Raw genomic sequence first — 72089 nt, forward strand, 5'->3', positions numbered from 1 at the left:
ATCATAATATAGTAAAAATATTAATATATAAGCTTATATAGTTTTCATATAACAAAAACCCCACATATCAAAAGTGGAAATGATGCAAACACCATTTCTTACATTATTTGAAGCTTTCACTCTATATTCAACTTTTCTCACTAAACCCATGAAACCCTAAACTTGGATGAAGAAAATGGTGGTAGAAATGAGTTTAGTATGTGTTCTGTTAAGTGATTTTAGTGAGAAATCAATGTTTGGGTATTTGAAAATAACTTAATTTGAAAAAAATGTTAAGGAAAAGAAACAGAAAGTTCTCTCATGGAGAAAAATGAAGGGCCAACTGGTAAGTGCTGATGGGGTTGATAATCTTCCATTTTCTCTTTTTAAGACATTTAAAAATTAAAACCAAGTCAGATGGTCTAAGTCCAAGTCAAAGTATATAAATTGTGTGGTCCACATTCAATCTCCAAGCTAGAAAAACATCCAACAGATCAAATATAACCTAAATTATATAATATCTCAACAAAATATGTTTTCAACACATTTCATATGAAATGACCAAAACGCCTTTATTCGAAAAAATGCACTTTAGTCTCTTTTTTTACCTTTAATTATATTTTCTTCACAACACATTGACACTTATCAAACTCAAATTTCAAAAATCACATTTTCTCTATAATATGAGTCTGTAGGCGGTGAAAATTACAATTCTACCCTTTTCACAGTAAAAATGAAAAACTACAATTTGATCCATGTACTTTCCAATCTTTTCACATTTAGTCCAAATAAGATTTTCATCATACTAATTCATACACCAAATTATTCCTTTTCTAAATTCTTCATATTCCATTTTAGTCTTCTAACTTTTAGTATTTGTGATTTAGTCATTTTTCCACATTTTCCCATTCATAATTTTTTACATTAAGTTTCATCTCCAATATCATATTAGTTCTTTATGATCTCTATTTATCTAACTCTTTTTCATAGTTTCCTCAAATTTCACTAAATACAATCTTGGAACAACAACAGATGTTGTACTAAAAATTTTGGGGCATTACATCTTCAACAATGCCCCAACCTAAACACTCTTAAATATCACGCAAACCCCTAACATACTTGCAGGATTGTCATTTCTATTTCACCAAAGGTACTACCAATCTTCTTTCATCAAGTACTTTCTATCCTATGACTTATGTTCTTTCTTATAGTAATTTGTCTTCTTCTCATTTACACTATTCTCTTACTATATTTGTTTCCTTTGAACCCTAAGCTATTAAACGTAATCAATACAAAAAAGCTATGTAGGCTAAGATTATTGCTCTAGAATAAAATAACACTTGAATCGTTTACTGTTTACCATCTGGTAAGTCACCAATTGGTTGTAGTTGGGTCTTCAACGTTAAGCATAGGGTAAATGGTTCAAAATTGACAAGGACCAAAAGGGTATTTACACCAATCTGCTATTTGAACTATTCGAATTATTCGAGTTATTTGAATTGTAAAATTCAACTCGATTTGAACTCAAAACTCGAACTACTTATTCAAGTTTACTCGAATAACTCGATTCAATTAACACGACATTTGAATTTTTTTCAATTTTTTCCAATTGAATCGAGTTTTTCTTACCCCTAATCTTATCTCCAAGGTCAATTCCACTACTCCAAATCAAGTTTGCAAATTACAAAAAATTTTAATATAGCCTCAAACAAGCTAGTAGAAAGTGGTTCTTTGAGCTTACATATGCTTTTATTTCACTTGGTTATTGTCAATCTTCAACTAATTTCATTGCTTATGAAAAATCAGAGTGCTTATTTCATTGCCTTGCTAATTTATGTTGATGATGCAATCATGATAAGTAATGGTCTCAATGAGATTACCAAAGTCATTAAATCACATTTAAAATCAAAGATTTGGGGAATCTCAAATTTTGCCTTAGCCTTGAAACTGCTCAAAATACATTTGGTATCCACATTCCCAACACAAGTATACCATTGATATACTTATTAATTCTAGGTAGGGGTGTGCAAATTTTAGGTAAAACTGATTTAATCAACTGAACCGATTTAATTTGGTTAATTGATCAGTTAACTAAATTAATTCGGTCAGAGGTCGATTAATAATTTTTTTAGAAATTTGGTTACCAGTTAATTCAGTTTGAAATTGATTTATTAATTGAATTAACCAAAATTAATAAATAATATTATAATATATAAGTATTAGCCCACTGCCCACCCAAACCTAGGCCTCAACCACCAACCCATCCCCAACACTTCTAAGTCCTACCTAATATAAACCCAATCCAATATATATATAGACCCAACCCAACCCAATCTAGAGGTGATCATGGGCTGGGCCAGGTTTAGGCCAAGTCCTAATAAAAATTTAGGCCCATTTGCTAGACTCGGGCTTGGCCCAACCCAAAAAAGGGCCTAAAAATTTGCCCAAGCCCGGTCTGGATAAATATGCTAAAACCTGAGCCCGACCCGTCCTTACCATATTAATTTTTTTATATATTATATTATTTTTTACATATTTTTTAAATATATATAATACATAAAAATACTAAAAACATTAAAATAAATATTGCCAAACAAACTGAAAATAAATTTTAAAAAATATGTATACTTAAATAATACTAAGATAGATGCAACTTAACAAGAAAATGTCTCTAAAATAATAACAAAATTAACAATAAAACAAGTGTTATACAATATCCAAACAATAACAACAAAATAGTAGCAACATAATAGTGAAATGGTAGCAAAATAAGGAGAAAATAATAAGAAAATATCATTAAAATAACAAAAAAAGCATTTTTTGTCATTTAGTGAATTTCGGCCGGGCTCGGGCCGAACTCAGGCAAAAAAATGTCTTACCCGAGGCCCGACCCATTTTTTAAAACGGGTCTTATTTTTTGTCCAAGTCCATTTTTCAGGCCTATATTTTTGCCCAAATCCTCTCACTTTTCAGGCGGGCCTTCAGGTCGGGCCAAGTGGTCAGGCCCATGAGCAGGTCTAACCCAATCCTAATTTAGTATTTTAATAAATAAAAATAAAAATCCTAAAAATAAAACTAAAAATCAAGCATATAAATGATAAATTCCTAACACTCAAAATTCAAAATCCCTAATTTGAAATCTCTCAAAATCTCTACTGCCAGTGCCTGTCACCTCCATGAACCGTTCGGCGTCCACTAGGTCACCATCATCGTTCGATGTTCATCCGCCATCGGCCAGCACAATAACGCACCTTCGATTTGGACTTCACTCGCCATCGTCGACGCTCATTTTGGATTTTTCAGGTGTGCTTTGTTAAAGATCTTTTCTTTAGGGCTTTGTTAGTAGGACTTAGGTGGTGAGAAGTCCACAATTGTTTAGTACCAACCACCCACATCTTTAACTAAGAAGTGGGCAATATATGTTTCAATACTAATGGTAAAGGGTGCATGCTAATGTAAGAAAAAAATCCAATAATATTATGAGAGATGAAATTGTAGAGTTGAGATTCAATTTTTCCACCCTCTCATACTCGTAGTATTTCTTTGTGAAGGGGACCAAATCCTAAATAAGTAGTGAAGGGAATCAATCCCATATGGTACCTTTTCTTTGGAATGTATATTACATTATTTGACTTGGGCGTTAAAGATGAACAAATTTCTTTTCTTTGGGATATGCTTACTTCTAGCTATTGGGGGGTTACAATGCTAGCTTCTTTCTGTAAAGAGAAGAGGAATATAATGAGAAAATATAATTTTAGATCCTTTATGTATTGTATACATAAAGTAATGTTTGACAAGAAATTATAACCCAACCACATTATCCCATATCAATTTGGGAATTAATAATCAAGCATCTAAGTTAATATAATGATATAAGAATTTTGAACACTTTGTTCAGTTGTGTCATTTGGCTTACTACTAGTTTAAATTATTAAAATATCAAAAGTTAATTTTAAATGGAAAATAATAAAAATGATAAAAAGTAAACATTGATTTTATTGAAGATGCAAAAGTTTGGGAAAGGTAAAAGCAAATAAATTATGTACATTTAATGTAGGTATTGTGGTAGTATTGTTTGTAGTTAGATAAGTTAGCCCCATATGTTTGTTTGGACCTTTTTTGTCTTTGTCATTAAATCAGCTAAAAACAAGAACAATAATATTACTACTTAGCTTCTACTGCTGCTTCTTCCATATTCTTCCCTAAAAATCTATTCCCTATCTTCGTCTTCTTTTTTGTTTATTATTATGATATCGAAATGCCTTTAATTTGAGTGCAAGGGCTTCAAGTTTAAGTCTAAATAATGGTTGATATTGTTTTTCTCTCTAGATATCTAAACATGAGGTGATTGATTATTAAGTTTCATGATTCTAAAATTTGTAAAGTTGATAAAACTAATTGATGATCAATGGCCAAAATTCTAAATAGCAAAATGTTAAATATTTTTAGGTTAAATTATTCAAATGTTGACCTAATTATGCCTGTGATTTTGTTTTGGTCATTTATATTTTGTATTTATTTTAATATTATAAATGTATTTTAATTTATTATATATTTTTTTTGCAAAATGTCCACCGGACCAATATCTATTGAGGGTAATGTTACACCTCTTACTTCGATAGATTCTAGAAATTCGATAGGTGAAGCTTCAAGCCAAACAAATGGGACTATTGGGAAAAGAAAAGCCACTCCTCAAAGGTCAGAAGTTTAGTCTCACTTCACTAAGATTATTAATAGTTAGGGTGCAAGTAACGCTAAATGTAATTATTTTGAAAAAGAATTTTGTTGTGATATGGAAAAAAATGGTATGAGGTCATTGAAATATCATATCAATTCATCTAAGAAAGATAACTAGTTTTACCTAGAAAGAGAGTTGAATGGGGGGAAGGGCATCTTTCAACTTGGAGATTTGATCAAGAAACATATAGGAAAGGATTAGTACAAATGATTGTGATTGATGAATTACCTTTCAAGTTTGTTGAAAATAAAGGCTTTAGGAAATTTATGTTCATGGCATGTCCTAGGTTCATATTCCTTCACGAACTACTATGACTAGGGATGTTTATCAATTGTATTTAGATGAAAGGCTTAAGATAAAAAAAACTTTTGAAAAGTTCCTGTTCTAGAGTTTGCTCAACTACTGCTTGTTGAGTGCTTGTTCTAGTACTTGTTGAATTGGGGGATTGATAAGTTGTTTACTATTACTGTTGATAATGCAAGTTTAAATGATGCTGCTATTGGTTATTTGAGAAAGAAATTTAACCCTTGAGGGGGTTTAGCTCAAAATGGTAAATATCTTCACATGAGATGTATGAAACACATAGTGAATTTGATTGTTGTTGAAGGCTTAAAGGAAATGAATAAATTTGTTGAACGTGTTAAGGGGATGTTAGATATGTGAGACAATCTCTAGCTAGATTACAAAAATTAAAGGAGTGTGTTTTGGTGGAAAAGAGAGAGTGCAAAAAGATGTTGTGTGATGTTTGTGCTAGGTGGAACTCGACCTACTTAATGTTAAACACTACTCAAAACTTTGAGAGAGCTTTTGAGAGATTTTAGGAGCAAGATACAAACTTTAGAGCTGAACTTGAAAGGGGAGAGGGTTGACCCAGTGTGGATGATTGCGCTAGTATTAGAAACTTGAGGGATTTCTTAGAACACTTTTATGAAGTCACTTTGCGTATATCTGGTACTTCATATGTCACGTCCAATAACTTTTTTGACGAGCTTTCTGAAATTGATATTCTTTTACGAGATGCTCAATCAAATATTGATGTTGATTTCAGTGTTATGGCCATGAAGATGAAATACAAGTATGATAAGTATTGGGGTGATATTGATAAGATGAATTTGCTTATATTTGTTGCTTGTGTTTTAGATCCTAGACAAAAATTAAAGTATATTGAATTTGCACTTAGTGAAATGTCTAGTTCTGAAAAAACTTGTGAAATGATGCAAAAATTGAAAGAAGTTTTGTATGAATTGTTTGATGAGCATAAGCCCCCACTTCATAGTATTTGTAGCCAATCAAGTGTGTCAACACATGTTTCTCTCGGTGAACCACAACAAAAAATAAAAATGCGTATTCAAGATTTGTATAAAAAGTGTGAGTTGGAAAATAGTGGTGAGAATAAAACATCTGAATTGGATAAATATATAGTTGAGGCTAATGAGGATTTTGTTGAAGATTTTAATATTTTATTATGATGGAAAGTGAATAGCTCTAGATTTCCCACTCTTTCAAAGATGGGCAAAGATGTGTTAGCTATATCGGTTTCTACAATTGCTTTAGAGTCTGCATTTAGCATCGAGAGCGTGTTTTTGATCAATTTAGGAGTTCTTAACTCCTAAAATTGTACAAGCTCTTGTGTGAACTCAAGATTGGATTCAAAAATCATCATCACAAGAAGACATCAAAAAAATTGAAAAACAAATCCAAGAGCTTGACAAGATTGGAAATGGTATATTTATTAATCTATTTAATCAATTCAATCAATTCAATGTTTAGACTTTTCTTGGAATGCATCAGAACCTACCCTTTCATAAGCTTTTGTGAGTTGAAGGGTATGTTTACTATCTTATCCTTGTTAACTTACAATTTATTCATTTGTTTATATTATTTGATTTTTTTAAATGCATATATTTCTATTATATGCTCATTTTTTGCACATATTTTTTGTAGGTATAATGCAAATGGAGATCTTTTGGAGAGAAGAAATGGATACAAATGGAGAATATTAAATACTTACATTTTAATTATGCGTTAATTTCAAGACTTATGTAGTGTTTTTAATTATGTAGTGATTCAATACTTTAATTCGGTTAATTATGTTTTATACTTGTTTTAACCAAAAACCAAAAACATATAAATTTCGGTTAATTCAGTTAACCGACCGAATTAACCGAAAAAATTCGATTCGATTAAATTTTTTTGAACAAATGTCGGTTTGGTTAACGGTTAAGAGTTTAAAAGGGTTGATTAATTCGATAAATGCTAATTCAGGTCGATTAACGGATTGAACACCCCTAAGTCTAAGTTGTTGAAATTTAAACCTGCAAAGACCCTTAGGACTACTTCTATTGGTGATCCTCTTGATAATAACACAATTTTGCAAGCCGATTGACTGTTTCTTGAAATACATTTTCTTATCTTTCTGTTTTTTATTTTCATTTTCGATATATATATTTTTAATATTTAAAAAATAAAAGAATATAATAATAAGTGGTAATAAACACCGCTTTAATGCATTCTGACTTTCCGTATTTCTCACGTGCGACTACCACTTTAGGGCTCCAAAACGCTAACTTGAAATTTCATAAAAGATGGGCCTGAGGGCCTCAAATATTGGATTTTGATTCAAACTTTGGACTTTAACCTCAAACGAAAATGACTACTTAAAACCCAAACTAATTTTTTGGGGGCTTGAAAATTAGACTCAAATATGAACTTCATCAGACTTGATTTTAAATCTTATTTTAAAACAAAATCAAATTTTATTTACAAAATTTAAATATTTTATTTTATTTTTAAATAAATTTATAATTATTATTTTTCTTTTCCTTTTCATGCCAAAGACCCATACCTGGATGTTTAAATATTCGCCAACTCCCATACCAAAATGTTGAAAAACAAAGTAAAATTAATTTAAATTTAATAATTGAATATTCAATTCAATTGGAACAGAAAAATGAAAACAAATAAATTCTAATTTAAAAAGAATATTTGAAAAACAAAATTCAATCCCTTAAAAATGAACTAACTTTTTAAAAAAACTAAAACAAAATCAAATTTTAATTTAATTTTAAAACAACATTAAACTGTGGATTTTATTCAAAAGTTCCAAATAAATCCATTTCTAATAAATTTAAATTCCAATTAACTCGAAATAAAATAAAAAAATTAGAATGCCCAAGATTCTTTCTCTAGCTTGTGGCCTGTTGTATTTCAATTTATTACAAATTTAATGATGTGCCATGTTTTAATTCATTAATAATATATAAATTCATACATTATCAATACACTAAATATAAATATTAATGTGTTAAATATAAAAAAAATATTTGATACACTGTTAGAGGAGTAAATTCTATAAATAAAGTTAAGGAGCTGATAAAAGCCTCGTAAATTTGTAATAAAACATTTTAAAATTGCTTGTGGATTGTATTATTTGAGGGTAATTTAGTCTTTTTTATTTTAAAAATCAATAAAAATTTACATATGATGGGATTTGAACTCAAACCAATTGCATTAGTAAAACCTTTAATTTATCACTCAACTAAAGTAATATTTTAAAATTTTTATACATTTCAATTTTTATTATGCACACTTTATTACATCCATCAATTATATATATTAATGTATTTGATTGAGTTGTTGTCACAAGTTAACTCAACACCGACTTAAGATTAATTGCAACATAATGATAAACAAATTTATTCTTTTTTTTATTTTAACATCGTACATATGAAGTATGTTATTATTATTACTTATTTTCAAACAATACATTTCATTATTTATTATATGTTATTTTAAAACACACATTTATACCCTAAATTTTTTATTTTTACACGCATACTCTTGTGATAGGATTTCTAGTATATTTTATTTTTTTGTCATGGTGATTCCAATTAAAAAAAATTATATCATATCTCAATTTATTACATATTATAAATAATTCATAATAGTCATTTAATGTTAATAATTCATAATTAAAAAACAGTTGTGTTGGTTTTATGTGTTTAAATTGTTAATAATTGATAATCGTGTGATAGCTTGTTTTTGTTATGAATATCTTATTAAGTGGATGTCCATCATGATCAAGATAAAGTTTTATTGTACTTTAAACTCTAATAGTTATTAGAATTAGATCTCTATTTCTTTTATACATCTTATGCCTATAAATAGAGACTCTGATGAAGCATTGTAATCATCCCTTTATTTTATAACACGTTATCAGCACGATCTTGCTCAAAGTGATAGTTCCTTTTATCGATGATCAAATTTATCCTTCATGATTTTTAATATCTTTGGCCGCAAGATGCAAAGTTTTAACAGGAAGTTTCTATTATTTAATGTTTTATATCTGATTATTATTTTTCATTCTTCTTTCATTATACGTTATCATTTTTTTAATTAATTTATTTTACTTTTTGTTCTTAAGGATGAAGAAAGATTTGATACCGTTATCTATATGAAATCGAGAAGTAAGATTCACTCTCAAAGTTTACTTTTTGGATATTTGCTTGGGATGATCTCTTTTTCTTCGTTACAAAGGATGTTTAGAATCACTACTTCTCATCCATGGTAACGTAAGTCAATCTAATCAACTTCTTTTGAAATTTGATTTAATTTTTATTAAAAAGTTCAATTTATATAATTCACTATCCGTATCTCTATGAATTTATAAAACCCTTCACACATTTAGTTATTGAGATTTTTATGTGGAGATAAATATTTTTTTTTATTTTTAATAGAATTGATTGGTTTAATTTTGATTTTGATTAAGATATATTATTATTGCGGGATATGTGTAAAAATACTTACTTGTCATGAACCTTGGGATATTCACTCTTTTTGTGATAATTTCATATCATTGTAAAATTTGAGATGAAATCATGTCATAAGAGGTGGAGGTTAGAAAATGTTTATGTTTAAACTTTTATAGCTGTAAAGTTGTTTTAATTTGACATTATAATATTTTGTATTTTGTTATGGTATGATATATAAAATATATATTATCTAACCACAATGATTTATTAGTGACATGAATTTATTATTTATTACGTTTAATATATGTTTTATTATTCATTAAGGTTATACAATAAAATGATTATATGCTCCTGAAGAGTTAATATTGCATCAAAATGTAAAAAGTTCTTTAAGAGCTTATATTTTAACTCCTTGTGATGCAAAATTTTATAAAATATAATGTTAATTTTCAGATTAAGAAGATATATGTTGAATAAAACATTCATGTGTTCTACATTAAAACCACATATATAAATAACATGAGATACTCATGTTTCTGTATTACATATGTTCCCCGAATGAATACATTACACTATATGACTGAAATATCTAATGTGCTCCTGTAGTAGCAATATTGTGAAAATGACTTTAACAGTATTTTCAAACGATCCCTGTAACGCCCTGAATAATCTATTTCTGTTTCTGTAAATATCTGACACAAATGTGTATATGCTTCAGTGGTTAAATGTTTTGGGTGTGTGTGTGAGGTCTTGGGTTCAAGTCTCACATTTGCCAAATTTTGTATTTTTCTAATCCTAGCCTTACCCTTGCCGAGTTGGCTTATGTAAAATTGTCTGTTAATTTCTATTGGTTTGAGTGGTAAGGGGGTCTATTATGTTGGAGGTCCTGTGTTAGTGAGGGTGTTAATTTTTGCTCGGGGGTATTCTGATAGAATTTCGGTTGAGTTAAAATTCTGAGGGAGTTATGAGTAGTGGAGTTAGACGGAGAAAAATAAGGGATTTTGTCAACATATCTTTTATTTTCTTCTTTTCAAATTTTAATTAATTTTTCTCCTTCCTTCCAAATTGAAGTCGGTTTCTGCTCCTTTTCAACTTTTTTGTCAATTTTATTTTTGTTCCCCTTCTTTCTGGCGTAATCTTTGTTCCTCTATTCCGTTCAATTTTCTTTGTTCGTTATTACTGTTATTCATGCGGGTTCGGTAAGTCTCTCATTTCTATTTCGTTGTAGTAGCGCAACGATTGTGTAGGAATTTGAATTCTGCAAACGGTTGTGTAGGTGAAGGCGGTGAATCTGTGGCTTTCGCTTCGATGGTTTAACTTTCGTGTGTAGACGTCTTTGCGGTGGTAAGTTTTGAGCGTTGCTCGATTTTAAGTTTGTTGAATTCGTAAATCGTGCTAATAGAGCTTTGGGACTCTATTTTTAGGTTTCGGAAGGCTAAAAAGTGGTTTCGCATCAAAACGGTACCAGGTGTGTACCCGAAACGCAGAAAATTGAGTTTTGGCTAAAGCCGAAAAACCTTACGGACGTGTGCCTGGCCGTGTGGTTGGCCGTGTACGAGACACGGCCGTGTGTTCGACGAAGCCATGGCTGTGCACAAGACACGACCGTGTGGTGATGTGAGTGGGGCTATGTGGGCCACACGACCTAGGCCAAGTTGGGCGTCTGAGCCACACGGGCATGTGGGTTTTGGGCCAAGCCATGTGGGACGCACAGGCAAGGCCAATCTGAGCATGTGGGCCTATAATTCTGAAATTTTCCTTAGGGTCGCACGGGTCATTCCGGTCGACTATGGGCCTATTTGTCGCATAAAAAAAATAATGAGAGCCCCTCATATTGAAAGTATGCATAACCTTTTTTCCCTTGTCCTAGCGACAATTTTTTCTTCCTTTTCAGCGTTAACCTTACATCGACTTTTATGCGAAATCTCAGATATCTTTGTTCCCCTCTAGAAATTAATGCAGCATCACATTGAATGAATTGTCCAATGACATCCCCCAATTTTCTTGCCAACCCTTCCGATATAGCTCCATACGACAGGTTATAAACTTGAATCCAAAAATAAGTATGATTCAAAGGGACTTGCTTTGGATCTTCACCTGTCATCAATTGATGAAAAACTAACAGATGCCTACTGAATAACCATGGCATACCATCTAAAACCTTTTTGATATCTACTTCATAAAAGAAACGGAATAAGTATCGTTTATCCTCAAGATCAGATATTATTTTACCCCCTATCGAATGTCATAGATATGCTAATGTTCTCTTTAGTGACGGGAAGTGAATAACACAATCTGTGAGTGCTTTTCCTACAAGACAAAATTGATGATCCTCATCTTCTTTATGCAGGTCGCCTTCACATGGAATCAGTGCTTCCTTTTCATCATCCAGATTGAGATTAGCGATATCCGCTTCCATCTATACCTAGATCCTTGTAGAGATTCGCTGAATCAAATTTGGCTTTGAAATCAATACAATCGAAGTGAAAATTTTTGAAGACCAGAAGAAAAATGAAAAGAAACTAATGAACGGCGTGCTATGAAACCTTCGCAGACAAAAGAACTAAGTTTTTATACTCATATTTCAAACTGGATTGAACTTGAACAAAATATAAAATATATAATGTTAACTTGCGAGATTAATAGAAGGAATGCAATGGTCGTTGGATGATGGCTCACCTCTGAGTTGGGTGGAGAGCCACTGGAAATGGAGTTGGTCTTTGGTTGAAGAGTTTTAAGAGGAATTTTTTTATATAGAATGAGATTTAGGGCCCGTTCTCCTATGCTTAACTGATAGGCTTTTAGATGAAAAAGCACTTTTCCATCAAAAGCAATAAAGAACCCATTTAATTTGGAACTAAAATTTTAACTTATTGTAAGTGCTTCTCAGCAGATGAAAAGTAGAAAAATTTAGCTTTTCCAGCTAAAATGAACTTTTGGGTTGTTCTTTTACATTTTTAGCCACAGCACACATTTGTTCTTCTCTGCTGGTTCTTCTCTGCTGCTGCTGGTGTTCCCGACGGCTACCATTTTTCCTCTAAATTTTGTTCTCTGCTAGTTCTCTGTTGGTTCTCTGCTGGTGTTGGTGTTCCTCTGCTTGCTAGTTCTTTGTTCCTTTACTGGTGCTTGTTCTTTGTTCCTCTTCTCCACTTCTCAAAAGCGTTCCTCTTCTCCCCACCACCGGTGAGTTTATCTTTTTTTTCGTCTGGGTAACTCCATTTTTTTCACATTTCTTTTACTGCTGTGATGTCTTGGGAAATTCTGAATATTTTTTATTTTTTCCTTATTTATGAGGTTATTGAGAAAAATATAGACATTGAAGGAAAAAAAGAGAGAAACCAATTGATTTTTATATTATTCTAAATTGATTTATTAATAATTTGATTCGGTTTGAGTACTCTTTGGTTCTAGACTACTGAATTTCTGCTTTCATTGATGTGATTGTTGCTCCTCAACTTTATTCCACCATTGAATTGCAGCTTCAAATATAGAACCTTTCTAGGTTCAACCGTAGGTTTTCACTTAAAATAAACTTCTACCATGACTTTCAATCCTAATATTCTTCAGCGTGTACCTTCCTATGAAAATTATCCACTTTTGATCTTCACTCATCGACCACTCAATTCTAGGGCTCTTCCAATTCATCTCTTGCAAAATCTATGAAGACAAGGGTTATAAGTGGAACCTCCATTCGTGCCCATTTGAATATCCACGTCATTTTGTTGTCACAAAGCTTGTATTATCTACAACAATTCTTCAGTCTACACCTCATCTTGAACACTGGGCATCTAATCATAGCTTTAAAAACTATTTCTAACATAAGCTTTGATGCCTATTTGATGGAAATTAAGAAAATATGATGAATCGACAAGGATTATATATTATCTTTATTAAAACTCTATTAATGATAATAAATTTATTACGAAAAATTATATTAATACTCTAGTAAAATATTTATACGAAAAAACTCCATTTACTATGCAATGGACAGTTGTTCCATGTTTTTGAGCAAGAAGTTTTGCCCAAAATATTTATACGAAAAACTCCATTTACTTAAGCAAAAGTTGCTTCTTTTATACCCATTAAAACATTACATTTTTAGATTTATTATTTTTTCTTTACTTCCATTTGACTTTTCATGTTTCTTTCTTTAATTTCATAAGGATTGCATTCCATATTAAGCTAATCAATAAGTTGTTTTATTTTTTCTGAGTGGGGTTTACATTACTGTGGTCTGTTTTATGATTTAATATTAATTTTATAAGTAATATTCAAATAAAATCCTTTTAATAATAATGATTCTAAAATTTAAACCTGATTAAATCAACCATACGGATAATTCAATGATGAAGTAGTTTAAAAAATATGTGCTAGAATTGATAGTGATAATCAACATCGGCAGCTTTTGGTATAAATATGGATGATGCTACGTATTGCTCACATCAACAGTCGGTTCTGTTGGTTATTTTAATATTATACCTATATATAACACTAATGTGTATATTCTGCTATTATTATTAATTAATGGTGGGAGAGTGTATCAAAATGGAGTCACCCATAATATTTTTTAAATAATTAATTGATACAAAAAATAGATGTTTCCCTTAAAATAAGGACATACATATCTTTTACTGTTATTTGTTCATGCATATAGTTAAAATTTTGATACATATGTAAACAAATATACTTATGTGAACATTTGATTTTCTTGATTGCTTTACTGGCTGAAACGAATCTGTTCGTATACACTATAGATAAGTACTTTGGCGGTTGAAGTTAGTGATGAAAAAGTGAAAGCAATGTGGGATAAGAGATTGACTGAAATATTTTGTGATATTTGTATTAAAGAGATATTGAAAGGCAATAGGCCTGGTACTCATTTCACAAAAGATGGATGGTTGAAAATAATGACCACCTTTGAGAAAGAAACAGGCAAGGATTTTTTACAAAGACAACTTAAAAATAGGTGGGATGCCCTAAAAAAAGAATGGAAAGCTTGGAAGAAACTTAAAGGCGAATATACTGGTCTAGGGTGAAATCCTATAAAAAGAACTGTTGATGCATCGGATGATTGGTGGGAGAGTAGGCTCCAAGTACATTAGTAATTCTGAATATTTTTTATTTTTCCTTATTTATGAGGTTATTGATAATTACTATTATTAAACTATCATTTTATATGTAGGTTGTGCCTGAAGCTAAAAAATTTAGAACATCGGGCATTGATCTTGAATTCGAAGCGAAGTTGGACCAAATGTTCATGGGGATAGTTGCAACAGGTGATAAAGCATGGGCACCTTCTTCAGGTACACTCCGTAGTGATTTTTTTCAGGATGTTAACAACGAAATACCTAAAGAGAATGAAGAAGAAAATATGAGAAATGATGTTCACATTTTAAATGATGTTCACATTTCAAATGATGTTCAAATTGATGGAAACAGTCAAAAAAGAAAAAACCCTAAGATATCAAGTTCACGTTTTAAAATTGGAAGAAAGAAATCCTCAAAGCAAATTGGAGGGGCTGCAAGATTGTCTAGTCAAATAGAAAAATTATGCAGTGCAGCTGACAATATGAGTCAAGCCACATCTAGTTTGACTCCTGTTATGGATCTATATGGTATTCCACAAGTAGTCAAAATGCTTGACAGCATGTCGGAAGAAGTTCCAGAAGTTAGTCCGCTATACTTTTTCGCACTTAAATTACTGCTCAATAAGGACAAGCGAATTATGTTTTTATCAATTAATCTCAAGATTAGAGCTGTGGCTTAAGATGGAAATGGAGGATAGTTGAAAATTTTCTGATCTTCTAGGGTTCAAAGATATCTATTATGTGACTAGCTGGCAATGCTAAACTAGTTTTATCAATAGTTATTTATGTTTGGTTTTTGGATATTGAATTTATGTTCTACTTATTTATGTGTAATCTAGTTTTATTAATAGTTGTTTATGTTTGGTCTTTAGATATTGAATTTATGTTCTACTTATTTTTATTAAATTAGTTTTATCAATAGTTGTTTATATATGATTTTACAACGTAAATTTATTCACAGGTGATGAGTATAGTTGACGATTACAGCGGTGATGAAAGTGATGAAGAACGAGGAAAAAAAAAGAGATTTTACAACGCGTAGAATGTTTTAACCGATTATTTGTTGTTGCATCTTCTTCCGTGCAATTATATTACGAGAAGTATATATTGAGGCAACCATGCATGGATTCAAAACAGTCAGGTGAGACATGGATCCGAGAGATCCTTGATGGTCACGAATCACGTTGTATGATTAATTTTAGGATGTCTAAAATGGTATTCACAAGTTTGTTGAGAGTTTTGGAGACAAGATACAACTTACAAACTTCAAGAAACATATCTTCTAGTGAAATGTTGAGAATTTTTTTATACATCTTGGGCACCGGAGCAAAAGTTTCCCTATGTCAAGAAAAATTTCAAAGGTCTGGATCAACAATAAGTCGACACTTTGCAATTGTGCTTGAGAAAGTTTCAAGGATGACCACTGATCTAATTGCACCTGAAGATCTTTTTTTTAGCTCAATACCCGAACAAATACGTAAAGATTCTAGATATATGCCGCATTTTAAGGTTAAAATTTAATTTTATATTATTATAGTTTGATATATTTGGTCAACTAAAAATATGCACGAGAGTAATATGATTATTTGTTCAGGATTGCATAGGTGCAATTGATGGTACTCATATTGCGGTCATTCTTCCACCAAATGAACAAATTCCCTATATTGGAAGAAAAGGTATCCCGACTCAAAATATTATGGCAATATGTGATTTTAATATGTGTTTCACATTTGTCATGGCTGGATGGGAAGGATCGGCACATGACACTAGAATATTTCTTGATACAATTCGGGATCCAAAATACAAATTTCCACACCCACCAAATGGTTAGATATTTTATTTATATGTGATTTTTTAAATAATAAAGTATAAGTTCTTTAATTGATAATTTTTATAAAAAAATTCTTACTTGTAGGAAAATATTATCTTGTTGATTCTAGATATCCTCAAATGAAAGGTTATCTTGGACCATATAAAGGTCAGCGATATCATTTACCTGACTTTCGTAGAGGTAGACCGATATCTGGTAAAGAAGATATATTCAATCATTCACATTCATCATTACGTAGTGTGATTGAACGAACTTTTGGTGTTTTGAAAAATAAAAATGGGCCATTTTAAGGGATATGCCAAGTTATAGTTTTGAAAAGCAAACGATGATCGTTGTTGCTACAATGACGATACACAATTTTATCCGAAAACAAGTCGGTCGAAATGATATAGATTTTATGGAATACGAAGATATTAACTGGGCATATGAGAATAATATTGATTCAGAAAATGCGCATGGTCGAGAAAGTGATGATGATGACGACGACGACGATGATAGTGATGATGACGGTGAATCAAACAATTTTAGTGGTTTTGAAATGGAATTAACAAGAGATGCTATAGCTTCTAGTTTAATTAATTCACTTTAAATTGTAAATGCTATTGTAAAATTTTTAGTATTTATATATGATATATAAATATCATCCCCTTTTTAAAACTTCAATCCAAATATATGTAATATTTTAATTTGTTAGGTTTATGTTTTCTATGTTATGTTAATATCTAATATGAGTTATATATTCAAATACATTTTAAAATAAAATAATACAAATGTGTTAAAAGTATTAATTAAAAATAAAAAATAATTTTTATAATAATACAATTGTGTCAATATCTAATTACAAATATTTAATTATTATATTTAAATATTTAAATATAGTTTATATATTCTAATTAAATTTAATAAATAATTAATATTAATTACTTAGAAATATTTAAAATTAATATTATATATTAAAATATTAACAATAAGTTATAATAAATTATTTTTTTATATTTTTGCTAAAATATCATAATATTAACTAATTTGAACATTATTTAAATACATATTTGTTACTTTATAATATCATGTCTAAAATGGACATTTTATTCTTCAAAAGTATTTTTTGACAGAAATACCAAACACTCAAAATTTTCAAAAGCACTTCTCAAAAGTACTTTTCCACAGCACATTTTAAAAGCAATGAAAAACTGGCCCTTAGCATTCTTCAGCTATGTTGTGGGCTTTTATACGGGGAGACAAGATTGCTTACGTGTTTAGGGACTACTGACAATGAGATTATATCCGATTCTCTTACAGTAATAATGATGTGACGTCTTATGATAGTTAAATAATCAATGACTCTGAATCTCCATGTGCATGTATGCTTAGTAGAGGAATGATGCGACATGAGGTTCATTAGATTCAAATTCATTGATGATAAAATGTGAAAGGTTCACTAGACACGTAATTCGTCAATTTATATAAGTTTGCGGGACACATGCAACATCAGTAGGAGTATGGGGCATAGATATAACAAATAATATTATAAATAGACACAACCCAAATCTCATGGCACCTTTACTTGAATAATAACTATTCATATAGTCATTTCATTTCTTAGGTAATTCTAGGTGATGTGAGGACCAACTTTTTAACAACTCGCTGACAAACGATAACATCTAGTAATGTGTTAAATATTCAAATTTTAATTTAATATTTAAAGTTATATATAAAATTTTAATTTTTTTTTATTTTTATAAATTACTAACAATATGATTAATGTAATATTATTTTATGTTTGATGTTGCATATATAAACACAAATAAAAATTTAATATGAAAACAAATAGCTGTATTTTTGTACTTGTGTATAATTAAATCAAAATTAATGTTCATGTATCAAATTTCACATTAAACTAAAATTTGTGTATAATTTTGATATTTATCCCTAAAAATATAAAAAAAATTTGTATTTTTCATATCCGTTTTATGGTCCATGTTTGGAATTCGTAACTGCCCCTCCTAACAGTATCATCTCCAAAGTTTAAATCTGTATCTTTTCTTTGAAAGTACAATATGTCTTACTATTACACCCGAATAAAAATAAAAATATTTACTTCTTCTTTTTATAATAATAATAATAATATCATGTTATTAGAAGGCAATCCATTTAACATTTCTATTGTCAAATATAGCCTATTAATGAGAGATATATTGGCTCTTGATCCGGTGAGATATATTGGTTAATTTGTTCTTGTAGCATAAATTCTCTATTTAATCAAAGGCTACTAGTATATAATCAAATCAATCAGAAGTAATCAATTAACATAGTTTAATTAATTTAATTTTTAAATGAAATTCAAATAAAAATAAAATTTATTTATTAGATGACACATGATGAAATTTTAAAAGTGTATTCAAATATAAGAAATCAATTATTTGGGCCAATGCATCATTTATGTATAATTTTTTTACAATACTTGTTCATGTTGAATATATATTTTTTAAAATTATATTTAATATATATTTGTTAGTATAATAATTTATTTGGTTCTTTAATTTTAGAAAATAATTATTTTAATATTTTATTATATCACCTCAAATTGAATAAAAAATTTAACGTCTATTAATTTTATTGACATGACATCCATGTAGTAATTTGCATTAGCAATTAATTAATTTTTTAAAATTTAAAAAAAATAATTAATTACTTAGATGATATTCACGTGACAATCCACGTATATATCACGTTAATAAAATTAATATATATTAGTTTTTACCTCAAATTTTAAACTTAAAAAAATAAAAAAAATTAAACAAAAAAGTTAAAATAATATTTTAAATATTATGGTATGATATTACCCAACAAACCCGTTAACCGCTGTAAAAGGAGACAAAATTAGAGACAGAAGCAGGAAAAAGAGACATATACTTAATTCCCTTCTCTCCACTTCCCTAAATTTCCCCCAAAAACTAAAATCGACCAATCAGTGGTGTGCTGACAGTGAAGAACAAGTAAATGGATTGGCCGCACACCTCCTTCTTCCTCCCTTTCCATGGGGGAAAATTCCAAAATCAAACATGCCCCCCGTGACTCTTTCTTCTCGTGAATTCACCAAAACCCCTCCACCATCTCTTGGATTTATAAATACCCCCATTCCCACCCACTATTAAACCATGCCCTCATCTCCACCACAACCACCCCACCCAAATCATAATATACCTTCCAAAAACCCGCTCCGGAAACCCGCTTGTCGCCTTCTGCTCATCTCAATGTCTGCTTTTCTTCTCCTTTCTCTTCTTTCTCTCGCTCTTTTCTTCACCCTCTCTTCTTCCCATCGCCACCATCTCCAACAACACCCACCTCAAAATACTTCTCAAATCCGCCTCGCCTGCCACTCCACTCGTTTTCCTCAACCTTGTGAATCCTCTCTAACACTCCCTCCCAACCCCACTTCCCTCCAAATCATCCTCTCCGCCATTTCTGTCTCTTCCCACAACCTCAAAACCGGACAATCCATGGTGAAATCCATCCTCGAATCCTCCAAAGGCAACCTTAACCGCACCAACGCCGCTTCCATCTGTGATGAAATCCTTTCCAACTCTGATTACCGCATCAACTCGACCGTCGACGCGTTATCACGTGGCAAGATCAAGGACGCACGTGCATGGATGAGCGCCGCCCTTTGCTACCAATACGATTGCTGGGGCGCCCTCAAGTACGCAAATGACACCCAATTGGTCAACCAAACCATGGCGTTCTTGGACTCTTTGACGCAGCACACCAGCAACGCGTTAAGCATGATGGCCGCTTACGATAATTACGGGGACAACATCAATTCGTGGGCCCCACCCAAAACGGAACGGGACGGGTTCTACGAGAAAGGGTCGGGCGGAACGGAACTGGTGTTCGACGGGGGTTTCCCGACGGGATTAAAGTCGGACGTAACGGTGTGCAAAGACGGGAGCGGAGGGTGTTACAAGACGGTGCAAGAGGCGGTGAACGCGGCGCCGGATAATGCAGAAGCGGGGCGACGGTTCGTGATAGAGATAAAGGAAGGGGTGTACGAGGAAACGGTGAGGGTTCCGTTGGCGAAGAAAAATGTGGTGTTCTTGGGGGAGGGGAGGGGTAAAACCGTTATTACAGGTTCTCTAAATGTGGGGCAGCCTGGAATGACCACTTACGAGTCTGCGACAGTCGGTGAGTAACCCCACCCTCTTATTTTAACTTTTTTCGATAAAACATCAGAATTCGGTGATTCGTCTGTGCGGACACGGTGGAAGGAATTCCGAATTTGGGGTTTGCTAGATATCATTTTTTATATATGTTTTAGGATCTTTATTAGACCGGAGAGATGACTTCAACTTTTTGTAATTTACTTGGAAATGCCTCTTAAATTCAACGTAGACTTTGAAAGATCAGTCAAATTTTCCAAATCCATAGCTTTTATTTGTTTTGAGTTTCTCATCATCCTAACGTGTAACAGGAGTACTTGGGGATGGATTTATGGCCAGCGGCCTCACCATCAAGAACACAGCAGGCCCCGATGCTCACCAAGCAGTAGCCTTCCGATCAGATAGCGATCTCTCTGTCATCGAGAACTGTGAATTCATAGGAAATCAAGATACACTTTATGCTCACTCGCTCCGCCAATTCTACAACAAGTGCCAGATTCAGGGGAACGTGGATTTCATCTTCGGAAACTCAGCTGCTGTATTCCAAGAATGTGAAATATTGGTTGTTCCACGGCAGTTAAATCCCCAAAAAGGTGAGACCAATGCCATCACAGCTCATGGCAGAACCGATCCTGCTCAATCAACTGGTCACATTTTCCATAACTGCTCCCTCAATGGCACGGATGACTACATGAAATACTACTATAGCAACCCTAAAGTGCACAAGAACTTTTTGGGAAGGCCATGGAAGGAATATTCAAGGACGGTTTACATAAACTGTGTGATGGGAGATCTTATTTCTCCGCAGGGATGGTTGCCATGGAGTGGTGACTTCGCATTGAAAACACTTTTCTACGGAGAATATCAGAATTCAGGACCGGGTTCAAACATGTCAGCAAGAGTTCCATGGAGTACTCCAATTCCTGGACAGAATGTATATACTTACTCTGTCCAAAATTTCATTCAAGGAGATCAGTGGATTCCAACAAAAGCTTGATCCCCCCCCCCCCAATTATTACCTACAATACAATCTTCTTGATTGCTATGTCAAAGAAATAACAAGTCTAATGCTTTGAAAATCATCATATTCAATAGTTACCAAAACTGTTAGGCAGGAGGGTTCATGATGGAATTGCCGTATTATTATACCTTGTATCACACACAGGACAGATTTTGCTTTACCCCATTTCCCTCTTTCTCTCTCATTGCAAATGAAATATCAAAAGGTGTTGAATGTTAATTTTTAAATATAGGAAACATGGAAATTGGAAGAAATCTCTTAAAAGCAGAGACTAATGAAATTAAGGTTAGGTTGAACAATTGTTGAAGAGTCAATAATATGAATTGGTTGAACAATACAGAGTGGGGGGAAAGCAAATGGAGTGATGGAGAAAGGGTAATAATGGAGAGGAAGCATGATACATTGACATCGCCCAAACTGTTTTTGTTGACTTAATTAATAGAAAGGGGGATTAAGGCAGTCACCCCCTTTGCTATTTCCACTCATCTACCCTAATCCGATTTGCATCAGGCTTTTAATGAATAGTACGGTGTTGGATCTTGTTCCTTACTAGGTATTTAAAGTCCATTTAGTTGTGCTTTTGACAAATGTTTTTTATTTTAAAATAGTGCTAAATAAGTATTATTTGCTTGAAAATGGAAAAGTTAAAAAATTTAATTTTTTTTAGCCAAAAGCACTTTTGACGTTTAATTTACTTTTTTATCCTCTATTTTTCTTTTCCCAAAACACACCATATTCTCCCAATTCTTCTTCAACCAAAAACAGTTTAAGCTCTGATGGAAATGATCTCAGACCCTGTAAACCAAACCCAGAAAGAACCTTACCATGGTAAGATTAACGTATATAAACTCAGTCCAGAACTATCATTTCCGTCTCCATCTCTAACCAGTATTCTTTGATTTCTAAGGGGTTCTTTTTCACTCATATTTTTCTTCGTAAATAATCAACACTAACAAACTTAAGAGGAAAATATCGAAATTTGGATATGGACTCATGAACGCCATTGAACGCTTCTTGGTCGGAGAAGACGCTAGTGAATAATGGTGTTGATAGTGGGAAGAGGCGGTAGGGCTTCTTTGTTTTAGAGAAGAAAATTGAAAAGATGACAGATATTTGATAAGGAATAAAGAATATTATAGGGCAACAATGATATAGGTTGAAAAAAATTGAGTTGCCTTGTAAATTTGATATGGAATAAAGAATATTATAGAAAAACGGATGGAGGTGGTTGACCAAAGGTTAATGCACGCCTCCTATTGCCTGCTTTTAAACTTATTATTTGGTGTACTGAACTATAGTCATGATATATGTAATACAAAAATCATGAGGGTAACAAATATACTTGATATCTATAAAAGTGGATGTTTTTTGTTATCTCAGAATAGGATGAACCATCCCTATTTTTTATTTTTTTCAACTATTCACATCCCTAATCATTTTAAGTTATGGCATTATAGCCCATTAAAACTAAGGGCCTAGCCTAATGCCAGCTGACCTCAGTGCTTTATGATTCAGTGAATGGCCACTACATGAATCCAAATATTTAAGCTTAAGAAACTTGGGGTATGGCATTTCCAGAAATAGAATGTTTCGTATTCTACTTCAACTTCAACTGCACTAATCTTCTCCATGGAAGTATGGTTGGGTGGTTGCCTGATAATGAGATCCAGGCAAGTGGAAAGGCCATTAAAACAACACCTTCTTAATTATATTATCTCTTTACACTATTTCTTCTTTCTTTGTGTTTATTGGGTACATGATTAGGGTGCTCCATCGGACTATCACGATATTCAGAGTTGAGTAAAATTCGATTCGGTTAAAAGAAATTAATTTCGAGTTAATCGAATCGAGTTGTTCGAGTAATTTAAATTTTGAGTTCAAGTCGAGTTGAATTTTACAATTCGAATAACTCGAATAATTCAAATAACAGATTGGTGTAAATACTCCTTTGGTCCCTGTTAATTTTGAAAATGAGCAAATTGGTCTCTCTCAACAAAAATTACAAAATAAATTCAAAATAAATTTTAAAATTCAAAAAATTATATTTTTAAAAAATTATGAAAAAAAAACTCTAAAGAATATATAAAGAAAGTTAAAATTTTAAATTTTTTCTAAAATAATAATTTTGGGACCTAAATAAGTTATTTAATAATTCAAGTTTATCGTACTAAACTATCTTCTTTTTCTTTCTTTCTTTCTTTCTTTTTTTGATTTGAAAAAGTTTTCAAATATATATGGTTTCAAATTTAAGTGCTCTAACATGGAACTAGATATACTGTAACAAGATTTTAATTTGACATGTTTAATTTTTTAATTTAACTCGAATGATTTCACTCGACTCGACTCCATCAGAAAAAAAAATTCAATTTGAGTTAGGATGATAAAGTAGGACTCGTCAACTCAATTAACTTGAAAATTTTCCTCTTAATTCGACTAGATTCGAACAAACACTCACCCATAAGGATATGCCCTATTTACATTAACAAAGTTAAGTTATCAGGATTATGGTTGTTTGTATAAGTGTCAACAAGAGAGAAGACAAGAAGGTGCAGGTGGTGGTGCAAGAAGGATCGGTTCGCCTAAATAGGCGGAAAGCCAAAGAAAGGAGGTAAGATGAGGAGGCTAAGAGTGCTGAGTGTTAGGTGTGCTTGAGGTTGCTGAAAATGCTAAAGATTCAATTTATTTTTCATTGTGGTACAAGGTACTTATAGAGGAGGAGGTCTCGTTTTCGTTGTCCCCAAGTCTGATACTACTCTGGCATTCCCTTAGCTAAGGTAGTTTGAAGGTAGGCGAGCACCTATCAAAAGCAAGTGGCTTGGAGGATAAGGCGTCTGGGTGGTGGGTCACCCTGTAGATGAAGATAATTTACAAGCCAATGGCAAAGTGCCACGTGTCAAGTCAAAATTACTGTGGGTAAAGCCAAAGTTACCATGGGCAAAAATCATGACATCATATCTATGTCATAAATGTTTTTCTCTAATTAATTTAAATTAATTAAGAGATAAATATTAAAATTTTATATTACCATTAATTAAAAATAATGTAATTAAGTGATAATATTAAATGATTATTTTATCTCTAATTAATTAAATTAATAAAAGATAAGTAATAAAAGAGTTTAAGTTCTCGTAAAAGAATCAAATGAAGCAGTTAAAATCTACTAGAACTCTATTTTATTTTAGTAATTGACACAATAAAAAAGGATCACCCCAAGCCATTCTACACATCACAAGTTCAATAAGCCTAGAAGATCTTTCTAGAAATATTTGAAAAACTTGAAAAACTTGAAAAAATTTTAAAAAATGCCACATAAGTCGCCTTCTGATCTAGTTCAACCATGGAGAGGGAGACAAAACCCATTTATGAAGAAACCCGCCTTTTGATCCAAACCTTTGAAGAAAAGAGGTTCAAACCCGTTTCAATAACAAGCCAGCAGGACCCTTGAAGCAATCGACATTCATCCAAGATTAAGTTAGACGACCCTTAGATCAAAACTCAAACCGAAGAGAGGAATCAAAGGAGATTTTCTTTGCGTTCGAGAATTTTTCAAAGATTGTAACTTTTCTTTTGAAATTATCAATAAATTTGACTCCAAATTTTCAAGTCAACTTTCTACTCGAAATTTGTGTGTACAAAATTTTGGCACGCCCAGTGGGACCATCTTTGCCTTTCATCTCTTCTCTCAAAAAGTCAAAGTTCAAAGTTACGACAGCCTTGAAGAATATCTTCATCAGCAAGCTCTCGCACTAGCTAATCCTGTAGCCTGTTTGGCTTCATTATCAAACATTAATGTTCTTGCCCATCTCTATGGCACTAGACAAAAGATGAAACCTCTTCTTGAGTTATTCAGGCAAACTTTTTCAATGCTTAGTTGCAATCCACTTTTGGTGTTTCTTCACTAACTCATGATCTAGAAGAAGTTTCTCCTTGTGGATCAAGTGTAGCTTGCTGGTTATTATTCAAAAGAAAATGCACCCAATCAAGTGAGCATGTCATTCCAACATCTTTTCCAAAGCCAAATTCCAGAGTAAAGAATGCCATGACGATTAACACTACATCCTTGGAAGAACATGTGGCATCTTTAACAAAGACAATGGAGAGTCTCACTACAAGCCTTAAACAAAAAGATGACCAAATGACCTTTATGATGAAAAGGATTATTGATCTTATTGGAAGAAGTCAATCAATGAAGAGGTTCAACATGAGAATCTATTAGAGGAGCTTGGTGAATAATTTTAATAGCGGTATTTGGTTCCAACTATGTAACAGATTGGGTTATGTTACAAGGGTGCGTAGATCCAAGTCTCATAATCACTTTAAGACTTCAACACAAGTTATAAGATATCAGTGCAACTTTAGATTCTAGACTCTAGTGCATCCCATCACATATCTAGTGAACCACACAACTTGTAAATTTACAAGGGTATTAAAGAAACTACTATAGGTGGTGGTAAAAAATTCCAATTATGCGCACTGGTTTAACTCAGATACATGCATCTCAAGCTTTCTAACATTTTTTGTGCTCCTAGCATGTCACACAATTTAATTTCAGTTTCCAAATTTTGGAAAGATAACCTAATATTTGTTGAATTATTCCCTTTTTATTTTTTTTATAAAAGACCTACAAAAATAGAAACCATTGGTACATGGATAAAATAAAGATGGTCTCTACAAGTGGCCAAGTTTTCCTTTTCTAAATTCTCCAAAAGGTCATTTAGCTTTTACGAACACTTATATTGTTACGTAGCATTGTTGACTGGGTCACTCACATGCAAGAGCACCCAAATTTCTTTTAAATAACTTCGCACTACCTTACTTGTGAGAAAAATTTACCTTTATAATTCATGCTCATCAAATAAAACCCATTAACAACCTTTTCAGTAACTTACTTTATCAAATACAAAACCTCTTCAAACATTATTTAGTGATTCATGGGGTCTCTCCTAGTTTTGTTGTTGGTAAAAAAAATTATATCACTATTTTTGTTAACTACTACACCAAGTACATTTGGATATATGCTTTGACAAACAAAAGTGAAGTTAAAAAGTTGTTCAAGAAATTTCATATTTAATAAAAATGTCAAAATCCTCTTTTTATATAGACTTAAACAAGTTCCTCGTACTTGGTACCATGAACTTAAGACTCACCTACTATATCTGAGATTTGTAACATCTGAATTTGATGCTTCACTATTCATACTTCATGGGTTTATGTGTATTTATGTCTTTGTGGGTAATATTATAATCATAATCAACCACACCTTAGTTGTTAATTAGGTTATTTCTTTCCTTGTTGTTTATTTTTCTATAATAGATCTTGTCACTTTAAACTACTTTTTAGGTGTTGAAGTGCTACGAAATGTAGATAGTATTATTCTGTCACAATCTAATTATATAAGTGACATACCATGTAAAAGAAAATATGAATGACTACAATGGTGCTAAAACTCCAACGAGTGCCACTAAAATATTCCAAACCAACAACGGTTCTCCATTAACTGATGTGACTAAATAAAGAAAAGTTATTGGGAAACTGCAATATTTATCCTTAACTTGTTTAGTCATTTGTTTTTCTGTAAACAAATTGTCTCAATTCATGCAATCCTCCTCTGAGATTCACTGGAAATCAAAGCACTATTAAGTTTGGTTTACAATCAAAGTGAAGTAATGATTTTAGTTTCTGTATGTATTTTGATGCGGGTTGGGCTGAGGATGTCGATGATCAAGCCTCCACTTCTACTTATCTTTTTTTATCAAAATTTTATAAAATTATCTTAAAATAATAATAATAGCTCGATCCACTACAAAAGCTGAATATCACGTTGCTAGTAATGCCCTTGCTAAAATGACATGGCTAAAGAATCTTTTACTTGAAATGTATATTTTGTTCACAGAACTCCAACTATCATCTACTGTAATAATGTTAACCTCACATATTTTTGTGAAAATTGTATATTCCATAGTCAAATAAAACATATTGCGTGCATCTTCATTACATGTGAAAGCAAATGCAGAAAAAGTAAGTTCAAGTTGTTCACATCCATGTCGTGGATCAACTAGCAAATACTTTCACTAAAGCTATTCGAAAACCAACTTTTGACCGTCATTTGTTCAAGCTAGGCATTGTTGCACATTACCTATCTTGTGGGGAGCGTATTGGCACAAGTGTTTTATTGTTAGTAATTTTGTAATTTATATTGAGAATGGACCCTTCATGCAATAATGAACCGTGAACACAAGCCTGCGAGCTCACCAAGACTGTGAGCTCACCAATAGTGCGAGCTCACCAAACTTGTGATGACACTAAAGCTGTGAGCTCTGTTTGGCGAGCCCATGCTTGCGAGCTCTTTACTTTGCAAGTTACCAACTTTCCAACTTGCACTAAAACATTAATGATTTTTTATTAGACATTTTGGTTGATGATTAGACTAAAATCAGCCAATGAAGAAGCAAGTTTTTTAAAGGTTAAGCCAGGTTGTAATTATTTTATCATTATTTTTATCTTATTTAAGCTCATTTGTTCTTGCAAACCATTTATCAATTTTTTCTTCATTAATGAAACAATTGATCATAAGCTAATCTTCCTCCATTTTTTTGTTTTTCTTTTGCTTCTATTCCAATCCTTTCTTCATAAAAAATCCAACAATTGGTATCTAGAGCCACTTATCTTTGAGGGTCTATTTTCATAAGAATGTTTTCAGCAAACTTTACACCATTCTTCTATTTTCACAGGAGAAACTACCATGTTTGGGTAATAAAAATGAAAATTTATCTTCAAACATTTGATCTATAGAAGGTTGTAAATGCTTAAATAGAACCACCAGTGTTGAAACCAAATCCTACACTGGCTCAAATGAAACAACACAGTGAAGAATATGCCAAAAAAAATAATGCGATATCCTGCCTACAAAATAATGTTTCAGTCGTGATCTTTACAAGAATAATGGCCTGTGATACTCCCAAACAAGCTTGGGATAAGCTCAAAGAGGAGTTATAAGGTTCATAGAAGACAAGGCAACAACATGTGATAAATCTCAAACGAGATTGTGAAAACCTCAAGATGAAGGAAGATGAGATTGTGAAGCAATATTCAGATCAAATCATGACAGTGGTGAACTAGATAAGACTGCTAAAAGATCAGTTCGTGGATAGTCGAGTAGTTGAGAAGGTGATTACCATACTTTCTCAGCGATACGAATCAAAGATATCTTTATTTCAAGACTCAAGGGATCTATCAACCATCTCACTTTCAGAATTAATCAATGTTTTGTATGCTATAGAACAAAGAAGGGCACGTCGAAGGAGCTTTTCAAGCCAGAAATAGAGAAACTATGAGCTTCTCAAGTCATAAAGAAAAAAAGAGTTGATCAGATAAGAAAGATAACTCAAAGAAAGACAGTGGAAAGAAAAAAATCCATTGTGCTCACATTGCAAGAAGTTGGGTTATCCTAAGAAATTCTGTTAGTTTAGGCCTAATGCCCAATGCAAAAACTATAAGTAGCTTGAGCATGAAAAAAGGGTATGTAAGAATAAGGGGCACGTACAACAACAAAATACTTAGGCACAAACTGTAGAAGGAAGCTAAGAAGAACTAATGTTCGCGGCCTCATGCGAAGCACAGTTTGCAGAATCCTGCGAACCTCCCTGTAAAGTCTAATTCGCGACACCATGCGAACCCTCTAAAAAAGTAAGAAAAAACTGGTTGTTTGACAGTGGTTGTACAAGTCATATGACTATAGATGCGAGCATATTCAAAAGCATTGACAAAAGGTTCTACTCCAAGGTGAAAGTTAGAAATGGCCAATACATTGAAATAGTAGAATGAGATATTTTGGTTAAAACTCCATCAAGTACTAAACTTGTCACAAATGTTCTTTTAGTTCCTGGCATAGATCAAAATCTGCTGAGTGTAAGTCAGTTGCTTGAGAAAAAATGTCCAGTGATATTTAAAGACAACAAATGCCTAATATTTGATCCAAGTGGATGCGAGCTCATTTAAACAAAAATAGTCGATAGAAGCTTTGATGTCAACTGAAACTTAGCAACTTCAGTAGCATATACCAACTCACTAGATGAAACCAAGTTATAGCATAGAAGACCAACTCACTAGATGAAACCAAGTTATGGCATAGAAGAATGGGACATGTTGACTACAAATCCTTAAGTCAAATGTCTAAGAATAAACTGGTTGAAAATTTATCAAATATGACCGATCATGAAGATGTATACGAGGTGTGCCAGTTTAAAAAACAAGCAAGGTCTTTATTTCCTACGAACACAGCATGGCAAGCCACTGGAAAATTAAACTTAGTACATACTGACATTTGCGGATCCATGAAAACAAGCTCGCTAAATGTAGTAAGTACTTTGTATTATTTATTGGTGACAGTACAATGTTCTATTGGGTGTACTTCATGAAGAATAAGTCTGAGGTGACTGGAATCTTTTTCAAATTCAAAGTCATGGTTGAGACCCAAAGTGACTGCAAGCTAAAAATGGTAAGATCAGACAATGGGGTAGAATACACCTCAGAGAAGTTTGAAAAATTTTGTGAAGAGTCTGGTGTTCATCATCAATTGAACAATGTGTACACTTCACAGTAGAATAGTGTAAGTGAAAGAAAAAATAGAATTGTAATGAACATGGCCAGTTGCTTGCTATTTGAAAGTAAACTACCAAATTATTTTTGGGCAGAGGTAGTAAACACTGTTGTTTACTTGCTAAATAAACTACCTACTAAAGTTGTTGAAAGGAAGACACCATTTGAGGCCTGGTATGGTTTTAAACCTTTTGTTTCACACTTAAGAGTATTTGGTTGCACTTGTTTTGTTCATATTCTAGAAGAGAAAAGAAGCAAGTTAGACAGTAGATCGCAGCTAGAGATATTTTTTGGATATTCTAGAGCTAAAGAAGGATATAGAATCTATAATCCTTTCACCAATAAACTGATCATAAGCAAATATGTGAAGTTTGATGAAAGAAGAATCTGGAATTGGACTGTAACAGAGGAAGAGATGTGTGAATAGAGGGGTCCAAAACTTGATGTGCAAGCCACTAAAGACCAAACTGAAAATGATCCACTAAATGAACAACCAGTGCGAGGAACCAGGTCCATCACTAAAATCTATCAAAGGTGTAATCTGGCAAAACTAGAACCAGCCACTTTTGAAGAAGCTGAATGACGAACAGTTATGAAAGATGAAATCACCATGATCAACAAAAATGAAATATGGGAGCTTGTAAATAGACCAGATCGCAATAAATTAATTAGAGTTAAATGGATGTTTAGAACTAAGATGAATCTTAATGGATCAATCAACAAATATAAATCGAGGTTGGTTGCGCAAGGGTTTTGCAAACAATATGAAGTGGACTTCACTGAAACATTTGCCCCTGTTGCGAGGTTAGGCAACATAAGACTACTAATAACTTTTACAGCTCAAAAGGGTTGGATAATACTTCAAATGGATGTAAAGTCAGCCTTCTTAAATGGCTTTTTAAAGGAAAAATTTATGTCAAGCAACCTTAAGGATTTGTAGTACTTGAGTGCGAGACCAATGTCTACAAACTACACAAAGCACTGTATAGTTTAAAGCAAGCACCAAAAGTATGGTATGAAAAAATTTACAGTCATCTAATAGAGATGGGTTTTGAAAGAAGTATTAGCGAGTCGCTTTATATGTGAAGAAAACTGGTAATGAAATACTCTTCATTATTTCATTATATGTTGATGATTTACTTATGATTGGCGACAAAAATGAACTAGTGATTGTATTCAAAGACCAAATGCAAGAAAAGTTTGAAATGTCAGACTTAGGTGAAATGACATATTTTCTCGGTCTAGAGGTAAATCAAGCTCATGATGTAATCTTCATAAACCAGAAGGGGTTCGCGATAAAATTTCTGCGAAGATATAGCATGGAAAATTGTAAACTTGGGAGCACCCCTATTTCTCAAGGTGAGAAGCTCACCAACAATGAAGATGTTGAAAAGGTTGATGAAACAAGCTACAGGTGGGATGTCTGCTTTACTTGACAACATCTAGACCTAAAATAATGTTTGTTGTAAGTCTGTTGTCCAAACACATACATTGTTGTAATATGAACCACTACAGGGCATCAAAAAGGGTTCTGCGATACATAAAAGGAACTCTAAACCATATAGTGAAGTTTGTAAAGACTGAAAAGATCAAACTACTTGGGTATTTAGAAAGTGATTGGGTTGGATCTACTGAATGAAGAGCACCTCGGGTTATTTCTTTACTCTAGGATTAAGCGTCTTTTGTTGGAGCTCGAAGAAGCAAGAAACAGTGGCGCAGTCAACTGTTGAAGCTGAGTATCTTACAGCCGCAGTAGCTGTGAATCAAGCTATTTGGCTAAGGAAATTGCTGAATGATTTAAATTTAAAGCAAAAAGCAATAGAAATTAAGTGTGATAATTAATATGCTATTGAAATTGCAAAAAATCCAGTGTTTCATGGAAAAACAAAACACTTCAAAATCAAGTATCATCAATTTGTGAGAGAAATGGAACAAGCCAAGGAAGTAACATTGGTTCATTGTAGTTCGTAAGATCAGTTGACTGATATTCTAACAAAACCTCTTGGGAAGATGAGGTTTGAAAAGTTGTGTTATGATATTGGGGGTCAAAACATGGAGGTCAATGAGGACTATTGTGAAGTGACCCTCCATGCAATAATGAGCCCTGAACACAAGTCTGTGAGCTCACCAAATCTGCTAGTTCACCAAGACTGCAAGCTTACCAATAATGCGAGCTCACCAAACTTGGGATGACATTAAAGCTACGAGCTCTGTCTGGCGAGCCCATGCCTATGAATTCCTCACTCTACAAGTTGCCAACTTGCACTGAAACAGTAATGATTTTTTATTAGACGTTTTGGTTGTTGATTAGATTAAAATCAGCTAATGAGGACGCAAGTTATTTAAATATTAAGCCAAGTTGTAATTATTTTTTTATTATTAGCTTATTTAAGCTCATTTGTTCTTGAAAACAATATATCAGTTTTTACTTCATAAATGAAACAGTTGATCACAAGCTAATTTTTCTCCATTTTTCTAATTTTCTTTTGCTTCTATTTCAATCCTTTCTTCAGAAAAAAATCCAACAATTTATTATTCTTTTATTTTTAGGGTTGTTTCGAATCTTTTAGGATGGGTTTAAAGTTTTAAAAACTCTCCTTCATTTGTTGGGCTATTTAGATTCTCTTAGGATAATTTATAAGTTTAGATAATTCTCTTTCTTCAAAGGAGTTCTTTAGAGAAATTGATTTCATTCACTTGTATTTAAAAGTTGCCCCGGCTTCAATGAAAGGCATCTCAGTAATTCATAATTTTTTGTGTTTCTTTAATAAGTCGATCATTGAGACTGATTGTAGTAGTATTTTGGAGTGGGTTCAAAGTCCAGCAAAGGCCCTTTACATTTATCGAAATGTTATTAATTCTTTTCCAGCTCCTCTAGCGGGTAGATGGTTCTCAATCAATTTTCGAGAACTACAAATGAGGTGAAGGTTGGAATTAACAGAATTTGCAGCTTATTATCTCATCTGTAGTGCTTTGGTAGTGCTCTTGTGATGTTTGTTGCAGCCTAGCTTTTTTCTTTTTCCTTTTCTATTTCGATTGATTGAGTCTTGTGGTGTACCTAGATGTACTTGTATATGAGTTTCATTTACGATAACATATGAAGCACCGACACGGGGAAAACCCCTCGTATCAATGTCGTAATGGTATCTGACACAGACACGCCGTCGACACGGCTGAATACGTACTAGACACACTTTGACGCGTGTCAAAAAAGGGACATTGCTGGACTTTTTTTTGGCTTGAATCAGAAACAAAAAAAAACCATATAAAAGGAGAACTTTAGTAAACAGATAAAAAGAACTTTAGCATTTAATTGTGATAATTTATGAGACTTTTAACATACTTGTCTTCTTTGGAATCCGCTTATATGAAGATGATGATGATGATGATGTGGAGATTTTGTAGATGAAGGTTTTGCAGAGAAGAAAGAGTGAAAGACAGAGACAAAGGTAAAGGCAGTAAATGAGGAGGAAAAAAAAGGGGTAAATGAGGAAAAAAAGAAGGGGAATATGAGTGTCTACGTAAGAAAGAAAAAAATGTAGTTAATGTATCTAGTTATAATGAGGTAAGAAAGTCTAAAAAAATTTATAGTAGTATAAAAATAGTGAAATAAGTATAATAAAAATATGTTTGACTCATTATAATAAGAATATATATAATATTTGTCTAGTTAATGTATTTATTAGATTAAAAATATTTTTTTAAAAATTAATTTTAATTATAAATTAATAAACATATGTGTGACCCAAATTCTTGTCAAATAAAATAAGACATTGTTTGCAATTCAAGTTAAACATAATATATTTTCTTTCTAGAAGATTTAGTATTTATTAGTATAATATATTTTACATTTATTAGCATAATTTATTTGACCTATGAATTTAATCTATAAATATGTGAGACCCATTATAATAAGAATATATATATGTAATATTTGTCTAGTTAATGTACTTATTAGATTAAAAATATTTTTTTAAATTAATTTTAATTATAAATTAATAAATATGTGTTACCCAAATTCTTATTAAATAAAATAAGAGATTACTTGCAAGTCAAGTTAAACAAAATATATTTTCTTTCTAGAAGATTTAGTATCTATTAATATAATATATTTTGTATTTATTAGTATAATTTATTTGACCTACGAATTTAGTCTATAAATAGACACTTTTACAACATTAGAAAATACATCCATTAAACGATTAGAACTCAACCATTTTTGGAGAATTTTGTATTTATGTTTTGAGGGTTCTTTGTTTTTGGGTTTCGGGGTTTAGTTTTTATCTCAATTTCTTCCGCTATTTTTACTTGTTCGTTGTTTAATCGGGTCGACCCCCAACATTAATTATGACATCTCGAAGTGGTAGTGGAAGTGTTGACTCATCAGATAATGTTACTAATGCTAGTGTGTCTCAAGATGATATTAGTAACACTCATTTTTGGATATATGTTACTAAATTACCAAAAACTGTTGAAAGAGGTGGGAATGTTAGTTTTGTGTGTAATTTTTGCAATGCTACATTTAAGGGGTCATACTCTGGGGTTAAAGCACATTTATTGAAACTAAGTGGGCAAGGAATTTGAGTGTGTCCTAAAGTAACACTACGACATCTTGCTGAAATGCAAAAAATAGTTGAAGATGTAAAACTCAAGTCGCAACAAAAAATAGTCTCATTGCTACCTAGTTCTTAAACATTAGTATATTCCTTTGGGCCAAACACACCCTTACTTCAATGGCATAGTTTAGATTCTAAAAGAAGAAAAGGTCCTTTAGAACAATCGTTCAACCTAGCTGCTCGAGAGAATTTAGATAGTGAAATTGCTCGAATGTTTTATTCTGGTGGGTTGCCTTTTCATCTTACTAGGAACCCTCATTATGTGAATGCATTCACCTTAGCTAGTAAGAATTTGATTCCGGGTTACATACCTCTAAGGTATAATCCTTTAAGGACTACACTGTTGTAAAAAGAAACATCAAACATAGAGAGGTTGTTACAACCTATAAAGGGAATGTGGAGGGAAAAAGGTATTAGTCTTATATGTGATGGATGGACGGATGCACAAAGACAACCGTTGATTAACTTTATGGTTGTTTCTGAAGGTGGAGTCGTTTTCTTGAAAGCCGTCAATTATGAAAAGGAATACAAGGATAAGTTTTACGTGACAACTTTAATTAAAGATGCCATAAGTGAGGTTGGGGCACAAAATGTTGTTCAAGTAATAACCGACAATGCACCAATTTGTAAAGACGTGGGATCATTAGTAGAGACACAACATCCTCATATCTTTTGGACACCTTGTGTGGTACATACTCTTAATCTTGCTCTTAAAAATATATGTGCTGCAAAAAATATCGAAAAGAATGAGGTTACATATGATGTTTTGTGTTGGATAAATAATGTTGGTGATGATGCTATCTTTATAAGAAACTTCATAATGAATCACTCTATGAGGTTGGCAATATTTAATTCTTTTGTGCCTTTGAAACTACTTACTGTTGTGGATACTTTATTTGCTTCTACGATTGTGATGTTAAAAAGATTCAAGCTCATTAAACGGGGTCTCCAAAATATGGTAATTGGTGATGAATGGTCTACTTATAGAGAAGATGACATTTCCAAAGCCTATTTGGTAAAGGAAAAAATTTTGGATGACCTTTGGTGTGATAAGGTTGATTATATCCTTACTTTTACGGAACCTATAAATGATATGCTTCGAATTATGGACACGGATAAACCTACTCTTCACTTGGTTTATGAGATGTGGGATGAAATGATCGAAAAAGTGAATACAAGCATTTATAAGCATGAAGGGAAGAAAGGAGATAAGAGATCAACCTTTTACGAAGTCGTATATGATATTCTTATTGATCGGTGGACTAAGAGTAGTACACCACTTCATTGTATGGCTCATTCTTTAAATCCAAGGTAAACTTAGATAACATATATTCCATTTATGCTTGTTTTTATTCTTTTATACTTGTTTTATTTATTATCAATTAAAAAATTAAATTTATTTGTTTACATTGGTACTATTGTAGTGATTGGCTTAATGAGGTTCCAAATCACCTTCCTCCACTTAAAGATGTAGAAATCTCAGAGGAAAGGAATAAATGCTTAAGAAGATATTTTCCTTCTACCGAAGAAAGGAATATGGTTTTCCAAGAGTTTGCGATATTTTCGGGAGCACTAGATATTTTTGATTCACTACAAGATAGATGACTTTTGGATCCCAAGTCTTGGTGGTTAGTTCATGGGGCTTCAATACCTTTGCTCCAAAACTTAGCTTTGAAACTTCTTGGACAACCTTCTTCATCATCTTGTTGTAAGAGGAATTGGAGTACATATTCATTTATCCATTCCATGAGGAGAAATAAGATTAATCCTCAATGTACCGAAGATTTAGTATTTGTGCATACTAATCTTCGATTACTTTCAAGAAAAACTCTTCATTATAAAGGAGAGAACAAGATGTGGGATATTAGAGGTGATGTATTTGACTCATTTGAAGGAGTTGGAATTCTTGGAGTTGCTAGCTTATCTCTTGATGAACCGGATATGGAGATGGTAATTTTTGCCAATGAAGAAGAAGATATGGAAAATGCTAATGCTATGAATTGAACTAGAAAATTGCTCTCTTTTTGCTTCTTTTTGTACAAGCCTTCTTAAGGATATAGGTTGAATTTCAAATTTAAATTTGATATGACATGTTTTGTGTAATGAACTTGAAAAATGTATTACTATATTTTGTCATATTTTATGTAATGATAAGAGAACTTAATGGAAAAGAATTGATTATATATTAATGAAAAATATCAATATTTTCATTTACATTGAGTCTTTTTAACATAAAATATATATAAAAATGTTTTCGTGTCCTCATTTTTTTAAAAATTACCGTGTCGCCATGTCCGTATCGTGTTGTACCCGTATTGCGTGTCCGTGTCGATGCTTCATAGAAGATATCTGATTGGATTAGTGTTTTGTCCTGACGAGATGCTCGAGCTGTTGTGGGACGATTTGCTCGATTGTTGGACGCCAATTTGTCTTGCATATGGTGTCTCTCTTAGACATTAGTTTTACTCTAACGAAGATCTTAAGCTAGAACTGCATAAAATTAAATTACTCGTTATTGAGAAAATGCAAAAAAAAAAAAAAAACCTTTATCGTCCAGGTGTGAAACCCGTCTTAAAACAGTGTCATTTACATAAAAATGATGGCCAAAAAAAAACACCATGCTCATAAAACAAACTCATAAGCCCGAGAGTGAAGCAGTGTTGATTGCTGGCGGTGTTGGAACATAGAATTCATCATCAGTCCAGTTACTTTCACCCCAGTGTTTTAACATACTTCTCCATGAGCATACATTGTCTATACATTTCTTCCTTCGCCTGTCCTTAACTTTGATTCTCCAATGGCCGTCACTGAAATTCGCCTTCTCAGCCTCCCTTCTATCAACCTCTAACTGTGCCTTTTGCTTCGATCTCAACATGCAGAATTGGTGTAATTTCTCTGGCATTGCATCATGGACTTTCCACCACCTTTCATGTGCCACATCGCTAGCGAACTCTAGCATTATATCCACATTCCAGTTGCAGTCATAGTCCTTGTAGCACAGCCATGGTTTTATACCTAGGTAGTGAAGTACGTAAAGGATCGGCGGTTCCGCCCCAAAAAGGCGAGTTTTCTTTTGCTTAACTTCTTCTTCGTCCCCGATCCAGAAATGTTTTAGGAAGTTCATGTGCCGAGGAATCCGGTGCCACCATGTGAAGACCTCGTTTAGGTACCCTTGATCCCCACCATTGTATGACTCAAACACATCAATGTGATCCATCAAGAGCTGGAAGGTGCAATTTGAAGGCTCAATGACCATAACACCTGAGTTGAAAAGTGTGGCATTGTTTCCTGTTGCCGATATTTCAGGCATCCCGAATAAGAAATCAATGTTCCGAAGAATTAAGAGATCGGCATCGATGAATATGATTTTGTCATAATCCGTGAGCTGCCATAACCGGAACTTGCTGTAGTTCCATTCGTTGTAAGCATCTTTTTCGGCTTTTGGATTCCTGATCCTCTGAATCGTCCTGACTTTCCATCCCGCTGCCTCAAGTCCACTCCTATGATAAACACTGATAGTCTCGTCAACGAGTATCACGAGGTCTCGAGTCGAACCAGACATGCGGATGCTTTGAGCCGCAGCTATAGCCCCACATACATATACGTGAGCTGAATGCAGAATCGTTGCATATGCTTCTCGAGATGCATTCCCTGAATATGTTGGCTCTGCATTTATCTTATTGTGTTACTTTTCTCATTAAAATTAAGAAAATATGCAGTTTGGGGGCATTCATTAATTGGAAAAGAACTGACCTTTGATCCCAATTGGGAGTGCAAGTTCACAAGAACCAGTTGGAAGCTGAAGCTTTTCTCTCAACACATTCAAGTCTGGTTTGTATAACCCGACATTGTTTTTTCGTAAGACAAGTTCTTTACAAGGGAACATATTCGGTATCGGGAAGCATTTCGAAACAAAAAGAACATGCACGGGATAAAACCCCTTGGCCGAGGTTGCAAGATTAGCAGCTGCAAGCTGCAAATGCAAGCGAGCAACATCCCTAGACCAATTCCCTTCATTCCTACAAGGAAGCTTGACAGCAATCAGATCAAGACGTTTTCCGGGGACTTCGATCTTCGGTAGAGTGGGGCAAACCGGGACATCTTCTTCTTGCTCCTCATCGATCCATTCAGGATACAAAGACTCCCAAGTTATATTCATGTCAGCATTGGGCAGTTGAAGAACAATGTGGTTGGCATCAGGGATTAAGTGCTTCCAATTAGTGATCTCAGTAGTGTTGAAGTTCAAAAGTCCAATTCCCTGGTAATCATTCTTTTTATCCAGTTTCTCAATAACTTTCATTACATCATCCCAGTTGGTATCCACATGTGATACGTATCGAGAATCTGCTTCTCCCCATATCCACCTGTTCATGAAATGACTCCTGCATGCATGCATGGATGAAGCATCCATTTCATTATATACATTCTTATATGTATGTATGTAAGAGAGATCAACATATATACCGAGAAGTTGTGGCAGATAAATGGTCAGTGGAAGAGAGGTGAGAAGAGTAGAAAAGCTTTAAAAAAGAGGCAGAAACAATTAGAAGCAACGCAAGTTTGAGGAGAGGAGATTTGCAGCATGTGTGGCGGTCTTGGAGTGGGACATGGAATGGCTTCTCAACATCCTTCACTTTATTTTTGTTGATCTTTCTTTTATATATTGCCTCACTGCAATATTGATAAAATAAAATAAAATAAAGCCAAAAAAAACTAAGATCACATCATATTATTTTTGTAATTAATTGGAGAAAATGAACAAAAATCAAGGAAGCGTCATGTCAATAATGTAGGGTAAATTGAAATATTCTTTTGGAATTTCTTCAACTTTTAATTTTATCTTTCAAGCGTTTTAAACTATGTTTGCTGTTTCTCACCCAACCTAGTCAAACTCTTACTATTTAAAAATTATAGTTGAATTTAAATATTTTTCGAATTTATCCCCTGATTTTAAAATTTAGGTCTAATTGTTAACATGATTAATTCTTTTTCGTTAATCTTGTTGGTGTGACATTTTAAAATAAAATAAAATAAGGTTAATAAAATAATTTTAATGCTATTAATAATTAAACATGAATTTAAAAAGTAAAAAAATTAAATTCCTAAAAATAAAAATACAAACATTTTTTTTATGGATACCATTACCTACGAGCTGGAAAAACTCAAGGGAATGCAACAGTGGCTTAGAAGGAAAGAGCAGTTAGTTAAAAGGCAATGAAAGTGTTCAATTTCCATTTTTACTGCAATGGAAAGCAGTGTAGAGTTTGATCAAAATGAATTACATCTCTGACAACAAAAATTGTAATTAAATTAAAATCAATTAATAATTCTAAAATAGGAGATAATTAAAGTGGAAGATTTATATATAATCACTACACTTGCTGGTAAAGCAAACATCCAACTTCACGTATCATTATCTTGTAGAGGCTGAAGCAAACTCTCCCAAACCTCTACTACCACTCACGTTGATAATAAAAATTATGTTATTATTTTAGATTTTTACAACTTTTCTTTTTTATAAAAATAATTTTAGAATGGTTGACCCAAGATTTTGGTTTTCTTTATTTTTAATTCTTGAAAATATGCATAACCATATAGGAATTAATAGTAGGAATTGACCAGAAATGGATGATGGTCACATGTAGAAGAAGAGGAAGTAAGCCCCACTGTGGTTGGTGTGAATCATTAGATTCAGAAGTTGAGGGTTTTAGACCAATAAGATGCTGGTCTCAAGATAAGAATAATTGATATTTTATGATTTTTAACCTGTTCTATATATTGATGGTATATTTTAGTATATGAGCAGCAGTAAATATGATTGTATTTTTTGTTATCCCTGGCTGGATTTTACTGATTATATCAATAATAAAACAAACAGTAATTCCAAAAAAGTTGAGAATAGCAATTGACAAGCATGGATATTTAGAAAGAAATATTCAAATAAAAAATCCAACGTATTGCTGATCAGTCCAGTATAAGCTAAGAAAAAAGGGTTTTGGTAATTAATGATGTAAAAACTAAACAAGATCAATACTGAAACTGGGAATTGCAAGCAGAAAGTAAGAAAGAAGGGAACTCACATTGAGGCAGATAATCGATGTCGGGTCTCGAGCGAACCAGGTAAATTTGCCATGATTTCTCTCATCTTCTAACTAATCAAGGGCATGCATGCAAGTATTGCACAAAAAGGATGGCAGTCAGCACAGCACCTACTATATGCTTCTGATGAAACAAGAAATGAAATTGCAGAAAAAAAATGACTAACACAATCAAGTTCTTTTATTTTGTTTCAATAAATGCAAGAAGAAAGAGAGAGAGAGAGAGAGAGAGAGAGAGAGAGAGAGAGAGAGAACCTAGGATGTTGGGGAATGGAGGAAAAAGCAGGCCCTGAAACCCAAACAAACAAGGCAATGGAGGCAATATAGGCGAAGGGTAACGTCTTTCTCAATTTTTCTATTATTACTTCATCCTCCATAACTCTTTTTAATTTCAACTTTTTACCAGTTCCTTTTATAATGTTTATAAATCATATATTATTTACCAAATTGGTGGCGGGGCTCCACCTTAACTACTTACTACACCAATCCTCAGCTTCTTTACCCTATGACTCCTATTTCCTCTACAAATGATTCTCCATTGCTTTCCCTTTTTCTTTTCTTAATTTGTCCCTTCTCTCAATCATAAACTCTTAACATAAATAATAGATCAAATACGAAAATATCAAAATACATATGATCTCTCTTTCAACATTACAATGAATTTCTTTATTAATTTAAACATAATCTCTTTCTTTTTTCTAGTATATTATTTTATAAAATGTAAGTACGTAGGTACCATAGATTGTTTTCAATCAGAATTTATATAAATTGTAAATATCTTTTGTTTAGTGAACATTAACAACATTTTGCAATTTCATATACTACTAAATTAATTTTAGTAAATATCTGTTAAGCATTGTGCTGGTAAAGTGTTACATATTATTCAAAATAATAAAAATCCGAGATAACCCAATCCACCTATTCGCCACCATTAATATACAAAAGCCAGTGGTAGCATATGGAAAATCTCAAAGCGACAGTGCCACCAACTGAGATTAAAATGAAGACAATAACGATTTGATTAACAAAAGTAATGAGCATCGAAATGATTTGTGGCAAAGAATGCTCTGGGTTTTTTGAGAAGAAAATAATCCAAGAGAGTAGTTGACATATTAGGTTAATGAAAATAACTAGTTTGTTTGGAGTTAAAGATGATCAAATGTCCAAATCTTTCACTTTATAAAACAGATGAAAACTTGCCAATAAATCTGCTAAAATTTCATCTCCACACAAACAAACAGGAGTTCAAATCCAAACAGGGAAAATAGAGAAAGTTGCTCATTTAATTATCTACCTCACAAAGGCAACACCTTTTCATATTTTAGTTTCTGTTTTGTTTGATTAGTCGTTTTGGCTTTTTGCAAAAGTCATATGCATTATCGGAGAAAACGTCTAGGTTTAAAGGTCCTTTCAAACTTCAACTATTTCACCAAACATACCCCGATCAAGACCAAGTCAAAAGATTTATCGATTATTAGATGGTTAATTGAAACAAGGATTAATATATAATTTTAAGTGAAGCATCATAGCGTTGTCCCAACAATCCGCAAACCCTTTTTCTTTTAATATTCTTTGCATCTAAGGAATCACAAATAATGGACCGGACAAAATGCCAAAATCTTAAAACAAATGATACAAACATGGATTGAGTTGACACATAATATATTATGGATTTGTATTTTATTCATTCTACATGTATAAATGTGTCACGGAACTAACTAAAAAATTTATTAATGCAACTGCACCTATTAATTAATAGTATAGCTACAGTGAGTAAAGATTTCGTTCTCACAAAGACTAAAAGCGTTAGTAATTACTGTCTTTCTATTATTTAACCGAATAATTCAAGTGATTAATTAAAACTAATTAACTAAATTAATTAAAACTCCTATTATCGCATTAACTTGTGTTATGGATTCCCCTATTAGAGTAATCCGGTAGATTTATGTCATCCTATTTCTAGGATTGCATGCAACTCCACTCAATTACGCAATATCTACTCTTAAATAATGTCTATTCAACCACCAATTCAAGCACATCAAACATGGATCAATAATCTAGAAATATCAAACCAAGAATTAAGCACACATAATTGAGAATAAGAAACTAACAATTTATTGCGTAAAATATAAATCAAACAACAGAATTCGTCATAAGGTTCATCTCCCTAGGTATTTAGAAAATTATTTCATGCTTGAAAATAAAAACATCCAAGATACAATATAACCGAAAGAAATAAAGAAACTTGTGATAACTTCCTAAGAAATCAAATGGGAATCTTCAATCTTGACGGAAATCTACTTTAGAGTCTGCTTCAATGGTGTTTTTCGAGTTGTTTTATTGAATATTCTTTGACGGCTCTCTCCTATCTTCTTATTTTTGTCATGTATACGTCTAAGAATGTCCGAAAAACCTAAAAATCACAATTTTTTGCAGTCCAGTGTGCAATTCTGTGAAATTGACACAGCCTACCACACGCCCGTGTGGGTCACATGGCTGTGTGGTCTGGCCATATGGAATGGTTCAGCCCATGTGGCTATTGTAGCTTGCTCTGACGCTCCGGTTTTCACTCATTTTTCATTCCTTTTGCTTCCAAGTGCTCTATTAAGCATCAAAACATGAAATTAAAGGATTAGGAGCATAAAATTCACAATTAACATCAGATAATCACCCAAAAATTACATGTTAAGAATGAGGTTAAAACATGTTACTTTTAGCACTTATCAATTACACATCAACTTTAATTGGGGTTTAAATATACACATAAAAAACTTTTATTATGATTCAATTGTACACATTTAAGATTTATCTAGTACTGAAAAGGAGTTTATGGAGAGGAACCCTAGCAAAATGGCAAGGAATCCTTTCAATCACAGGCGAAATCTGGTCAAGCAAGACAATGAACCTCTTATTAACATCTCATTGAAAGCTCTTTAAATAAATACAAATAATTAAAATTTCTAACAAATAATTAATTTTATTAAGTAAAAACACCTCTGGTCTCTCTCCATTTTGATATCGAGTAAATTGAACCCTAACAAAAAAAAATTAGAACAAGTTAATCTCTGTCAATTTTGAAAGTAAGCAACTAATGACAATTAATGACATCATTAATATTTTTTGTCAATTCCACATAATTTTGGTTGGTATAATAATACATTTAGCCCTTGAAGTTTTCTATTCTATGTGTTGATAGAATGCATAAATGTTGTGGGCTAATTTTTTTAAAATAGGATCAAATTGACAGAATGTGTAAGCTGAGGGCTAAATTTATTATTAAACCAATAAAAATATGTAGAATTTATGAAAAGTATCAAAGATGTAATTATTTATCCTTAATTGCTCAATTCCAGAAATTAAATTACTCTATTTAAAAAAATTAATTAGCTGATTACCGAAATTAAAAGAGAGAATAGAAATTTTATTTTTTAAAACGGATGAAATTCATGATGAAATTCATATATACGATAACTAATGAGAAAATTATAATTTAAGTAGAAACATTTTTAAAAGAAAAAAACAATAAATACATAAATAAAAAATAGTTGAAGTTTTTAAATATATTATAAGAACAGGTGAAGCCCCCACAAAAGGCAGAACGTGGAGCAATGAAAAGTGCCAAGCCTACAGAAGGTGGGACTTCTTTATATGATGGAAGCCTTGCACCCATCGCTACGTATCTCCCTCTTACTCCATCCCATGCAATTTGTTTACCTTTCTTTTGTATTGTGGGAGTCAATACATAACGTATATGTATTTTGTATTTGAAGCTAAGTAATGTCAATGGAATGCGGTCCACTGGGTTAGCAACGCCAGCTAGCCTTTGGGTTTTTTCTTTATTGTTGTTTCCCCTTTTACAAAATATAAATAGATTAAAAAATGTATCTAAAATTTGTGATGCACAAAAAAAAAGGAGATGCTTTAATTAATGATCTTTACTGTATACATATATGATATGTAAATAAGATTTTGGTGGTAAATTATTATTCAAATTAAACAATATTTTAGTTTTGCTCTTATATAAAAATAATAGACTTTTAGTCCCTTTTCAACTTAATAAAAAATTAAATATTGTTGAGTTTGGTACCACGAGTTATTAGATACCAACTCAGTTGGGTAATAATAAAAATATCATTACTTTACAAAATAAATTATATTATTTAAATTTATTTTTGTCATTCTATATCTTTTATAAAAAAATATAAATATAAATACGCATTTATATTTACCATTCAACCAAATCGATTAAAGAATTAAAATCACAAACTATACATCTTTAAATAATAAAAACTTAGATATATAAAAATAATTTTCCAAAATCAACTATTGAACCGCAAAAGCTTTCAACAATAAAAGTCACAGACAATTTTCCCCCACCTGTGTTTCCAAAATCAACTAGTACACAACTTTTTGTTTTTGTGTTTTTTTTTTTTTTTAACCTCAAAATTGCCTTAAAAACAACACTACATTCATTCATAACTGTCTTAAAGAAAAATGCCGTTTAAAGAAAATTATTAGATTAGATTTTTTTTAAAAATTATGGGAATAAGTTGATTTTACAAAAAACACTTCCGGCTAGAAGTATTTTTAACTGATTTGTAGAAAAACGCTTCTAATTAGAAATACTTTTGCCTCAAAAATCTTTTTTGATGCTACCTCTTGTGAAAATTAAGCTTACTAAACAGGTTTTTATATAAATCTCAAATCTCATTTACCTTATTTTCCTAAGCGGTGTGGAATATGAGTATATATATATATATATATATATCCATAATCCATTTGCAGGTTGTTCTTAGATAATATGAGCTTATTTACTCTTTTAACTAACAACATAAGATTAAAGGCTACACTTAATTTTTATAAATTAAAGACAAAAATGTGTACAATATTAAACTCTAACAAAATAAAACATTATAAAATCTTATACAAATATTATTGTCGTAAAAAGAATCCAATAAACAAATAAAGACAAACCTCTTCTTCTTCCTATAAAAAATAAAATAAAAGAATTTGTATTATTGGACTTTTTTTTACAACAATAATATTTGTATAAGAATTTATAGTGTTTTATTTTGTTAGAGTTTAATGTACAAAGTTTTATCTTTAAATTTTAAAAATTAAGTGTAGCTTTTAACCTTATGTTGTCAGTTAAAAAAGTAAGCAATCTTACATTGTCTAGGAACAAGCTACAAATGGATTATGAGTCTATATATACTCATATCCCACAAAGCTTAAGAAAATAAGGGAAATGAGACTTGGGATTTATATAAAGGACCTTTTTTTGTAAGTTTTTATTTCCACAAGAGGTGGCACCAAAAACAAAAAGTATTAGAGTAGAAAATGTTTCCAGCTAGAAGAATTTTTATAAAATTAACCTAGTTCAGAATTATTTTTAAAAAATGCCATAAAGAAATTAATGAATTGAGTTGATTATTATTTGCTGAAGAAAAGATATGGGATTTACGAAAGGTTGTAAATAATGAAAGGCAAGAAGACCAAATGTACTTAATGTTGGGTGTGTGTGTTGATGGTAATGGTTGGACAGCTTGATAACAAAGTCCCACTGAGAACAATATGCACCCCAACCAAATCTCAACTATTGTACTTTCCAAACGAGGACATTTCACCTTGCATTTTCATACACGCATTTATTTCTACATATTTTTAATAAATTGATCCTCGTATTATTTGTTTTCAGGATTAATTTATGAAAGATGATTTCATTAATAGATGAATGCATTCTTAGTTTGAGCCGAAACTAGAGAACTTAAAAGTAAATAAGAATAAAGAACAATCTTGTAAGGAGAAATTTGATGTTGGAAAAAAGGACTAAATGACGCTTTGTCTGGAATTTTGATTAAAACTAGTTTCGGATGAGATTGAATGTTAAAAATGGCAAGTCCGAATTTGGTTTAATTCGATGTTATGGGATGATACGAACGAGTTTTCTGTCTTAAAAACAAATTTAAAATTTTATTTTAAATATAAAATCAATCTTTTTGAATAAAATTTGATTTTTAACTACTGTTCTTGTTTGGGCCCAAAGTCTAATGCAGTCTTTTGTCCACTCTAAAGTAAGCTCAATTTTTTTAAAGTGTTGGAGCCCTATTTAATGCCTGTTTTTGTGTCCAATTTTAGGGACTGCTTTTTCGGACGTTATACATTATTTTTAATAATAAAAATGGAAATGTTTACCTGGGGATAAGATTTTGTCATATGTTTTTTAAGTTTGTATTTAAAAATTTAAAAACTAAATTAATAAGACATGTGATAAAATATCAACCTCGTTTGTGAAATAAAAACTTTTCACCGATAAAATCAAAAAAAAAAAAAGGCACATATTTGTCTTCAAAATGGATAGTTTTTAGAAAAAAAATTTGACACATTTTATTTCGTTTGAAAATTTATGAAAAACAAAACTTACATGAGGAGATAATAGTGAGAAATATACAACCAACTTTTTCTATGACAATCCTATTTGTGTATCAAAATTCTAGATATCATAGAAAGGTGGTTGTTATATACCTATATAACAACATTTGGGACACTTATAACATCATTTGAGATTTAAATCATATTTGAATTTTTTAATTTTCAATTTAAAAATTATAATATATTATTAATATTAGTAATTACTAAGATTTAGAACGTAGTTTTAATAAAATTCACTAATTCAATTCTATTTATTCAAAAATATTTTAATTTAATAAAATTATATTTTTATATAAAATTTAAAAATTTTCTAAAATTTTTTATTTTTATTTTACTTAGAAACATAATTTATTTTATTAAAATTTGAGACAAGAGGTTTTTATAAAAAAATTTAATTTAATAAAGAGTGTACCTATTTATTTGTCCATGACTTAGAAATATAATTGACGACGACTATATGAATACTCACTCAGATCCTGCCAGTGTGCACAACACAACGATACGATAAAACATTTAACGATGTTTGAGTGCGTGCAAAGCATGACTTAGCTAACCAAACCCCATAAATGCACAAAACGCTACAATACGATACTCCCAGAAGTATCAAGCAACCCGCATAACACTATATGAGCCCATGTATCCTATGGCATGTCAATTATACTTGACTAGCTCTCTAATACCATATATTCATTTAAACAATTTTGAGAAAAATCAATAAAGATTTCATACATATCAATTCATTAATAATTAACATAATCAAATAAATCATAAATCAACCCTCAACTAAATATTTCAATCACCTAAGCAAGTGATTTAGCGAAAACTACAAGATAAATCAGAAATTAACTAACGAAAGCGTTAGTTGCTTAGAAACAATCGATCCTCGACGACCTCCGCTTTTGACAATTCGTTTACCTCATGCGTTGGAGAAATTGACAACAATAAAAATTAAAGAAAGCAAAAGAGATGATGGACAATTTAAGGGTATTAATCGGAGTAGTAGAATATGTTTAAAAGGGTAGCAATATGAAGGAAAATTTAAGCTAATTTACAACCCTACAAAATTGATATAACTGGCATTATGGCAACAACGAGAAGAGGTAATCAGTGCAGTAGGCAGGAGCAAACTGTGGTTGATGTTGAAAGTAAAAGGCAACCAGTATAAGTCATGGACAATAACAACAATCGACAACCTATTTTGTTGAAGCAGGCTGCAATCAAGAGAAAAACCTGATGTGGCAGTGGGAAGAATAAGATTACGTTCCAATTTAGATATTCCAATACTACTAAAAGAAATGAGGTAATGGAGTCTAATATTTGAACCCATAATAATCGAACCAAATTCAGTATTTTGTTTTTTCAAGTGGAACCCAGTGACTTGCTAGTCGAAAACAGCATATTACATTCTTATAAAAGCTACGTTATTGTGTTTTTTTTTTCACTGGTCAAAGCAGAGGATGTGTCCCCATCGTCTTTTTTGCGGACTAAATTCATCCCTTGCCTAATTACATTATTGAAATGCCCTAGATTTTTAACCTATAATGCAAATATATTAATATTAATTTATCCTGCACTGGCTCACAATTGTTCAAAGTCATCAATAGCAACCAAATCAATAAATTACTAGATATATGAAACAATGATTTAAAAGTAAGGGAAAATTTGCATCAAAAAGTTGTAATACCACCAAATACAGTTAAAAACCAAGATGATCGGTCAGACCTAATACCACATCACAAATATGTTTCAACTCATCTTCCCTACTTGCAATTGCTTGCGGATAGATCAGCTTCGGATACCTTCTGAACGCATTACGGCAAGCGTTCGGGTAATCGGCGGCAGCCATAACATGCATATAGGCGTAATCATAGGATTCCGAGGCAAAATCTTGAACCGAAGCTCGAAGAGCATCACCGGAAAAAGCGTACATGTGGGAGCATTCTTTTAGAACTGTCTTTAGGGTAGTGTCATTTGTGGTAGTAAGCAATTGGGATGATAAGAAGGTCGATGTTGCCGTGGCATTAGCCGTTGCAACTCGGATCAAGATCAGGGCCAGGCCCTTTGTGTCTGAATTCAGACTGGTAGGATCGGAGTGGAGGATGGAGACACAAAGGTCAGCATACTTGGTGGTTTTGCAAGTGGTTTGGATTAAACCAGCATCTCCGTTGGTGAGTGATGTTAAGATTAGGGAGATGAGAAGGAACATGTAAAGAGAAGAGGTCATTTTAAGAGAGGTGATGATCAATTTTCTTTTGGAGACTAATGGAAAAGAGAAAGGTAAAGAAATTTAGCGCGGATAAGGATGGCTGATTTTGGACTTCCTCATAATGATTCACGGGGAAACTGCTTTACTAATTTGTCCGCTAACCTATTTATTTCTATCAATGTTAATTTTATACTACAAAATGAATTTCTACTGTAAAAAGTCAAAACCATACAGTGTTACGTTTTTTTTTATTTTGAAACAACAGTGATCTCCATTACCAATGTAATGGTATTGAGTGTTTCTTCTTTTTACTTACAGTATCATGGGAAATTGGAATCCATATCACATAATCGCATATCTATAACTTACCATTAAAGCTATCTCCATTCAATTAGAAGGAATAATGTGAATTTTTTTTAAAGTAAAAACACCTTTCCAGATCTTATCGATTTCAAATTTGAGTAAAATGGTTGGTCTCAAAATATTTAGAGTAATTTAATTCTTATCGATTTCGAACGTGAGCATATAATGATAATTAATCATGACGTTAATATATTTTTTTCAATTGTACCTTATTTTGATTGATATAATAATAAATTTAGCATTCGATGTTTAAATATTTTGTGCAAATGTTGACAGAATGTACTAATTTTGTAGGTTAAATTTTGTAAAAATAGAACGTCGGTAATGACAATATATCGCAAAGAAAAGAGAAATAAAAATAAAGAACACACATATTTTTACGTGGAAACCCTTTCGGGAAAAAATCACGACCAGAGGAGAAGAAAATTCACTATGTCAAATTCGAATAATTACAAGAAAAGTTTCGACTACATCTATTTATAGGTTGAAAAAACCTAATTCTAATCAAATTCAAATATATTATGCTAATAAATGCTAAATATATTATACTCATAAATACTAAATCTTCTAGAAAGAAGATATATTTTGTTTAACTTGACTTGCAAGCAATCTTTTAGAATTTGGGTCACACAACTCTAACAATCTCCACCTTGACACGAATTCTCAACGAACAAGTTTTTCGCCTCTTCCATAAAACCCCTTAATAATTTAACTTCAACAATGAAACCATCCAAGTCTAAGCAATGCTCAAACTTGATTATAGGAAGTGACTTAGTCATCATATCTGCAGGATTTTCATGAGTACTAATTTTGCTCACAACAATATCACCACGAGTAATAATATCACAAACAAAATGATACCGAACATCAATGTGTTTTGTTCTCTCATGAAACATTTGATCTTTTGTAAGGAAGATGGCACTCTGACTGTCACAAAATACAGTATTGATTTGAAAGTATTCATTGATTTCACTAAAGAGTCCCTTCAACCAAATAGCTTCTTTACAAGCCTCAGTAATCGCCATGTACACAGCTTCAATGGTAGACAAAGTGACTGTAGTTTGCAAAGTGGTTTTCCAACTGATTGCACAACCTCCGATTGTAAAGACATAACCTGTGAGAGATCTTTTTTCTATCAAGGTCTCCAGCAAAATCAGCATCAACATACCCGATGACTCCATCTTTAGTTCTTCCAAACTATAAGCAAACATCAGTAGTACCTCGTAAGTATATTAAAATCCACTAAACTGCTTTCCAATGTTCTTTACCAGGATTCACCCTGTATCTGCTAACTGCACTGACTGCATATGATAAATTTGGACATGAACAAACCATAGCATACATGAGAGATCCCACTGCACTAGAGTATGGAACATGTGACATGTACTCAATCTCATCATTTGATTGTGGAGACAAAGTCAATGAAAGTCTGAAATGGGCTACTAAAGGAATACTAACAGGCTTAGCACTCTGTATATTGAATCTCCAAAGAACTTTCTCAATGTACCCCTTCTAACTTAAGTACAATTTACTTGATTTTCTATCTCTGAAAATCTCCATACCAAGTATCTTCTCTGCTGGTCCCAAATCTTTCATCTCAAATTCTTCACTTAGTTAGGCTTTGACCTTTCTTATCTCCCATTTATCTTTTGCTACTATCAACATGTCATCAACATAAAGGAGTAGATACACAAAGGAACCATCACTGTTTTTCTTAAAGTAAACACAACTGTCAAAACTACTTCTTTTGAAATCATGAGAAGTCATAAAGGAATCAAACCTCTTGTACCACTGTCTTGGTAACTGTTTCAAACCGTAAAAGGACTTTTTCAACAAGCAAACATAGTCCTCTTTCTTTGATACTATAAAACCCTCTAGTTGTTGCATGTAAATATCCTCCTCAAGTTCTCCATGCAAAAATACAGTTTTTATATCTAACTACTCAAGCTCCAAATCATGTATGGCCACAATACCAAGCAAAGCTCAAATCGAACTATGCTTTACAATTGGGGAGAACACATCTGTGAAGTTCACTCCTAGAATTTGACTGTAACCCTTTGCAACAAGCCTTTTTTTATATCTGGGTCTTCAACTCCTGGAGTTTTCTTCTTTCTTTTTAAACATCCATTTACAACGAATAACTTTTTTACCTTTAGGAAGTTTTACAAGATCCCATGTTTCATTTTTGTGAAGTGATTCCATCTCCTCTTGCATAGCAAACATCCACTTTTCTGAATCTTCACAGCTAACCGCCTCAGAACAATTAGATGACTCTTGGTTTGCATCTATATCTTCAGTCACATTTAAAGCATAAGCAACTAGATCAGACTCAACATACTTCTTTGGAGGTTTAATTTCTCTTGTAGTTATGTTTTTGGCGATAAAGTATTGTGGTAAAGAAGCAACTCTATTCTGAATTTTTATACTGGCTTGAGGAGTCGACTCTGTTGTAGATTCTGGATTAATCTGATGCTCCACCTGCTTTTGATTTTCTTTATTGGAAGAGTCTTTAAGAGATAAGTTAGGTAGCATAGCAGTTTCATCAAAAACAACATCTCTGCTAATCACAACTTTTCTATTTTCAAGACACCATAACTTATACCCTTTTATACCAATTTTATAACCAAGAAAAACACATTTAATGGATCTCGATTCCAATTTTCCATTATTAATAGGAGCATAGGCAAGACACCCAAAGATCTTTAAATTAGAATAGTTAGTAGGATTACCAGACCATACCTCTTGTGGAGTCTTTTTCTCAATGGCAGGATGGAGATCAGTTGATCAAAAAATATGCAGTAGAGGTTGTTTCGGCCCAAAACGACTTTGGTAAGTTGGCATTTGACAACATACATCGAACCTTCTCCATGATCATTTTTTTCATTCATTCTGCAACGCCATTTTGTTGTGAAGTATGACGAACTGTCAAGTGTCTCACAATCCTTTCTGATTTGTACAGTTTATTAAACTCATCAGAACATAACTCTAAACCATTGTCTGTGCGGAGGTACTTTATTTATTTTTCCGTCTGTTTTTCAATCATAATTTTCCAAGACTTAAATACGGAAGACATATCGCTTTTTTGCTTCAAGAAGAACACCCAAACTTTTTCTAAAAAATCATCAATAAAAGTTAGCATATAATTAGCTCCACCTCTCAAAGGCACTCTAGATGGCCCCCACAGATCATGATGAATATACTCCAATATTCCCTTCGTGTTATAGGTTCCTTTAGTGAATCGAACACTCTTTTGCTTCCCAAAAACGCAATGCTTATAGAACTTTAGTTTTCAAATTTCTTACTCATCAAGAAGTCCTCTTTTGCCCAATTCTGCCATGTCATTCTCACTCATATGCCCTAGGCGTATATGCCAAAGGTTAGTAATATCATCATCTGACAAGGAAGAGGAAGCGACAACTGCATCACCAGTAACAGTAGAACCCTGCAAAACATATAACTTGGTAGTCTTTCTCTACCCTTTCATTACAATGAGGGAACCTTTGGGAATCTTCAAAACCCCACTTTTAGCTGTGTATCTATACCCTTTTAAATCAAGAGTACTCAATGAAATTAAATTCCTCTTCAATTCTGGAACTTGTCGCACGTCACTAAGTGTTCTGACAACTCCGTCAAACATCTTAACTTTAATCATTCCAACATCTGCAATTTTACACAAAGCATTATTTCTCATCAGAACAACACATTCAAACACGATTTTGTAAGTTGTAAACCAATCCCGTTTGGGACTCATGTGGAAGGTGCAGCCCAAATCAAGGATCCACTCCTCGCTTGCTTTAGAATTGTTGACAGAAGCGACTAGAAGTTCACCATCGTTGTAGTCTTCTACAACATCAGCTTCACCAAAATTTTCTGGTTGTTTTCCCTTTTGATTCGCAACCTCTCTTTTGATCTTGTTCTGTAGCTTATAGCACTCAGATTTAATGTGCCCTTTCTTCTTACAGAAGTTACAAGTTTTACCTCTGTTTGAAGACTTTGATCTACCCTTAGATTTACCGCGAGGATTTTGTTCCTGTGTCTTTCTACGATCATCATCAACATTCTATTCTTGTCTCCCACGAACAATGAAACTTTATTCTTTAGAGTCGAGTTTAACCACCAGATGTTTCATCTTATCATTTGAGGTCAAAAAATCATAAACCTCATCAATTTTGAGAGACTCACAACTATATAAAATCGTGTCTTTAAAGGTTGAATAAGACGGGGGCAACGAACAAAGTAGAACCAACCCTAAATCTTCCTTATCATACTAAACCTCCATGACCTCCAAGTTTGAGAGAATTTCTTTAAAAACTGTTAAGTGTTTGTGCACAAACGCACCTTCCTCCAAACGATGAGCATAAAGACGCTGCTTCATATGCAACTTGCTGGTTAGAGTTTTTGACATACATATTTGTTCCAGCCTCTTCCATAATGCAGCGGCAGTCTTCTCCTTCATCACATCCTGTAAAATTTCGTTAGATAAATACAAATGTAATTATGTTAATGCCTTTCGATCCTTACGCTTATTCTCTTCATCTGTTAATGTCGAAGGCATCTTATCTATCTCTAGCAGGGCATCCTCCAGATCCATCTGAGCAAGAACTGTTTGTATCTTAATCTGCCACAACGCAAATCTGGTGTTACGATCCAATAGCGGAATTTCATACTTCAAATACGTCATTACCATGATCGAGATGAACAACCTGAAAGCTCGAATACCAATTTGTAAAAATAGAACATCGATAATGATAATATATAGCAAAGAAAAGAAAAATAAAAATAAAAATAAAGAACACACATATTTTTACGTGGAAACCATTTCGAGAAAAAAACCACTGGCAGAGGAGAAGAAAATTCACTATGTCAAATTCGAATAATTACAAGAGGAGTTTCGACTACATCTATTTATAGGTTGAAAAAACCTAATTCTAATCAAAGTCAAATATATTATGTTAATAAATGCTAAATGTATTATACTCATAAATACTAAATCTTCTAGAAAGAAGATATATTTTGTTTAACTTGATTTGTAAGCAATCTCTTAGAATTTGGGTCATACAACTCTAACATCAAATTTGTTAAAAAGACCAAATTAACGAAATGTATAAATGCTACCGGCTAAATTTGTTAAAATTAAGACCAATTTGATAAAATGTGTAAACTTTGAAGGTTAAATTTGTTATTATATCAATAAAAATATGTACAATTGACCAAAAAAAATCAAAATTGTGATTAATTGTCCTTAGTTGCTCACTTTCAAAACTGATAGGGATCAAATTACTTTGATTTTTTTAAAAGGACCAATTTGCTTAATATCAAAATTGAGAGGGGCCTGAAAGGTCTTTTTACCTTTCTCTAGGGCAAACTACACTCATAGTCACCCTAAAATAAGGTTTGTCCTATTTTGGTCACTTTAAAAAAAATTATCGATTTAACACTCAAGTTAAGATAATTATTTAAATTAATCACTCCCATTACAAAATTCGTTAGTCATTAATGGATGATATAATCTAAATGTAAAAATATATTTACAATGTTTACCAATAAATATATATTTACTATATTATGAACACACAAAAATTATGAAAATATAAACATGAAAAAATAAAATGAATGTAACATGAATATGTTACATAACAAACACTATTACAATAACTCTCTTCTTCTTTTTCAAGTCCTAGGTATATATTATATTTTTTGAAAAAATTATATTATATTTTATAAAAATTTCAGCTATTTATTTTTCGTTTCATATTTTCATTATATATCATATCTTGTTGGTGTTGCATAATTACAGTGAGTTTGAAATTATTAAATTCAACCAATCATACTTAGAGATGGCAATTGGATTGCGAATTCGGGATCTTATTCAAATAATAAAATTGCTATCCACTGTGGATTTGGAGCAGATGCAGATTAACCCCCTTGGATATTCGACTATGCATAGCTGGTTTCAAAATATCTAAAATTCTGCTTCCGACACACAACCTTTGACAACTAAAACTATACTTTGACTATCAATGCTAGTTTTCAAGTTGCACAAATTGATAAAGGGATAAATATCGAAACTATATATGAACATGGTTTAATATGCAATTCTATACATGAACTTTGATTTTGTGTAATTTTATACATAAAATTTTGATTTGATCCAATTATTGTAAATTATTAACACAATTATTGATATAACATCATTTTATATTTATATATTGCATACATAAATAATTATATTTATCCAATATAAAAATAAATTGATGTATTTATTTCTTGAAATGTGTATGATTAAATCAAAATTAAAGTTTAAAGTATACATTTGAACCACAATTAGAGTTTCAGGTATATAATTGCACCAAATTAAAGTTCATTTATACAATTGCACACTAAATCAAAGTTTATGTATAATTTTGAGATTTATCCCATTAATAAATAACATATAAATATCAATACAAATATTTTTCTAAAATAAAATATTTTAATTAATAATAAAAATAAATTTAATAATAAATAAATAATATAATAAATTTAAATATGTTTAAAAATTATTAGAATGATATATTTTATTTAATATCTTATTCCCTTAAATCTCATGGAGCTTCTCTTGAATCTTATTCTTTTGTATCCATAAACCTAATTAAACAATGAAATAAAATCATTAGAATTTCTAGATTTGTGATTATCCCTTTTATTATTTGATCAACTCAATTAGTTAAAATATTTTAAACAAAAAATTAACTAATACTTATATAATTAAAATAAATATTATATTATGAATTTATTTTGTAATGTGACATAATTATCTTTAGTACATATTATATTATAAAAATAACATACATTAAATTGTAACTAAATTTATGGTATACTATGATATATACAATTATTATATAATTAAAGTATACTAGTTATGTATATTATATAATTGTATATAGGTTACATATCAAATTTTATTTGGCATGTTGGCCAGAAATAACATCGTCATATGTGATCTGTCACGAATTACACTGTTATTTACATCCCTTTTCACATAAATTTAGCCTGTTTGATAGATAAATCAAGTCATTTTAGTATTCATTTATGTTTTTACAACTGAAGTAGTAATTTATGCTTTCTAATAGTTTTTTATGATATTTTGATGCTTAAATAAGGTTCTGTGCTTATGTAGGGTGAATCAGGAGTTAAAGATGCAACTTCGGGCTAAAACTACTGCCAAAGTCGCGACAACGAAGCATGGATGTCGTGACATCAAAGGTCAACTTGAAAATAGCCTTCGGAACGATATGGGAGTAAATGCCGTGACATCAGGCTATGAAAGTCGCAACATCAAAGATCAAAGCAAAGAAAAGCCACAAACTGTATGTGACGTCGCGATGAGCAAGTGCTCTACGTTGCAACGGTTCCACAATTACAGCACCTGCATTTTAAAAGGGCAATTCAAAGTCTTTTTCGGGTTTAAAGCCCTAATTGTTACACTAATTAGAGGGGAATCTTAGTACTTCGATTTTAGCATATATAACTCACCTTGTAACCACAATTGAGGGGATTAGATTTTCATACTTAAAATTTTTGTTTTCCATCCTTTAGCTTAGTTTTTATTTTCATGTTTTCTTAAATGGAATTCTTCTATTCCGAAGTGAGATAATTGCCGGCGGAGATTATTCTGAAAACGCACTTTTGTATCGATCAATTCATGAGTATTCTCGTTTCCTATTCTTTTATTTATATCTTTTTCATTGATGTTATTAATTGAATGTTTGTATAAATATTGGAATACAACATTTGCTTTTATACATATCTCGCATGATTTGGTTGCTTAACTAATTACTCGATTAAGTAATTAATTATCTAAAATTGGGTATTTATTCAAGTCTGCCAGAGAACCTAGTATACTAGGATTGATGACCCTAGTAGAACATATAGATAGGTGAGACCGAAAATTTATCTTGTTGGATAAGCCTTTAGGAGACTTGTGCTAAACGATGAGACCGAAAGAGTACCCATGTGCCTAGGTAGGACTGAAAGGGTATCATGGATAGTAACTCTTAATGAGGATGAGACCAAAAGGGTATTCTTAGTTAAGGGTAATTAGTGGCTTAATTGACAATTAGGGATATAATCAATTATAGGCTAGGAGTTCGCATCGTTGAAACTAGGAATAGGAAATTCCAATAGGTTAGTTTAGATTAGTTAATTTAATTAGTTTTATTGTTATCTCAATCTTGAACCAGCACTACTAATTTGTAACTCGATTATATTAGTTGTTATTTTTAGGTAATTAATTTAGTAATAATTTTCTCCAATAAAGCAATCCCTTGGATACGATCTTCGAAATGCTTTTCAAGTGTTTTGTTGTAAACTAAATATATTACAATTTGACTTGTATACTTGTAGACACCGCACTTCATATTCATATATTTAATTGCAAATTTGCGTGCCCTATCGCAGACACATCAGGGTGCAATCAATATGTCAAATTCTACTAAATTGGCCAAAGAGCTTTCTCAAGGATCCTCTTCACTAATAAAGAAAGCAAGAAAAAAGAAACAAATGAGGAAGAGTGATTTATTTAAAATTAGGATTTGCTGGTGAAAAAAATTATTTTATGTGAGAGTGAGTCTAGTTGATATTACAGAGAAGCCTAACCTATATACAATTAGTTACATGTTTAAGGTTTAGGTTGCATATCGTTAATAGAAAAATTCACATTGTAATATCGTAATGTTATAATAATTATTTTACATTCATAATTTGATTATATAACAATTAATATATTATATGTCCGTAAACAAGTATATATACTATTTTATATTATATAATATGTACTAAATCTAATTATGTCACATTACAAAATAAGTTCATATCATAATTGTAGAGCCCAATATTTGCCCGGCCCGCTAAAGAAACCAAAAAGAAAAAAAACAAAAACAAAATTAACCCCAGCCCAATACCCTTTGGCCCAACAGACCCAAGCCATTAACCTTGTACAGCCCAAAAACAGGAAACCCTAAGCAGTGGCAGCAAACTGGTGCCGCAACTGCTGCCCCATTGCGCGCCTCCGTCTGCACGCACACCTCCGCGAAATCAGCGCACGTCACACCTACAGCAACGAACAGAAACAAACAGCAAAAAAGAAGGCACATACAAACGCAACAATAACAGAAAATAAGGATGCTTTTCGTATTTTGCGGGATTTTTATTCGTTTATCTTTCTTTGTTTTCGGGTATAAAATCGATGGAAAAAATCTGTAAAATGGGGGGATTTTTTCAGTGTAAAAGATATACGAAAACAGAGAGAAATCTTTTGAATACTAAAGGTGAATTTTTTGTTTTCATTTTATTCTTGGGTGTTCATTATTCCTAGGAAGGATTTTCTTTTTTCTTTTTATTTTTTTATTTTTTTCGGTTAAAATATAAAAAAAGGGAGAGGATCTTACCTGGTGCCGTCGCGGTGTCCCCTCTTCGTCGCAATCGGAGGCCGGGGCGTCGTCGAAGGCCGTGGGATGGCTTGAGTGGCGGCGGCGGCATAAAAAGGGAGAAACCCTAGCTGAGGGTTTCTCTGCTATTTAGAATGGAAAAGAAAAAATGAATTTTGAAAGGAAATTTTTGATTTTATAACAAGACCAAAACGGCGCTGTATAGGGCCATACCCAAGTGCGTGACCCGACCCGCCTGCGGATCCGCGCATTTCCACTCGGAATGGGATATTTTTTCAATCAGTCCCCCTGATTTTGATTCGTTTTCAAAATTGTTATTTCAAATATTTGCAATTTTAGCCACGTTGTTTCTCTTCCGTTTTAATTTGGTCCATTGACCATGCGCATGGGCCTCACTGGTACGACGCCGTTCGATCGGAATGGGAATATTTCCCTTCTGGTCCTCCTCCTTTCACGCGAGTTGTGAATCTGTCCTTTTTCCTTTTTTTTTTAAATTTTGATTTTGGCCCTAAAACTTTGCGTAGTTTCGATTTAGTCCCCAATTTGTTATCAGTTATTTTTAAACTAATTATTTTATTATTGTCCTTGTTATTATATAATATCATTACTATAGTATTATTATTTTGTTATAATCATTACATTTGTGCATTTCTTTTACAATGTATGCGTATACATTGATATATATTCATATGTATTTTATAGTATATATACATTTCATAATATTTATACATTTTCTATAATATACATACATTTTTATATCTTTTAAAATTATTATAAATATTTTTTTATTTTATATATCTCATTATTTTATATACATGTAGAGCCCAGTTATTGCCCAGGCCTAAACCAATACAGGCCCAACAAAATTAAAACTCAAGCCCAATTACCCAAACAATAAACAAACCAGCCCAACACTAAAAAACCCTAGAACCTTCAGCACAACTCCTAGCGTCGTAGCCAAGCAACCCCAACCGCCGCACGACTCGGGGCCAGAAGCCTCCCTCCGAGCAATTTGCGCCTCCACGTGCGCCGCTCCTCCACGAGCGCCATGCCTTGCGCATCGCACCTGCAACAGCAAACAAAAACAAACCGCAACGAAATAGGGATAACATAAGAGATTTCGTTTTTTAGATTTATTTTTGTTTTCTATTGTTGGCTATAAAAGGCCAACTTCAATATGTAAACGGGGGGAACGGATTTTTGTATCGAGAGAATACAGAGAAAGAAGAGAAAAAAATAAAAAGAGGAATACACAAGCAGTTTTTTAGGTGATTTTCTCCATTTTTTTTATTTCCATTTTTACAAAAGAATAATAAAAAATATAAACGGGTGCTTACCTGGTTTTGAGAACCGGATCCGAGCACCGTTCGCGGTGGTTCCATGGCAGTCAATGGCGCCATGAAGGCTAGGGTTGGAAAACCTAGCAGACAAACTTCTCCCTTTTCCCCTCTGTTTATGTTTTTAAAAAAAGAAAAATGAAATGAAGCAGAAACAGTTTTTTTTGAAGGGAAATGTTGGTTTTATTATTAAAGCAAAACGGCGCCGTATGGGAGGGGGTGGGATCCGCGCGCGACCCGACCCGGTTCCAAGATCCGCGCCTATTCCTTTAAATGGTCCATTTGCGAATTTGGTCCTTCAATTTTTAAAATCGTTTTTAAATCAGTTTTTTTTCTTTTTAAATGTGGCCGCACACTTTGCTTTTGTTTCATTTTGATCCTCTTTTAAACGCACTGTTTGGGGAAAGGAATTATTTCCATTTTGGCCCCTCATATAATGTATGTGTTGCAAATTGGCCCCCGTTCTATTTTAATTTCATTTTTGGTTATTTTGTTTTTTTTTTGCAATTCGTTTTTTAAAATTTTTTATTTTTAAAATTATTACTATATTATTTATTATCATTTATTACTATTTCTATATTTATACATGCATTTTACATACGTTTTATATTTTTTTTATTTTATCTTTTTTAACCTTTATATACTTTATATTATATATATACTTATATATTTCTTTTATTTTGTAAATATATACACATGTACATACTTTTATGTTTTTTATTTTATTTTCATAATTTTTACATGTACATATATATATATTTCTATAATATGTGCGTACATTTTTTTTTTAGAAATTATTACAGGGCTTTTGCTTTACATGTTTCATTCCTTTTTAGATGTATACTAATATATGTTGGAAAAGATACATGCACACTCATATTTTTAATTTACTTGTAAATTGTGCTTGTATATATATTTTGTAAATACATGTACATATATATTTTAAATTAAGGTATTTGTTTCATGTTGTACATTAACCTTTTAACACGCCTTTTAGAAAACACATATTTTGGTTCTCAAAGTATTTAAATCATCCTATTTTATAAATTCCAAAATATTTGGCATTCATGATTCTCGTGAAAGATCGTGTCCTAACTTACTGGATTACGATTATTTTTCGATGAATTTAGAAAGCCAAGTATTTGTTTTGCAATAAATCCACAAATTTCAAATAAAAGCTTATTCTCGGGAATTCAAAATGTTGGGTCCTAACTTACTGGTCATGACATTTTATTATCTCGAAATAAGGATTTCAAAAACAAAAGGCAATATTCGGAATTTTGAAGATTTAAAAACATTGTGCCCTAACTCACTGGGTGTGGTGTTTTATTTCTTTGAAATAAGAATGTCTTTTTATTTTAATCCATTCATGAAATAAAAAGTTTCCTTTTAAAATCTTTTCAAATTTTCGACACCAAGACATTAAAAAAAATCAATTTGGTACCAATTTTGGGCGTTACGAGGGTGCTAATCCTTCCTCGTGCGTAACTGACTCCCGAACCTGTTTTCTCAAATTTCGCAGACTAAAATTATTTTTAAGGTGGGCCGATCACACCTTAATAAAGGATCGGTGGCGACTCCAGTTTTTATTTTTAAGTCGAAACTAAAATTTTTGTTTTCAAAAAACGGTTTCGACAGCTTGGCGACTCCGCTGGGGACTTTGAGAGTCGAGCCATAAAATGATTATATTTGTCTTTATGTCGAAAATGAAAATTTTTTAAAATTCATGAGTTCTTTTCCTTCATTGTTTTTTCATCATGGTGTTAGCAACGTTGCATTTGCATTTTGCATTTTACCCTTTAAGTGGGAGCGAGAAACTAGTACTTCGTGAGGTTTTCACCTCCGTGCAGGGTAGTGGACCGCTTCCGGGAATACATCCGTACCTATGTCTTCGTGAGATTTTCATCTTCGTGCAGCCATAGGGAAATGTGTCCCCCTGAACTGAATTCAATCCACATTGAGCCTATAATGGGTGAGGATCGAGGAATCTACTGGTTTGGGTACCCTTACTCTAGAAACTAAGCCTCATATAGTGAGGCTTAAGAACTTGCCCTAGGTAGAGCTATACCAAGCCCTAGAGGATTCCTGAATAAATGTTCTTGCTATTTCATGTTTGTATTAGATTATATCTTTTTGGTGGGATACTGACTTGGGTTTATTTTGTTTTGATTGCATGACATCGTGATTGCATTGCATTTGGATCTTAGAAAAGAGATGTTGATTCGAGTTCGATTACTAGATTAGAAAGCTTGTTATGGAAAACGGGTTTCTTGATAAGGTGGAAGATAATACGGCTATCCGAGTATAGTCTAAGAAAGCATGACACGAAAAACCTAACAAGAGGAGTATACGAGTTTGCTGCATGACCAGAGGATTCAAATTGCCAAAGATTATTCAAAAGTCATCAAAGGTTTCAACCTCTTAAAGAAGATAATGAACAAGGAGTTACGACCTAGATCAAACAAGAAGGAGCTCAAATTTGCGAGATACATCTTAATACCTGAATGGTCGATGTCTTTGCTTGGAGTACGAGCGCGAAGCCGTATATATATATATCCGCTTTGTGTAAAGAGATTTGTTTTTTAGTGAAGTTTTTCTAGTAAAGAATTGAACCAGAATCAACGTCTCTTTTTGCATTCATTTCATGCATTTTGCATTTCATTACATCATATGCATTAGACACCGTTAAATGATCCTAATTAATAAAAATCATTGCTCAGTTAACCTGGAAACCAACCAACCAACCCAGCACCGTTACGGCACTCGAGCAAAGATTAAGGACATGGATCAGAGATTGGAAAAACTAGAACAGTGCCAGAAGGAGATGCAAGACCGGCTTCAGCTACAAATACAGGAGCGGTTAGATAAGATGAAGCAAGAAATGTCTGAGAAGATGCGGGAATCTCAAGAGGATATAGTGGCAAAGTTAACCCGACTGATAACTAAGGGAGGTGACAAAGGAAAGGGCCCCATGGCAGATGTCGATAAGGGAAATGATGATGAACTTTTCTATCCTCCAGGTTTTACCCCTCCACATGAGCGAGCTCAAGCTGAATACCCGCGCAAATCTACTGTCACCGTCATGCCTCAGCAATTTCGAGCTGGTGCTTCGAACCTCCAAACGGGGCCGGGTTTTAATCCCGAAAATAATCCTATTAACTCTGCCATTCCTAACTTTGATGAAGTGGCTGAGAAGGAAAGAGTGATGGAGGAGTTACCGAGACAGTTAGAGGAGAGATGCAGGTGGCTCGAGGAGAAGTTCAAGGCAATGGAGGTTGCTGAAAGTTATCGGGGCACTGATGCCAAAGAGCTGAGCTTAGTTCCGGATTTGGTTCTCCCTCATAAGTTTAAGATGCCGGAGTTCGAAAAGTACAATGGGACAAGTTGCCCAGAAGCTCATATCACCATGTTCTGCAGGCGAATGACGGGATATATTAATAATGACCAGCTATTAATACACTGTTTCCAAGACAGCCTTGTAGGGGCAGCATCCAAATGGTACAATCAGTTGAGTCGTGCCACGATTGGTTCATGGAGGGACTTGGCACAAACATTCATGAAACAATATAGTCATGTGACGGACATGGCTCCTGATAGAATCACCCTTCAAAACATGGAGAAGAAGCCGAGTGAAAGCTTCAGGCAATATGCACAAAGATGGAGGGAAGTCGCAGTCCAAGTCCAGCCACCGCTCTTGGAGAAAGAAATGACCATGCTATTTATTAACACACTGAAAGCCCCATTCATTACGCATATGTTAGGAAATGCTACAAAAAGCTTTTCTGACATAATTATGAATGGTGAAATGATCGAAAATGCGATAAGAAGTGGGAAAATTGATATAGAGGAGAGTAACAAGAGGTCAGTCTCAAAAAGAAGAGAAAATGAGGTGAACAAACTGGGTTACTCTAAATCAGTTACTGTTCAGCCAAGAAAGGTGGTTGGTAATCAACAAAATCCATCTAGGCAAGATTCTGGCATAAAGACTGAAAAGTTCCAGTTTACACCAATCCCAGTACCGTATAAGGAACTGTATCAAAATTTGTTTGATACACATGTTGTTTCCCCTTTTCATGTGAAGCCTCTACAACCTCCGTATCCCGAATGGTATGATGCGAACACACAATGTGACTACCACGCGGGAATTACGGGACACTCGATTGAGAATTGCACTACCTTCAAGAAGCAAGTTGAAAGACTTATCAACATGGGTATTGTCAAGTTTGGTGACTCGTCTAGCGCAGGAAATCCGCTACCCAATCCTGATTGAGGATGGAGGGACTGCAATGTATGAAGAAGTGGTGAGAAATTTGCACATCGATGCCATATATGCAGACACAATTTAAAGGGTCCTTGTTAGATATTTTCCTTAGAGGTGTTCTAAATAATGAGACTGCGGAGGAAACCCCTGAAGTATTTAGAGTCTGTTAGAGTAATGTTCAGAACACACTTGTTGCTTTCAGCCTAGAAGCAATAAGGATTTCTTTGTGAAATAGGCTCACGTCTGAACATTATTATTTTAATAAAATATATTATTGCAATCATCTTTGAGCAAATGTTCTTTCATTCTTTACGTTTTTTTCATTTTTTGGATTTTTTCTGCCAAACCATTCATTCATATTATTCATACATTCTTTTGTATATTCTCGGATACCTACTATGGGTCCCCAGATATCAATGTCATGAGTGACGCTGCTACATTTCCTTTTGAGTGAGACATGTGTTTAGAGGGATCTCATGACTTTGAAGATGACATAGATTGTAGCTTATCTTCAAACTTGAGGAGGGTGATAGAATAAGAGGATAGACAGATCCTACATCACAATGAATTATCAAAAATTGTGAGCTTGGTGAGGATTGGAATTGACATGATCAGAAAGACGAGGCGGGACCTTATAGAGCTACCCCAGGAATTCAATGATGTCTTCACATGGTCATACCCAGATATGCTCGGGTTAAGCACTAGCTTGTAATCTGAATAACAGCATGATGTCAGAAATGGGCAGTAGGTTCAACATCGATGCTATGAACAATGCAGTAAACTTTCTTTGCTGGGGCAATATCCTCCTCTTTGGCTTATCATAGCTTTACTCATTGAAGTCGAATTGTCATTTCTCTACATATTATCCTAAGAGGAAGACCCGAAGGTTCGTCCCAAAGAATTTCACAAGAGGGAACTAGTGTTGAAAAAGATCCTTCCTATACAAAAGGATTTTAGAGGAAGATAGAGGCCAAATTAGAAGGGTCCATATGCTATAAAGAAAATCTTTTCTGGAGAAGCTTTGAACTTGAGTGAGATGGATGGTAAAAATTTACAAAGTCCTGTAAACTCAGCTTCAGTCAGGAAATACTCTGCTTAAAAAAGGTGGGACCAAGGTGAAAGCCTACAAAGGGCGCTTTGAGTCAAAAAAAAAGACACCAGGGTGAAACCCTACAAAGGGAGCCTTGAGTAAAAAAAATAGAGAGGCTAAGGTGAAAACTCGCAAAGGGCGGCTTAGACCAAAGGGGATTTGAGTTGAAAACCCGAAAAGGGCGGCTCAAATATTGATCAGAATGGGGCATGAAGTAATCAGAGCAGCTCAAATACTGATCAGAGCGGGGCATGCAGTGGTCTTGCTATACCTGAATCAACAGGAAAGGGTAGGCGACATTTTGGGGGCATTGACAAAGTACTGTAGATCTCCTAAACACATGTTAAAGTCAGAATGGTCTTCAGAAAGTCTGTACAGAGAAGTTCAGGCTGCGATATCTGGGGCACCTAATCCTTATACTATTTTTGTTATTCTTGGAATACTTCATTCATTTCCAAGATATGCATTCCTAAATCAATTTCCTTGTTATCCATCTTTATTATCCTTGATAATTTATTCATTTCGAGCTATGCTCAGAGCCAACTCTATTCTTATCCATGATCTTTTTGCAAGCATGTTGCATTAGAATAATGGTTAATAGACTAATAAAACTTTCACAAGGGAAGTTTTGCATATTACTCTAGAAGTTTCTAAATAATACAGGAACCTGAAATAGGACTATTGTTTAGAACGCACCAGGTTGGAAATCTAATAGGGAAAAGTCTAAATTCAGACTATCCCTTTAAATTTTGTTGCCTAAAACATCGATTGGACAAAATGGCAATGTGTCATATTAGTGACAAGGCTTCAATGAACAAGCAGGCAATGATCACCGAATAATAAGAAGAAGTTGTTCTTGGAGAGGAACATTCTTTATTTGTACATGAGAATTTGGTATGACACCCTAGGAATGGTGTAAGGGACCAAAGAGTTTCGTATCCTGTATCCTTGAATTGTGATAGTAGAGGATTGAGAAAAGACCAAATCTTTTTACTCTTGGGTGACAACGGGAGAAAGATGGTATAAATTTTGCATCCCAATGGATCAAACTTGGAGGTTTACAGTGGGGGGCAATCTGGTCAAGTGTTTCTTTCGAGACGCCAGCTGAGCAAGAGGGTGCTATAGTACATTAGCGATGAAACTTTAAATAAACTGTGAGTAATGATAACCTAAGTGAAAATGAGGGATCATACTCGAAAAAATGACATTCTGCATTCATTCAAATGTCATTCATACACGCCTAGTTAGGAGCATTTGATTCATTTGATCATGACATCCTAATCATTAGGCATAGTTAAGTTCATAAAGTGAATTATACAGGTCATGTTCCCCAGAGAACAGATCGGTGAAATCATAAAGCCTTATCTCCCTGGACAACAGTTGAGTAGGTTCAAAGTCAACAGATCTTGTCTCCCCATACTGGTGGTGGAGTAGATCAAAGAAAGCAGATCTTGCCTTCATGTATCGGCGTGAAGTAGATCAAAGTCAACAGATCTTGTCTCCCCATACTGGTGGTGGAGTAGATCAAAGAAAGCAGATCTTGTCTTCATGTACTGGCGTGAAGTAGATCAAATATACAGATCTCGCCTTCCCATACTGGTGGCGAAGCAGATCGAAGGAAAAAGCAGATCTTGTCTTCATGTACTGGCGTGAAGTAGATCAAAGATACAGATCTCGCCTTCCTATACTGGTGGCGAAGCAGATCGAAGGAAAAAGCAGATCTTGTCTCCCCATACTGGTGGCGAAGCAGATCGAAGGAAAAAGCAGATCTTGTCTTCATGTACTGGCGTGAAGTAGATCAAAGATACAGATCTCGCCTTCCCATACTGGTGGCGAAGCAGATCGAAAGAAAAAGCAGATCTTGTCTTCATGTACTGACATGAAGTAGATCAAAGATACAGATCTCGCCTTCCCATACTGGTGGCGAAGTAGATCGAAGGAAAAAGCAGATCTTGTCTCCCCATACTGGTGGCGAAGCAGATCGAAGGAAAAAGCAGATCTTGTCTTCATGTACTGGCGTGAAGTAGATCAAAGATACAGATCTCGCCTTCCCATACTGGTGGCGAAGCAGATCGAAGGAAAAAGCAGATCTTGTCTTCATGTACTAGCGTGAAGTAGATCAAAGATACAGATCTCGCCTTCCCATACTGGTGGCGAAGCAGATCGAAGGAAAAAACAGATCTTGTCTTCATGTACTGGCGTGAAGTAGATCAAATATACAGATCTCGCCTTCCCATACTGGTGGCGAAGCAGATCGAAGGAAAAAGCAGATCTTGTCTTCATGTACTGGCGTGAAGTAGATCAAAGATAACAGATCTCGCCTTCCCATATTGGTGGCGAAGCAGATCGAAAGAAAGTAGATATTGTCTTCATGTATCAGCGTGAAGTAGATCAAAGTCAACAGATCTTATCTCCCCATACTGGTGGTGGAGTAGATCAAAGAAAGTAGATCTTGCCTTCATGTATCGGCGTGAAGTAGATCAAAGTCAACAGATCTTGTCTCCCCATACTGGTGGTGGAGTAGATCAAAGAAAGCAAATCTTGTCTTCATGTATTGGCGTGAAGTAGATCAAAGAAGCAGATCTTGTCTCCCCATACTGGTGGTGGAGTAGGTCGAAGAAAACAGATCGTGTCTTCATGTACTGGCGTGAAGTAGATCAAAGATAGTAGGTCCTGTCTTCCTATATTGGTAGCGAAGTGGATCGAATATACATCTTCCCATACCTGTGGCAAAGTAGATTGAAGATTACAGATTTTGCCTCCCTAAGCAGTAGTGGAGCAGATCGAAGATGACAGATTTTACCTCCCTGAAGTTGCAGTGGAGTATATTGAAGCCAGAAATTCTACATCCCCGGTCGGTAGTGGAATCGATCGAAGAAAGCAGATCTTGTATTCCCATACTGGTGGTGAAGTAGATCAAAGATACAAGTCTTATCTCCCTGAAGTTGCAGTGGAGCAGACAGAAATAACTGGCCCTATCTCCTTGGAGTTGCAATGGAGTGGACTAAAACCACAGATTGCATCTCTCTGAAGTTGCAGTAGAGCAGATCATGTCAGATTTATCCTTAAGTTGTAGCAGAGCAAATTGAAGCTACAGGTCTTATCTCCCTGAAGTTGCAGTGGAGCAGATTAAAATTTAGTTCTCTTGAGAAGCTACAACATACAAATCCTATCTCCCTGACATTGCAGTGGAGTAGATTGAAACGTTAGTTCCTATATCTCAGAAGATGTAGCAGGAAGGAACGAGGCTATTTGAAGTAGAGAAGCATTGAAGAAGTTGAGGCTCAATAAGGCCGGGCACAATTGGGCTTTTGGTCTTTGCTCTATTCCCGTTACACGACAATGAGCAAAGAGGGGCAGCTGTAGAGCCCAGTTATTGCCCGGGCCTAAACCAATACAGGCCTAACAAAATTAAAACTCAAGCCCAATTACCCAAACAATAAACAAACCAGCCCAACACTAAAAAACCCTAGAACCTTCAGCACAACTCCTAGCGCCGTAGCCAAGCAACCCCAACCGCCGCACGACTCGGGGCCAGAAGCCTCCCTCCGAGCAATTTGCGCCTCCACGTGCGCCGCTCCTCCACGAGCGCCATGCCTTGCGCATCGCACCTGCAACAGCAAACAAAAACAAACCGCAACGAAATAGGGATAGCATAAGAGATTTCGTTTTTTAGATTTATTTTTGTTTTCTATTGTTGGCTATAAAAGGCCAACTTCAATATGTAAATGGGGGGGAACGGATTTTTGTATCGAGAGAATACAGAGAAAGAAGAGAAAAAAATAAAAAGAGGAATACACAAGCAGTTTTTTTAGGTGATTTTCTCCATTTTTTTATTTCCATTTTTACAAAAGAATAATAAAAAATATAAACGGGTGCTTACCTGGTTTTGAGAACCGGATCCGAGCACCGTTCGCGGTGGTTCCATGGCAGTCAATGGCGCCATGAAGGCTAGGGTTGGAAAACCTAGCAGACAAACTTCTCCCTTTTCCCCTCTGTTTATGTTTTTAAAAAAAAAGAAAAATGAAATGAAGCAGAAACAGTTTTTTTTTGAAGGAAAATGTTGGTTTTATTATTAAAGCAAAACGGCGCCGTATGGGAGGGGGTGGGATCCGCGCGTCGACCCGACTCGGTTCCAAGATCCGCGCCTATTCCCTTAAATGGTCCATTTGCGCATTTGGTCCTTCAATTTTTAAAATCGTTTTTAAATCAGTTTTTTTTCTTTTTAAATGTGGCCGCACACTTTGCTTTTGTTTCATTTTGATCCTCTTTTACATGCACTGTTTGGGGAAAGGAATTATTTCCATTTTGGCCCCTCATATAATGTATGCGTTGCAAATTGGCCCCCGTTCTATTTTAATTTCATTTTTGGTTATTTTGTTTTTTTTTTTGCAATTCATTTTTTAAAATTTTTTATTTTTAAAATTATTACTATATTATTTATTATCATTTATTACTATTTCTATATTTATACATGCATTTTACATACGTTTTATATTTTTTTATTTTATCTTTTTTAACCTTTATATACTTTATATTATATATATACTTATATATTTCTTTTATTTTGTAAATATATACACATGTACATACTTTTATGTTTTTTATTTTATTTTCATAATTTTTACATGTACATATATATATTTCTATAATATGTGCGTACATTTTTTTTTAGAAATTATTACAGGGCTTTTGCTTTACATGTTTCATTCCTTTTTAGATGTATACTAATATATGTTGGAAAAGATACATGCACACTCATATTTTTAATTTACTTGTAAATTGTGCTTGTATATATATTTTGTAAATACATGTACATATATATTTTAAATTAAGGTATTTGTTTCATGTTGTACATTAACCTTTTAACACGCCTTTTAGAAAACACATATTTTGGTTCTCAAAGTATTTAAATCATCCTATTTTATAAATTCCAAAATATTTGGAATTCATGATTCTCGTGAAAGATCGTGTCCTAACTTACTGGATTGCGATTATTTTTCGATGAATTTAGAAAGCCAAGTATTTGTTTTGCAATAAATCCACAAATTTCAAATAAAAGCTTATTCTCGAGAATTCAAAATGTTGGGTCCTAACTTACTGGTCATGACATTTTATTATCTCGAAATAAGGATTTCAAAAACAAAAGGTAATATTCGGAATTTTGAAGATTTAAAAACATTGTGCCCTAACTCACTGGGTGTGGTGTTTTATTTCTTTGAAATAAGAATGTCTTTTTATTTTAATCCATTCATGAAATAAAAAGTTTCCTTTTAAAATCTTTTCAAATTTTCGACACCAAGACATTAAAAAAAAATCAATTTGGTACCAATTTTGGGCGTTACGAGGGTGCTAATCCTTCCTCGTGCGTAACTGACTCCCGAACCTGTTTTCTCAAATTTCGCAGACTAAAATTATTTTTAAGGTGGGCCGATCACACCTTAATAAAGGATCGGTGGCGACTCCAGTTTTTATTTTTAAGTCAAAACTAAAATTTTTGTTTTCAAAGAACGGTTTCGACAATACATATTGTACATATATATATGTATTTGAATATATACGTATGCGAATTTTCATGATTTACCTATGTATATATACTTATACATTTTTTTCCTATTCTGTAAATATATACACATACACATATCTTTATACTTTTTTTTTATTTTTACGATTTTCATATACATTTTAAATTAAAGTATTTGTATCATATTGTACATTAATTCTTTAACATACCCTTTTTGAAAATATGGTTTGGTTCTAACCATACATCAAAGTTATTTTCTTGATTCAAAGGTTTTTTGAATAAAAGCAATATTCGAAGTTTGGGATTTTCGAGGGAAATTGAGCCCTAACGTATTGGGTTTTGATTTTCTTTGTTAATCCTAAATAACCGAGAATATTCTTTATTCAAAATGCATGAGAATAAAAATCATTTTTGGGAACTTAACTTGTTGTGTCCTAACGTATTGGGTGTGGCATGTTATTTTCTCAAAATGAAGATTTTCACATAAAATAAAGTGATATTCAAAGTTCGGGGATTATGAAGAATTGTACCCTAACGTATTGGGACTCAATTTCTTTACATGACTTGAGCAA

The 72089-nt window shown here is 33.0% G+C and overlaps 5 protein-coding genes and 1 long non-coding RNA gene across 8 annotated transcripts; 4 read left to right on the forward strand and 2 right to left on the reverse strand.

Annotated features, from left to right (window-relative positions):
* Positions 1-12296: 12296 nt before the first annotated feature.
* Positions 12297-16363, forward strand: LOC121222154 (uncharacterized). Its single transcript, XR_005919178.1, has 4 exons — positions 12297-12651; positions 14651-14771; positions 15517-16064; positions 16150-16363. It is a non-coding gene; the product is annotated as an uncharacterized lncRNA (long non-coding RNA).
* Positions 16364-19288: 2925 nt separating this feature from the next.
* Positions 19289-21724, forward strand: LOC107914466 (probable pectinesterase/pectinesterase inhibitor 51). Its single transcript, XM_016843388.2, has 2 exons — positions 19289-20568; positions 20855-21724. The coding sequence occupies exons 1-2, from the start codon at positions 19545-19547 to the stop codon at positions 21538-21540; spliced, it is 1710 nt and encodes a 569-aa protein (XP_016698877.2). The 5' UTR covers positions 19289-19544; the 3' UTR covers positions 21541-21724.
* Positions 21725-35172: 13448 nt separating this feature from the next.
* On the forward strand, positions 35173-36782 carry LOC107915360 (uncharacterized). The gene is made up of 3 exons (XM_016844523.2): positions 35173-36089; positions 36203-36328; positions 36602-36782. Exons 1-3 carry the CDS (start codon positions 35173-35175, stop codon positions 36780-36782), a joined length of 1224 nt encoding a protein of 407 aa, XP_016700012.2.
* A 487-nt stretch (positions 36783-37269) lies between these two features.
* Positions 37270-41268, reverse strand: LOC107914465 (UDP-glucuronate:xylan alpha-glucuronosyltransferase 1). 2 transcript variants are annotated; one of them, XM_016843384.2, is made up of 5 exons: positions 41132-41268; positions 40859-41000; positions 39243-39449; positions 38532-39160; positions 37270-38444 (listed from the first exon to the last, which is right to left on the reverse strand). In XM_016843384.2, the coding sequence occupies exons 2-5, from the start codon at positions 40921-40923 to the stop codon at positions 37414-37416; spliced, it is 1932 nt and encodes a 643-aa protein (XP_016698873.2). In that variant the 5' UTR covers positions 40924-41000; positions 41132-41268; the 3' UTR covers positions 37270-37413. The 2 variants fall into 2 exon arrangements, with proteins under 2 accessions (XP_016698873.2, XP_016698876.2); XM_016843387.2 differs by having other exon boundaries at positions 40859-40930; positions 41132-41214.
* A 7641-nt stretch (positions 41269-48909) lies between these two features.
* LOC107915841 (cell wall / vacuolar inhibitor of fructosidase 2) lies at positions 48910-49659 on the reverse strand. Its single transcript, XM_016845042.2, has one exon. The coding sequence runs from the start codon at positions 49530-49532 to the stop codon at positions 49005-49007; it is 528 nt and encodes a 175-aa protein (XP_016700531.2). The 5' UTR covers positions 49533-49659; the 3' UTR covers positions 48910-49004.
* A 12585-nt stretch (positions 49660-62244) lies between these two features.
* LOC121222155 (uncharacterized) lies at positions 62245-65186 on the forward strand. 2 transcript variants are annotated; one of them, XM_041102115.1, is made up of 2 exons: positions 62245-62698; positions 62850-65186. In XM_041102115.1, exon 2 carries the CDS (start codon positions 63332-63334, stop codon positions 64910-64912), a length of 1581 nt encoding a protein of 526 aa, XP_040958049.1. In that variant the 5' UTR covers positions 62245-62698; positions 62850-63331; the 3' UTR covers positions 64913-65186. The 2 variants fall into 2 exon arrangements, with proteins under 2 accessions (XP_040958049.1, XP_040958048.1); XM_041102114.1 differs by having other exon boundaries at positions 62245-62614.
* The last annotated feature ends 6903 nt before the right edge of the window (positions 65187-72089 follow it).

Source organism: Gossypium hirsutum, chromosome D10 (genome assembly GCF_007990345.1).
Source record: "Gossypium hirsutum isolate 1008001.06 chromosome D10, Gossypium_hirsutum_v2.1, whole genome shotgun sequence".
NCBI classification, from domain to species: Eukaryota; Viridiplantae; Streptophyta; class Magnoliopsida; order Malvales; family Malvaceae; genus Gossypium; species Gossypium hirsutum.

Coding starts and splice junctions, on each gene's coding strand:
- LOC107914465 (XM_016843384.2), bottom strand. CDS start 40,923: ATGAGAGAAATCATGGCAAATTTACCTGGTTCGCTCGAGACCCGACAT. Junction 39,450..40,858: donor CATCGATTATCTGCCTCAAT/GTGAGTTCCCTT, acceptor TCAATATTGCAG/TGAGGCAATATATAAAAGAA. Junction 39,161..39,242: donor TTATCTGCCACAACTTCTCG/GTATATATGTTG, acceptor GCATGCATGCAG/GAGTCATTTCATGAACAGGT.
- LOC107915841 (XM_016845042.2), bottom strand. CDS start 49,532: ATGACCTCTTCTCTTTACATGTTCCTTCTCATCTCCCTAATCTTAACA.
- LOC107914466 (XM_016843388.2), top strand. CDS start 19,545: ATGCCCTCATCTCCACCACAACCACCCCACCCAAATCATAATATACCT. Junction 20,569..20,854: donor TTACGAGTCTGCGACAGTCG/GTGAGTAACCCC, acceptor AACGTGTAACAG/GAGTACTTGGGGATGGATTT.
- LOC107915360 (XM_016844523.2), top strand. CDS start 35,173: ATGTGGAGGGAAAAAGGTATTAGTCTTATATGTGATGGATGGACGGAT. Junction 36,090..36,202: donor GCTCATTCTTTAAATCCAAG/GTAAACTTAGAT, acceptor GTACTATTGTAG/TGATTGGCTTAATGAGGTTC. Junction 36,329..36,601: donor AGGAATATGGTTTTCCAAGA/GTTTGCGATATT, acceptor ATTACTTTCAAG/AAAAACTCTTCATTATAAAG.
- LOC121222155 (XM_041102115.1), top strand. CDS start 63,332: ATGATCCTAATTAATAAAAATCATTGCTCAGTTAACCTGGAAACCAAC.